At 39.3% G+C, this 72,089-nt stretch overlaps 9 protein-coding genes across 9 annotated transcripts in view; 4 read left to right on the top strand and 5 right to left on the bottom strand.

Annotated features, from left to right (window-relative positions):
* Positions 1-14,518: 14,518 nt before the first annotated feature.
* Positions 14,519-14,944, bottom strand: LOC143865229 (uncharacterized). The gene has a single exon (XM_077375797.1). It carries the CDS (start codon positions 14,942-14,944, stop codon positions 14,519-14,521), a length of 426 nt encoding a protein of 141 aa, XP_077231912.1.
* An 11,999-nt stretch (positions 14,945-26,943) lies between these two features.
* LOC143865245 (uncharacterized) lies at positions 26,944-27,504 on the bottom strand. The gene has a single exon (XM_077375798.1). It carries the CDS (start codon positions 27,502-27,504, stop codon positions 26,944-26,946), a length of 561 nt encoding a protein of 186 aa, XP_077231913.1.
* A 919-nt stretch (positions 27,505-28,423) lies between these two features.
* Positions 28,424-28,972, bottom strand: LOC143865261 (uncharacterized). Its single transcript, XM_077375799.1, has one exon. It carries the CDS (start codon positions 28,970-28,972, stop codon positions 28,424-28,426), a length of 549 nt encoding a protein of 182 aa, XP_077231914.1.
* Positions 28,973-33,868: 4,896 nt separating this feature from the next.
* On the bottom strand, positions 33,869-34,390 carry LOC143865277 (uncharacterized). The gene has a single exon (XM_077375800.1). It carries the CDS (start codon positions 34,388-34,390, stop codon positions 33,869-33,871), a length of 522 nt encoding a protein of 173 aa, XP_077231915.1.
* Positions 34,391-36,505: 2,115 nt separating this feature from the next.
* On the top strand, positions 36,506-37,072 carry LOC143865293 (uncharacterized). Its single transcript, XM_077375801.1, has one exon. The coding sequence runs from the start codon at positions 36,506-36,508 to the stop codon at positions 37,070-37,072; it is 567 nt and encodes a 188-aa protein (XP_077231916.1).
* A 2,806-nt stretch (positions 37,073-39,878) lies between these two features.
* LOC143865309 (uncharacterized) lies at positions 39,879-40,445 on the top strand. The gene has a single exon (XM_077375802.1). It carries the CDS (start codon positions 39,879-39,881, stop codon positions 40,443-40,445), a length of 567 nt encoding a protein of 188 aa, XP_077231917.1.
* Positions 40,446-44,628: 4,183 nt separating this feature from the next.
* On the top strand, positions 44,629-45,174 carry LOC143865340 (uncharacterized). Its single transcript, XM_077375803.1, has one exon. The coding sequence runs from the start codon at positions 44,629-44,631 to the stop codon at positions 45,172-45,174; it is 546 nt and encodes a 181-aa protein (XP_077231918.1).
* A 15,831-nt stretch (positions 45,175-61,005) lies between these two features.
* Positions 61,006-62,255, top strand: LOC143861176 (protein MIZU-KUSSEI 1-like). Its single transcript, XM_077372108.1, has one exon. The coding sequence runs from the start codon at positions 61,130-61,132 to the stop codon at positions 61,832-61,834; it is 705 nt and encodes a 234-aa protein (XP_077228223.1). The 5' UTR covers positions 61,006-61,129; the 3' UTR covers positions 61,835-62,255.
* An 8,035-nt stretch (positions 62,256-70,290) lies between these two features.
* The window catches only part of LOC143861184 (transcription termination factor MTERF6, chloroplastic/mitochondrial-like), a 2,481-nt gene continuing 682 nt past the window's right edge, over positions 70,291-72,089 (bottom strand). Inside the window, exon 2 of the mRNA XM_077372119.1 lies at positions 70,291-71,576. Coding sequence (XP_077228234.1) covers positions 70,576-71,576 — 1,001 coding nt within the window. The 3' untranslated portion in view covers positions 70,291-70,575. The remainder of the gene's footprint in view (positions 71,577-72,089) is intronic.

Here is a 72,089-nt window from a genome sequence, read left to right on the forward strand (position 1 = left end):
TTTTAAGAAAGGTTTGGAAAGGAGAAATGTTTCAAAATTTTCCTACTTTCTGAACACGTGAAAGGGGATGAATTTATCCTCAAGCAGTGAAACATTCTCACAAAAACCAGTTAAATTGCTATAACATTCAATGTAGTCCAGGTGGGACATTTAAATTAGCTTCAGCAGTTGTACATTTATTTATGATAGTCATCCAGCTATATTTATGAGTTGTGTTTTCTTTGGATATGCTCTATATATTGTAGGATTTCCTGAGATGCATTGCACAACCATGGGTTGGGACAAAGTCGTGCGGTGCTGTTATGTGCCAAAGGCCGGGTGTCGGTTCGGGGCGTGACAGAGAATAGTAGGGGTGCAAGTTTGGCCTTGTCAACCCTGACCCGCCCTAAGCCTGAACAGGGTCAGGGCTGGATTTTCCAACCCTGAGGGCGGGTCAGGGTTCATTTTTTTAGACCCTGACTCAGGTCAGGTCGGGTTCTGGGTTAATGCCGCGGGTACCCTGATCCGGTCCGACCCTAAGTTTTCTATTATAGAATTGAACCATCTGTGCATGTTTCTTTTGCTAATGTTTTCTATTATCTTGGATGATGTTTCTTTAGATTATTATTATTAATTGTCTCTGTTGCCCGTCATGTTGTTAAATTGATATTGTCTTATTTTGTTCCCTTTCTCTGTTTATTGATTATTTTGTTCTATATGATAAGTGATTGCTTTATTTTTGGCACTCTTAACAGGTCTTTGCGCTAGGGTCAATTAGGCCCGGCCCTGCCCAATCAGGGCGGGCCAGGGCCAGCACTGAGCCTTGTAGGGCGGGAATTGGGTTGAGGTTTTTCGGCCCTGACTCAGGGTCAGGGCCAAGATAATGGGTTCCAGGGTTGGGCTACGGTTTTGAAAAACCTGACCCAACCCGACCCTGTTGCAGCCCTAGAGAATAGCATCACAAAATGGGCCTATTCCGGTCTAATTGGTATCAAGGACTCAAATGAAGCGGAAGTGAGTGAAATTCATCAAGGGATCTAAATGATGTCAGATGTCAAATAGAGATGGACAATTTTATAGTGGAGGGCGACTCTCTTAATGCCATAAGACGGTTGGAAGTCCGAACTCCTCACCCGTAGAGATTTGCAGAGCTTTTTGATGAGATTATGCACAGGGTAAAGGGCCACTTGGTTCATTTTAATCATGTTGGGCGGTCGAGGAGACTTGTATTTATATCTTTTAGTTGTTTTGTTCTGTTCTCTTGTCTTATTGACTGTCTTTGTCATGGCTGCTTTTTTAATGAAATCTCATCATTTCAAAAAAAAAAAAAATTTCCATGGCATGGTGTGTTTTGTAAATTTTATATGAGATAAGAGTAGTAAGGAACTTACCAAAAAAAAGAGTACTAAGGTCTACATGAGATGAGGGTATTTAGGTTTTTTTTTTTACAATGTAGAGGCACTAAATCATCTTCTTAACAGTATGATCTTAGCCCTATGATACATTTGGTGAAAATGGACGACTTAGGGAAGTTCAAAAAAAATTTAACAGCTAAAATAGTTCTAAATATTAATATATAATAAATAATGCTAGGGGGGTCATTCCGATTATCCAGAGGTCCCATCACAGATAAGTTTTGGCACAAAATACACAGGTTGGTGAGAAGATGATCCTAACCTTCTTCTTCTTCTTCTTCTTTTTTTATATGATGTAGGATGTCCCCACCCCCTTCAGGGAGTAGGACTAGTCCCTACGGATACACGCAACGACCCACTCACCACCTGTATCAGGTAAGTCGGGGCGGGATTCGAACGCCTCGGTGGGTTAATGATGATGATCCTAACCCTCTTGTCTTTTTGGTGTAAAATGAATGAACTATTCATAAAACATACATTTATCCCTTACCATATGTGGGTCCTTGGAACGTTGGAATTAATACACCCTTAGTTTCACCTCATATTGGGATAGAGGAAATTAATTCAAGAATAAACCAATGCAAGACGAAACTAGTTCAGGTACCCCATCCAATAGACCCCTATTCTAATAAAACCTTCCAAAATGATATTTCCAACCCTTTTCTAGCATTTCACACCTCTTTATTTGTCTTGTCCTGAAATTTGCTATATATCTTTGTATTTTCAATAATTCTCAATAAACACCAACAGGTTATGGAGACTGTGTTGTTTATATAAAGATCTACGCCTAATAAGACAAAACTTAAAATGGGTGGAAATACCAATATCTAGAGGTGGCAAGTAAGCACCTTCGGATATTGGCAGTTGGGAAGGTGTTAAGGTCAAGGGCACGTCTATTTGCTGTCAGCTCAACCCGTCACTGTAGTCCAAAAAGTAAGGGCTTTTTCGTAATTCAACCTCAAACTTTATGTGAGTGGGGTCCCTTTGAACAGTGGCAATTTTGTAAATTAGAGAACAAACAAGAGTGGGTGTGAACAAGTGATCGGGACGGTCCATCTTCCGATATGGTCGTTTCCTTAAAAGTTTCGGACCACCTGAAACAACGAACCGCTATGATTCCAACACCGTAAACGTGTGAAACTTCCTGTGAAATAATTGACCTTACTACACGTGCTGGAATCCACGTGTCAAAAGCATCTCAACCGTTGAAGTGGGGAAGAGGGATTTAATTGTCTAGTCTCATACGTTGAAGTCTGAAACTTATATATAAAGTTTATGATATTGGCCCTACCGTGGTTTGATAATTGCACTCACTCACTTTGTCTTTAATGTTTTAAATGGCTTCATAGAGCTTTACGAGGAATTTATTAAACGTTTGACAGCTGGATAAGTAACAAGAGACAAAGGTGGGTTAAAGCAATCCTTATACTGTATATAAAGCGAGAATCATGGGTTAATTTCTTCCTCCCATTTACATTAATTCCTTCTACGTCCTCTACATCTTTTGTTCAGACTTCCAGCCGCCTCGAACTTTCATTGTCCAATCTCGTCACTTCACTCATTCCATGTAAATACTTCCAAAAAACGCCAGCTGTGACCTACTTCAATGCTTTTTCGTCTGCATCCATCTACCCGTTTCACTTTCTTTTTTCATCTCTCATCTTAATATTTCCATTTGTTGCTCACGGCCATTTTTAACTTACTTAAGCCTCTTGCATGTCAAGACTCAAGAGAAAGATTAGATAAAGATGTGGTGGGCCCACAATACCTAGATGTTTGAACGCCCACTCACAAGTATTTTACGGCTTACCCCGTAGGCTGATTCAAACTGTCCATTTGATAGGCCACAGTGTAAATAGGTTGTGTGGCAAACATCATTTGCACAGGATGATCCCAACCCTTCGATCTATAGAGGTTTCCAAAATATGCCCTTCATTTATAGATTGTAGGGCTAGGATTATCATATGGAAATGTTCTTTTTTTTTTGGAACAATCAATTTATATTGTGGCCCATTAGGGCGTACTATACTTTTAAAAAATGATTCACTATACGGAATTACACCATAGGTTGTGTGCCAAAAGCCATTTCCATAGGATGATACCAACCTAGTGATCACATTCACCCCAAATCGCTTCGAACCCTTCTCTCTTCCTGTCGTTTTCTGTGTTCACCTGCTGGAGTTCTCTGGAACTCTCTCTCCCCAAATGGATCGCAATGCATTGCACATGCATTTAAATATTCATGACCTGACTTAGCTCACACTCCGAATAACAAAACTATAGAAAAATTATATTCAATAAGAATATGAATATAAAGACATGGCTAATTTGCCTCATTTCTTGGTTGTTCATTATGGTTTCTATAGTGGTTATGTGTATTATGGTTTTTTTGTTCTGATCTTGATATTCCTAGGATAAAAAAATGGTTTTCAAGCTGAATATATTAGTTCACATATGATCTTATTGTTGCAAACATTTGGGATTACTTTTGGCATAAAGTCATTCTAATCAGGCTATGTTGCCTTATCTAAGTTGTAGGAATGCTTTAGTACCGATTATGATTGGGTGATCCCACCTTTGATTAATCAAAACCATTCATTTTATAGACCTTGCTTTGTTTAGGCCCTGTTAGTTTTTTTTTTATTTTGAGAACTGATTGAGAGTCAAAACTAACTATTAGAGTCAAGATAATATTTAATTTTTAGTCCAATAATTACTTTTGCAGTCACATTCTGTTCTGAAAATCTAAAAAAAGGGAATTTAGGACTTGTTCGTTTTGGATTTTGAGAATCGATTTTGAGTCCAAAGGTGTTATTGAACTCAAAATTTAGGCCCTGTTTGTTTTTTTATTTTCAGAACTGATTGAGAGTGAAGACTAACTATTAGAGTCAAGATAATTTTTAATTTTCAGTCCAATAATTAGTTTTGGAGTGACAATCGGTTCTGACAATCTAAAAAAAGGGGGACTTGGTACCTGTTTGTTCTTGATTTTGAGAATCGATTTTGAGTCTAAAACTGTTATTGCACTGAAAATTACGGCCCTGTTTCTTTTGGATTTTGGGAACCGATTGTTGGTCCTAAAATGATCAGCTTGTATGCTTCATTCTCGCCCATATCCAAATTATCGTTTTGCATTATTCACTAAGGCTGTATTTTTTAGAACTCTGTGAATTTATTGATCTTTTTTATAGCTTCCATGGGTTGAATATCTCGTATTGGTCTAACTGTGAAGTTAATAATATTAATTTTGACCATTAGCCCTTTTTATTTCGACTTGAAGGCACCTGATGCTGTGTGATTGTTTCGTTTAGGAGTCACAGGGAGATTAGTTAATCACACTATTGTTTGGCTACTACATCTTTAGGAGCAGTATGATTGGTTACCTCAGAATGCTATATAATAAATTTGTGATCATTTTTAATTAATATAGCTGCAATTGATAGGAAGAATCTCTCACATTGATGTAAAGATACTCTCATCTACCACTTGTGTTTTTGGTTACAGCTTATAGGTCATTTTATATTATTTATTTTTCTTATCATTAAATTGCATAAATCATACCCTGGATACATTGTCTTAAGATAGATATATGCATGAATGCACCACTTCGGAAAAAAGATATATGCATCATTGCATAAATCATATATATGCATGAATGTATACCATACAACATAATACTATATGTACTAAAAACTACTTATTTGTACTTTTTCTTTTTCTGAATTTATAAGCATGGATGTCACTCCTTAACCCAGCTCAAATTTCAGCTTTGATCATAACTTCAATAGCACGTGCGAAGCTTTTCCAACCTTTAGAATTTCAGCTTTGCCTAATTTTTACTAGTTATAAAAACATGGTAGTAATAGTAGACTGTAAAAAACATAAAGGGAAATGATATATGCACCACCTTTCTCAGCTTTTCCAACCTTTTTGTTTGTCTTTTTCTAAAATTAGGCAAAACGAGGTGAAAATGAAGCCATTTATAGCAAATTAAAGGCAAGCAAGAGAGGGTGGAAGTATCATATTTTGGACCTTAAATTCGAATCAATAATGGGAACTAAGAGTAACACCCCTATTAGGCATTTAACACTTGTTATTTTGATATATTTAAAAAACAAATAAAACAAACCCACATAGACTGAGAGTGCCTCACAGGGGATGTCTCGGGGAAGAAAATGGGTGAATATATCACATCCCTTGTTATTACTATTTATGTTGCATTTCATGGTGCACATGCACTCTAAAGACATACATCGATAAACCCCTCTGGCCTCTGCCTTCCTATTTTAATTTTACCCAAGGGTCCTTTTGGTTGCTCCAAAACTTAGGTTTTTATGCGAAATTCAAAATAACATGACAATTTTCGTTTTCCAAGCTTCGTTCAGTTGCCATTTACCATTCAGATGAAAGTCTAGTCAACTGCGAATTTTCCAATCCCAAGCTGTTTTTCACTATTTGACTTTCCTCTCAAATAAGGTGGAAAAGTAAAGTATTTATATATATATATATATATATAGAGATAAGTGTTCCTACACGGCCGTGTAGATAAGCTTATCTACTCCTCCCTTAAAAAGTACAGTGGGCCCACTCATTGTGGATGATCCAAAGCATTCATTTGATAGGTCTTATCATAGATAGGGTGTGCCCAAAAAATCAGCACCAAAGGGTCATCCTAGCCCTTCGTTTTGTTGGGCCTTGTAGAAACAGAATGGACGCACTGTGTAAGATGCGTAAGATGCGTCCATTCTGTTTCTACAAGGCCCAACAAAACGAAGGGCTAGGATGACCCTTTGGTGCTGATTTTTTGGGCACACCCTATCTATGATAAGACCTATCGAATGAATGCTTTGGATCATCCACAATGTGTGGGCCCACTGTACTTTTAAAAGGGAGGAGTAGATAAGCTTATCTACACGGCCGTGTAGGAACACTTATCTCATATATATATATATATATATATATATATATATATATTTTTTTTTTTTTTTTTTTTTGATGACGTAGGATGTCCCCACCCCCTTCGGGAGTAGGACTAGTCCCTACGGATACACGCAACGACACACACACCACGTGTATCAGGTAAGTCGGAGGTGGGATTCGAACACTCGTCAACAGGGAGCATACCCGTGACCTTTTGCCGAAGAGCCAACTGCCTTGGTGTGTACATCCCAATATACCATAAGGGGCTCTACCGGGATCTGAAAATTGAGTACAGTTGGTGTTCTCATAATTAATGCTCCATAAATTTATAATCTCTTATATCCTATGCCAAACATTGTTCCTATGTTGGTAATTTCTAATCTCTTTTTTCTAACACTTAGCAGAAGAATCTAGTGACATAATATATAAGAGTATCATCTCTAAAAAATTTGTTCAAAGTATGTAAAATTTATAAGTAAGCACAACATAGGAAGTGAGATATCAACCTTATGACTAGGGTTTGAACTGTTAGAAATAGTTCAAGTTTTGATTATCATTACCATAGATCCAAGTTTGATTGAGTGCAGATGATCTCCTTTACGAGTCAAGCCTTCGCCATTGTCACAAGCAGAAGCATTTAGGCGAATTAAATGTAAATTTCAGCTTTCTTTTTGTAGAGAATTTCATATTATGGAAAATTTCTTAACTATTATAGTCAAGAAAACCCTGGCTAAAGAAAGGCGTTTTTCGGGCCGAGTTTGAGTGCTTTGACTATCTCCCTCCTTGACTTATTGTATTGCTATCTTTCTATTCTCTTTGTTCCTTCAGGACCATCTCGGTTCTGTTTACACACACACACACACACACACACACACACATATATATATATATATATATATATATATATATATCTATATATATATATATATATATATATATATATATATATATTCTGTTGCCCTCTTCAAAAAAGAAAAGAAAACCCTGGCTAAAACTATCGCCCAAATTACTTGAAACATAAGATAAAATGCCTTCGATAGAAACAATCAATAGGAAATATCCTTGTATAAATAATCGGAAGGAAAATTAAGTGTTTTTCAGACAAAAAAATGGGCGGAAGTGAGACTTATTTTCTAGTACATAGTATTCTCTAATATTTTATATAAAATATAATTCCACCGAGAATATAAATATAAGAGCGACTTGTATTTGTTTTTGGCTAACTCATTTTTCATCATCTAACATTTTTCCTATTTGCGAGGAATATTTCATTTATGCTAGACCTTAGAATTTCTCTTTTCATAGAATATATTTTTCACGAAATTCTTTCTATGATTTTTTTTCAGTAAATCCAAACATTTCCCCTAGAGGGATGTGAGTCGATTTGGTACAATTACAGCCCCTTTGTCGTCTCTAATTTGTCCAACAGATCTGCCCCTCCTTCAATAAGGTAAAACACATGTATACCTTGTAATCATTGACACTTAAGCACTAATTGTTTTGGAGTTTGAAAATCGATTATGATTCCAAAATTGATTATTATAATCAAATTCGCGGTTCATATAATACAAAACAAGCAGGGTTTCTAATGGGTTCCGATGGAATTTGTTGCCCTCTGAGCTGGGAACAAGAGGTCTCTAACCTCCGATCTGCACCCACACGAAAACGGTTCAAAGACCCACCTGAAGATGGTTCTACAGGAACTCCGATGCTTAAGTCAGTGATAGCAATAGAGAAGAAAAATTCAATGAGAATAGTAAGTTTCGGGAATTGTGTTGTGTACCTTTGGGCCTTTACCTGCTATTTATAGTGGGTGGCTATGCAGGGAGTTGTTGGTAATTTCCACGTGATGATCTTACCATATTACCCCTGGTATGTGCAACATCTGGTTGGATGTTGTTTCCTTCATAGATTTCCTAATAGATATTTTTTACTGTACCCATTTCCTTTTATTAGATTTTATTCATTACCCTAGTTTCTTCCAATGTTTGTAGTTGTTCTTTATTTCTTAACCAATACACACTTCATGTTTTCAGGATCTTTGATCAATTTCGTCATCTATTGCACTTTAAGCCTAGTTGATTTACTCTATTCACCACCTGTTTGATCTTCATCTAATTTCTTCAGTATTTTCTTTTAAAGCTAGTTACCTTTTCCCATTTTCGAGAATCTTCAATTTATTTCTATGTAGATTTTATACTATATTTCGTATTTCTATTTTGAGATTTTTAGTCTCTCCTGGTTCTTGTTTTGATCTTCCTTCTTTTTCTTCCTACGTTTTAGCCTCTTTATAAACTTGCATTCATTCCACATTTATTAGTTGTAATCTGTTTTGGTCTGTATCGATTTCGCTTTGAAAATTTCCCTCCATTGATATGATCATAGAGTAGCCATTTCTTACTAAACTTTCAACGAAATTTTTATTAATATTTTTCCACATCTGACTTTCTACGGAATACCCATTTCATTTCAATTGAGTATTTCCCCCTTGAAATTTCCCTCGATCGATATTGAACGTTACATATATTATTACATAAATATTGAATGTTTTTTTGTTCAAATTATGGAAATATAAATGTTCAATGTTTTGCCTTTTGAGTTACTTGACTTTGACATTAGCTTAGTTTCAAGTAGGGCTGCAACTCGAGCCGGGTTTTACCCGACCCGCATCGACCCGACCCGAAAATAGCCTGGGTCGGGTTCAGGTTTCATGGGTTTCGGGTCGAGCCGGGTTCAGCATTCAAAAGCCCGCATGAATCTCGGGTCGAGCCGGGTTTGAAGGGGCCCGACCCGACCCGACCCGACCCGAGTTACATAAGTTATAGTATCTACATTTTTTTCTATTGTTAGTTAAAAGTTAAAGGGATAATTACATTTACGCCCCCTCTAGTTTCTGACACATCCACTTCCACCCCTATAGTTTAAAACATGACAAATACACCCTTGTAGTTTCAATTTGTTTAAGGTAGGCCCCCTCAGCTGAAGGTTCGTCCATAGATTGAAGGGTTAGGATGATCCAATGGAGCTGATTTGGTGGGCACACCCTATCTATGTCAGGACCCATCAAATGAACGCTTTGGATCATCCAAACAATGTGGGCCCACATTATTTGGATGATTTTTTGGTAGTGTTTGGATTCGGGTAGGGGCCCACATTATTTGGATGATCCAAAGCGTTCATTTGATGGGTCCTGACATAGATATGGTGTACCCAAAAAATCAGCTCCATCAGATCATCCTAACCCTTCAATCTATGGACGAACCTTCAGCTGAGGTGGCAAACCTTAAACAAATTGAAACTACAGGGGTGTATTTGTCACGTTTTAAACTATAGGGGTGGAAGTGGATGTGTCAGAAACTAGAGGGGGTGTAAATGTAATTATCCCAAAGTTAAAAGTGAAAACCCACCCACCCACAGTTACTGTATGTGAGTGTAATTTCTGCTTCTATGAGTTGAGTTGATTCAAGTGTTTGATTCAGCATTGTTTGATTGTAATTACAACATTGTTTGATTACAGCATTGTTTGATTCAAGTGTGATGTGAGTGTAATTACATCATTGTTTGATTCAAGTGTAATGTGAGTGTAATTTCTGCTTCTATGAGTTGAGTTGCCTTGCCAAACAAGAATTTTCCTTAAAAATTTGCATCAACGTGAAAAAACCCAACCCGACCCGAACCGACCCGAGATTTATCATGGGTAGGGCCGGGTTTGGGAATCGTGGGTTTTCCGGAAAAAAACCCGACCCGACCCGACCCGAGATATTTCTCGGGTAGGGTTGGGTTCTCCAAAACCCGACCCGCCCGACCCGAGTTGCAGCCCTAGTTTCAAGAATGAATTATTTCTTTAAATAGAAGTTTTGGTCTAAGAGAGACCCCACTTTAATGAGATTAGACATTGTTAATAGCCCCATTGGGAGCAGGCCATTGGACTTCCTTACACGACGTGTCTTGTGCTTCTAACCATGGTTTTAAATTTCCACAAATCTTACACTGAAAATCTAAATGATTTTGCTTTCATCCCCACCAAAACTGAAACGTCCTATATGCAAAGACTAGAATCGTATGTGAAATGTATGTATTATGTATAAATATTTATATAAATTACATGTGAAATATCGAATGCACTAAATTATCAGACACATGCCACAGTCGACAGTGCATGTACTAGGTGTTTGATGTTTTTAAAATATTATAGAGGGTTGGCTTGCTTATGCAATGGTTCCTTTTTTTTGGGTAGGTGAGCAGGGATTGAACCTAAGAGCTCAATGTTGAGAAACAAAGCCTCACAATTGGTTATCAAAATCCAAAATAAACAGGGCCTAACAGTGTTGTTTTTGTAGCAGTTTTATCAGTAGCACATTATCAACAATGACAGGCTAGAACTGTCCAATTTGATGGGTTTGAAACTTTGGATGAGTCATGTCAAGTGGAGAAGACAATATCAATATGCTTCGTCACGAGGATATTGACAAAGTAAGCATTTCATTATATTGCTTTACAAAGATAAGTCACCCAAGCAATAGCTTAATTTGAAACCAGAATGTGACTTCAAGACAATCTATCTGTACTTAATCTTCAAGGAGACATGTATTAGAGAAGTCTCTTTCTTTTTTTGTATATAAGATAGGGTTAAGGAACACCTGTTGAACCTTTTTTTTTTTGAAATGGTAAGAACTATATTAAAAGAAGGGCAAACTCAAGGGAAGATCTTGGGGAAAAAACACAAGACAATAGGTAAAAAAACAAAGAGAGACAGAGAAAAAACAAAATCACACGGAAGAAAATCAAATATCTCCAAGGATGCCCGATTCACCACTCGAGCATATTTCAATCAACAAACTAAAAAACTAAGAAAAATTAACTTCAAATAAGTACCAAAGATGGTCAATTCAAAAATAATAGACTATAAGCTTAGGAAGAGCTTACTTTTCAACCCTTCAAGCGTAATCTATATCGTCATCAAATTGGCAAAAAGCTCCTGTTAATTAGATATTTATGCCAATGCTGGTTAGCTCAAATGTGAGATGTTGATGCAAGTGCTGATGTCAAATCCACGATGCTATAAGCCCTAATCTATTGGGATTAATTTTCACTCTAGATCAATCTTTTATCGGGGGTTGAAGTCGATTGCAGCTAAATTACCAAACTTCCCTCAACTTAACCTAATCAAATGAGGGCATACTTAAATTTTAAAATTCGCCCAAATTTTGCATGTAATGAGATTTGAAAAAAAAAATATGATGTGCTTGGATTACCTGATGAAAGCACATTTAATTTGAGTGTTATCCCTAAATGGCATCCTGTGGTCTATATCTAGAGATAGACCATCTCCCACATTTTTAGCATATCCTTGGAGTGCTGTACCGTGATCACTATGTTAAAGTACTTTCAAAAATTTCTTCAAAATAGCTTAGGAAATTATGTAGGCACCCATACCCCTTTTCTTTTACAATTCATAAACATACACCAAGCAAGTGAAGGTAATAGCTCTAGTTTGAAGAGTGGTCCTTTCCGCTGATCGAAGATTTGTAAGCTGGATTCTGCATATTTTGTAGTTTAATATTGTAATTAATATCAGTTGTAGATCCTCTAGAATATATTATCTCTGGTAAGATCTGACAGTTGGATCATCAAGTACTAGATTAGCTAATTGAATAAGATTAGACAAATAAATTAGATTAGTCTTATCTTTCTTCATAGGCCTAGAGGTCCAATTGTCCAACTCAAACCCATCCTGTATGTAGTTAGGCCCCAGTTGACTCAATTTTTAACACTACTGATGAACATTCTAACGTGGCAAAGGTGAGCGTCCGTGGCCCAATATCCTATCATAAGATCACCAATGACGAAACAACTAGATTTAAATCATTGTCCACAAGATTTACAAACACGAACGTATTCAGAACCCAAAGCAATGGGATGACTTCTGTCCGTTCGCCGGGCTTCCTACAATCTCCCACATCGGGCAATGCACCCATCATCAACACCCCTACGAGTTGCGCCAATCCTACCTCTTCTTCCTTAGGTTTTCTTTCCCTCCTCTTAGGTTGCAGTCTCTGCCCAAGTTTTTCGTTCCTTTTGTTTTCCTTAATCAGCCACTATCCATGTCCATAATTGTACACCTTTTGGTATTTCAAAATCCAGTCTTTTGATTCATGCACCCCTAGATTTCATTTTCTATATTTTCCCTAGTATTTTTAATGCACTTATTTTCTTTCAAGACCCCATATTTGATATATGCACTGTTTTTCACGTATTGTCCCATTATTTGTCATTTGAGCCGCTTGTTGTCGTTTTTTTCCTTCTCCATCCTTTTTTCTTTGTCCTATTTCAGTTGAGGTACCTCTTCGAGGTGCGTGTCTGAAGTTGATTACTCTACTCAGTTGAGGGGCCTCCATTCTTTGAGGTTCGTGCCTGAGAGTGTCTAATTCCATGAGGATCAGTATTTTAACGACCCATGATTTATCGCCCATTGTGGCCCATTCTTGCCCATCATGGCTCATTCTTGCCCATTCCGGGATTGGTCTATTTTGACCCATTTCTTGCCCATTCCGACATTGGTCCATAGTGACCAATTTCTACTCGCACATCAAGGCTTGAGTATCATCTAGCTCCTTTGAGGCAATGATCTATTGGCTTTTAAGCCCTCTTCGCGACACATCAACAAGCGGCATCTTCTTCGGCATTCAATATGAGTTATCATCGGCAACAACATCAAGGGATATTCATCATCAATCTTCAACGGTGCTCTTCAAATCAAAAGATTCTATTTTCTTATTAGGGAATTTCATTGTAATCAAACGTATGTTGATTTTTCAATCCACATACGTTTGAGGGGGCATGTTAGAATATGTGAGATCTCACAATCAGATTATGTTGAATTCACACCGTTGGATCACCATGGTGCTAGATTAGGCAAGTGGGTTGAATGGGGTAACCTGGCTAGATTAGGTAGCTAGCTTAAATTAGCAATTAGGCTAGCTACCTAATCTAACCATTCCTGGCCGCTATTTGTCGCTTTCTCTTCTATTTCTTTCATCTCTTTCTTTATTTTTTGTCTTTCGCCTATTTCGGTTGAGGTATCTCTTTGTGGTGCGTGCCTGAAATAGGAGCTCTACTCAGTTGAGGGGCCTCTCTCCTTGAGGCTCGTGCCTGAGACAGAGCAATTTCTCTCTTTCATAAGGATCGGTATCTCAAGCTGACCTGTGAAGTTTGCCCATTGAGGCTTTCTTTTGCCCATAGAGGCCATTTCTTGCATATTCCGGCATTCGTCCATTGTGACTCATTTCTTGCCCTTACTGGCATTGTTCCATTGTGACCCACTTTTAGAAGGTTCGATATTCTAATCGGCCTAATGACTCGTCCATTCAGGCTTGAGTCCAATCCAGTTCATTGAAGCTTTTTGCGGCTCACCTTTTTAATGCGACACATTCATCAACAACATGTGGCCATCATCCATCATCTTCAACAATATTGGCAACATACATCAAGCAGACATCAATAGTGACAACGTGCAACAAAATTGGCAAATTTTACATTTTTTTTGGGATATTCATTGTAATCATACGTATATCGATTTTCAATCCATATACGTTTGAGGGGGCATGTTAGAATATGTGAGATCTCACCAATAGGTTAGATTAGGTAACTATGGTTTGATTAGGTAGAATAAAATCACATCTTCCAAAATTTGATTTGGATTAATTGGAGAAGATTATATAGGGAGGCTAGATTATGTATTGATATTATCTTCTCATATCTTGTCAAATCTCTTTCCATAAATCTTGTGATACTAGTTTCTGTATTTATCCTCTTGAGCGTTCTATATAAACACCTATTAGGCTTGATTGTAAGATAAGCAAAGATTAGTGGAAATCTTCAATATTTTACAAATGTAGAACACCCGAATGCCAAAGCATTGAAATATTACAAAGCCCAATGGCAATGGTAACGACTAAGGACTCCCCTTATGCCACCATTTTTGCGTATATAGAACACCCAAATTAATGCAAAAGCCTTCATATATATCTTCTTCTTCTTCCTCTTTATGTTGTGAATTGTGATTTACTCACTAACATACTCTTCATGAATGGTGCTCAACCTTATTCTAAAAGAGCGATACGCCATTTTCGCCCGTCTAGAAGCACTCCAATGCAACTTTCTAACAAAACCCGATCTCGACACCGCGGTACTCACCTTATAATTCAATCTCTTATTAAACCCATCAAAATCCCCTCTCCAACCACCCCTTGATTCACCTCCAAAACCGGAGAAACTCGCGTCTTTTCCCCCCTTGCAGCCTTCTTAGCCACTTGACCAAGAGCCAAGCTCGCTTTAACCGCCAAGGCCGCCATGTCCAAAGCGGTTAACGGGTATTTCAAACGAGCGATAGGAAGGACGAAATAAATCTGACCCGGGTAAAGTTGTTTGCCATGATCGAACACCGGGATGTATTCTTCATAATACAATTCATCTGAGTTGCAAAGGAAGCAAGAGGTGGTTTCTAATTGGAGGACTTGGGATACAATAACGGGGAGGTAAAATTCTTGAAGAGCTCCGTTGAGAGCGATGACCTTTGCCGTCGAGGGTGTGACGGAATCGTTGGTTTGTGTAGAGTAGCAAGAGCCCATTGAGCATAATAATAAGGAAGTAAAAGAGGAAAAAAGAGAGTAGGAAGGAGAATCGGGTGGAAATGAAAGGAGAGTGTTGATAAATAGATGTTGGCGTTACGGAATAGGGGAATTTCTAAGTCACAACTCCTCAGTCCTAACCATGGTTCCTCAGCGATGACGCAATGCGGTACGAAACGCGACGCGTTTGGCTAAAACTTGTGGCGCAACTGTAGACACCCCATTTTGACAAGCCCTAAATTCCCAAAAATTAAATAAGAACTTCAAAAATCCAATGAAATTCCCAAATTCCTGAAGGCCTGGGCCCAGAATGAGGGGAAGGCCTGAGTCTTTGAGCATCTTATTGCGCATATTCCTGGGTACAAATTCCCCAGGAGGTTGTCAGTATTCTCGAGAATCCCCTTGCAGAATTTCGGGACAATCGGGCGAAAAATGAAGAATAAGACAGGCGAAGTATGTGCGATAATCAAAGTTGTGTTGTGGTAGGGTGAATTATCAAAGCATGGTTGTGTGGATATCCCCCTTTTTCCAAAAAAGACAAGATATTTTGTTGGTAAAATGGTGATTTCTCATCTTTAGAGGGGCAATTTTGGAATTCCAGCATTACTTAGGGTGTAAGCAAACCCTAATGGCCCTTGGATCAAATCGAATGATCAGGATCGTTTGAAGAGAAGAACATTCCTACCCTTGTCTTCCAATCAGCCATCCCCTTTTGGGGTTAAAAATTGTCAAAAAATACACTTGGGGCGGCTGTCCACGGAAGGCGGGGGGAGGAGAAAATTTTGCATTTTCCCTTATATGCCGCGGTTTAGGGTTCGAAAGAGGAGGCCTCATTTTCTTTGCAAAAATCAAAGCAGAGAGAGAGCTGGGCAGCCAAGGCCCTCTTCCCAGCCTGGTACAACCACCCTCCTCCACAACCATACCCTCCACCATTGCAGCCACCCAAAATCCCCAAACCCACCACCACCAAGCCTCTCCACAGCCACCTCCTCTGTCACAAAAAAATAAAAATAAAAAAACCATTGCTTTGAGCTGCAGAGAGAGAGAGAGAAAGAGAGAGAGTCTTCTCCTCCGGCGACCCAACCGGATTCCGGCCACCACCTTTGCAGCCACCTCTCCAGGCCACCATCTCCCATCTCCGGCCAACCTCCCACACCTCCACCATCACCTCCACAGAACCTGCAAACCGGCCACCCCTCATCGCCACCGGCCACCGCCACCTCTAGCCACCAAAAACCCTTCGAAAATCCTCCCAAGCCGCCGCCCATCCACCATCTCCACCCTAAAGCCGAACCACTTTCTGTAACTCCCTTTTCCCCCAAAACCCATTTTCAAAAACCCAAACCTCTACCACCTCCCTCAGCCACCCACAAAACCCACATCCTTTCCTAAACCCACCCCGTTAAAACCCATATCCAACTCCATCAACCACCATAGCCCGCCGGCCAAGCTCCACCACCACCCAACCCTTCGAAAACCCACCCCCATCTCCACCTTCACCTTCCCCCAAACCCAGAACCGGAACCCTCCTTTCTACACCTAAAAAAATCAAAACTCATATCCAACTCCATCCTCCACCCACCTCTGCAACTCCACCTCCGCCATCACCCACCTCCACAGCCGCCCATCCTCCGCCGTTTCCGACCCAAACCCCATTTCTAAACCCTCATTCCCATCCCAGCCACCCTCTGTCAGAACCCATTTTCTCCTCCACCATCACCGACCACCTCCTTCATTTTTATTTTTATTTTTTTTTCACCAGCCACCACCACCTCCTTCACAGCCGCCCACCTCCAAGCCGCGACCACACCCAAACCTCTCTCCACTGCCGCCACCGCCTCCTCTGATCACCTCTCCAACCCTTCTTTTTAAAAACCCACCACCGCACCTCCCTCTCTGTTTTGCGATTATTTTGTCGCAAAGGAAAAAGAAAAAAGAAAGAGAGAGAGAGAGAGAGAGAGAGAGAGAGAGAGAGAGAGAGAAAACAGAGAGAGGGAGGCTCGGCCCGATCGTGTCTTCTCCGGTGTCTCGCCGGAGCTCCGGCCTCCCAAGCTGCCGCCCATCCACCATTTCCGGCCTCTTCAACTTAGCTCTATTCCGCTCAATCACGACTTTCGAGCCTAATTTTAGCAAGTTCACTGAAGTTTCACTATTCTCCTTGGTCATCCTCTGTGAAATCCGGCGATCTTTCGTTGCTTCCGGCAAACGCTTATCATCAGGAGGTCATGAATTGATTTTCTCTCAGCAATAAGGTAGCCCTAATTTAGTTCTCTTCCTTTAATTTCCCTGCTTATCATCATGCTTTTAATGGATGAATTATATCCCTTGAGATCTTTGGTTTATTGATTGAGTAGTTTGTGTGCTAGATGCTTTTTGCTGGTTTAGAATCTTGGTTTTGATATATTAAAAAAAAAGAAAAGAAAGAAAGAGTCTTATTTAAGAATAGTTCACTCTGTAATGCTTTCAATGGGGGAGCAAGAATAGCAAAGAGTTGCTTGGAATATTGTGTTTGAGCTTCGATTGTTGTTAGAGTCACCTCAAATAAATCATACAATATATTCCAAGAGGGAGATGGCTGGATATAGCTATTTAGGATTTTTGATCCTAAGGTTGGCTTTCAATTTTTAGGATCGCTGAAATTTGTCCACTGAGCTTGTTTGGTGTATGTCCCCTTTTCTCAGTGAGGTCGACGAAATTTAATAGGCTGTAGGAGCAATTAAAGTTCCTCCATGAAAGAGAAGGCGAAGTTGAAGGATGCAGTTCAACAAATGCATTTGGGTTGACCACCTAACTCAATAGGATAAAAGGTTGAAAAATAAATGACTCAGAGTGAATCCTGTTATGTAGACTTGTATCGAAGGCGGCTAAGTTCACTTTATTAGACAGGTACATTAAGGTCAAGTTGTTATTTTTATCGATTATCCTGAGATTTTCCTAGGGAGACAATGGTAACTCTTAAATATCATATGAAAGAGTCCGGAAGATCAAGCATGTGTTAGCAACTTGCAGTGATGATGGTGTAGTCTTATTGTTCTCTTTCTTATACCAATCATGTTTAATGAATGATTTGCTAGCAGCTATGTCATTTTATAAAATTGAAGCAGGAGGGTGCATGGCATTATTAATGGAGATAGGTGCATGGCATTATTAATGGGAATTTTACTCGAGTGATGCAGCAGATAAGGTGTTGTTTCCTTCAAACTGACATCAAGTCCCTCTAATTAAGTCATCCGCAATCTGTTTACATCGTTTCAATCATGGGCTCCTCTTTTATTATCCCAATGTTCATCCTCTGATCTTCATGAAGTGTCATTCCTTAGTTTTGTTTGTCCAAGGATTCAACCATCATACATTTGAGTTCTAAGGCTAGAAACATGCCTCGCCATGTGCTCATTTCTATTTTCTCCCAGGTTAAGTAGTTAAGCTCAACTTCATGTGTTCTGAGTTAATAACTTGTCCCATCTTTTGGTCATAATCGGATTGTGGAGGTTCCAGTTTGTTGTCTTGTCCTTTCTCTTCGGGTTCTTCTCTAATTTCGATTAGCTTAGCGTGGGCCCACTTTATTAGCGCCTCGTCGGGTCCCGGCTATGACGGAATGTATCTTGAGCCAACCCCTTTCCTTCCTGCCTTAGATTTTTCGCAGGTTAAGAGATTTCTTCCTCTTTAGAGTCTGTCATAGAGAGTTTAGGAGTCTGTCCTTGCATCTTTCAGAGTCAGTCTTCAGCATAGGAGTCAGTCCTTCAGTCTTTCAGGAGTCTGTCCTATCATCATAGGGGTTAGGATTTTGTCGAACCCCTCATCAAGTCATGTGATTTCATCCGCTCCTGCAAGGTATAGGATGCTGTCCAACCCTTGCAGAGTCGTGATTCTGTTCATTCCCCCCCGCAAAGCATAGGATGCTGTCCAACCTTTGCGGGATATCAGGAGTCTGTCCTCCCCTTGTGATGATAGGATTCTGTCCTCTTGTGTCAAAAACATCAAAAAACATCTGAAAAATCAAAAATCTCAAAAATCTCGAGTCATTAGAGTGTAGTTAGGAAAATCCAGTCCGAACTACGGATGGCTTGATCCCTAGCTGAGGGGTACGTAGGCAGCTCAGGCGTGCTGCTGGCATCCTGAGTCCAGTCACCCTTTCACCACTTTTTTTAAATCACCTTTTTTGTAAACATTTCTCACAACTTTCACAATTTTCACAACTTCAAAACCTTCCAAAACTACAAAAATTCTTCAAGATAACTTTGCAAACAATTTTCAAAAGATCTTCCCATAGAGTTAGGAGTCTGTCCTAGGCGTTTGGGGTGTCTTAGAGTTAGGAGTCTGTCCTGATCTTGTGGATTTGTCATGTCTGGTCGTGTGAGTGTCCCTGGAGTTAGGAGGCCTCAGGTCGTGGTCGGTTAGACACTTAGTCGAGCCGATGGCTAGACTAGAACGCGCTTAGAGAGCCCATGGTTTTCCTTAGGACGCACAACCTAGTCACACATAGGGTGTAGGGTCCACTTGCATTAGTTAGGGCATATAGGGAGTCCTAAAAATTACCATTCACTCGAACTTAAGTAATGGCGCAAGAAGCTTTAAAAACTAGTCAGGTCTAGTTGATCGAGTCTAGGATAGCAGTCCTAGAAGGTTAGGCATTGTAGTTTAGCATAGGTCGCCGAACTACGTTGGCTCTGATTCTTCCCGAGGCCGGGATACGTAGTGCAGCTAAGATGGATGGCCATCTTGGTCCGAGTCAATTATCGCATTAGAGTTTAGAGTTTGTCGTGTGGAGTCGTGTTGTGTTGTATGTTTTGCTGTGTTTTCTTACTTTCATGTACAGATCCTATACTTTTAGTTGTAGCATGCATGTGTTTGTCCACCAGAACATAGACACCAATTAGGCATGACACTCGTAACCTAGCTATTCTTAGGTGTCATATCTTTCATTTCTTTTTGTATGTGCTTCTTATTCATCTCCGAGATATGCATGATTAGCTAGACGTTATCTCGGAGATATTCGTTCCCATTTCACATGATTTTTACCCAAAACTCTTCAAAGTTAATAATAAATGGCATAAGAGACCAGGTGCTCGCACTTGGGCGAATTGGGGGCGCCTAACCCCTTCCCCATTCGTCATCAGGCACGGACCTTTTATATATCTGGTTATCTGTTGCGACAGAGCACAGCATGGGATCCAGGGCCTACTTCCTTGGATGGCGACTCTTTCTTTGTTTAAGGTGCGTCTCGAATCTGGGCTGGTCCCCGAATCGAGAGGTATCTCACTTGACATCGCCGCTCATGCTGTGAGGGGCACTCTTTCGAGAGTTCCTTGGTGGAGCTCTCCTTCACGTGGATGATCCTGAGACTCGCGTGGGGGCCCGTCCCCCCGCCTCTCTCGGATCGGGTTCCACAGCAACATATATAGCTTTACTTGAAACTTATGGCCATCAAATCATGATCTGACGGCTATAACAAGTTGGTCAGCATGTACCCTTTTTTCCTAGGGACACCTGCTTTACCACCTTGACAATGGCTAAAGTAATGTAAATAACCTTTTGACAGCCCTTTAAACACTAAAAGACAAGAAGCTTTGGCTGTATATCAAAAGAGTGGAGTGCTAAATCATTTCCCTCTTTTCTTTTTTTTTCAAAATTAGGAAAACACCTTAACACCTTCCATCTTTCTTTTATGGCACAAATCCAACCCTTCCTTTTCTCTCTTTTCTTTGCACCTCTCTCGCCCAATAAGCTCACCTTTGCTGCCATTGGGTCTCCATTGCTGCTACGAGAATATGATAATTTAAGAACAACAAATCATGGCCTAGAGCATTTAGATAGAAACATGTGGAATTCTCTCCATCTTAACGTCCTCTTTGTTTCTCTGTGCTTACTGTTGTTGCCGTTACCATTCTAATTTCCTCACTTGTATTTGTTTTTTTTTTGAAATGGTGAATCATATTAGAATGGAAAGGGAAGCCCGAGGTGAGACAGCCCAATAGAACAGCTGAACAGATTACAAGATAAGAAAGCAGAAACAGAAAATACACAACATCAACGGAACAAGACATGGCTGATCTAGGGGGAAGATAATCAGACCATTGTAAAGAGTCACTATTCACACCCCTCTTGGCTAACAAATCAGCCTTCTCATTGGCCGCCCTCCTCACATGCTTAAAGAAAGCCGTTGACCCTGATATAATCTCGTGGATCTCATCTATGAACGGCAAGAATCTCCAAGGAGTCACCACTCCCCCCTTAAGCCACCGGATAACATTTAAGGAATCCCCTTCAATAATAACCTTGTCAAGACAATCACCACTTATTTTCTTGATACCGTAGAATACCGCCATAACTTCCGCCACCGAAGCATCGCATACACCAATCGGACCAAAGAAGGCCCATTGAACAACGCCCTAGCCATTACGGCATAACCCTCCCACCCCGGCCGGCCCGAGATTACCAAAAGAAGCACCATCAAAATTAAGTTTGAAATACCAAGAGGAGGCGGTTCCCATCTTTGGACGATGCTAGGCAATCTTTCACTAATAAAAAACACTTCCCTCCAACCTTCCCAAAGGTCAAAAGCCGAAACAAATTAAAATGATGGAAGACATCTCATCCATGAAATCACCAAGGCGATAATGTGCTTGTACAGAAAATACGGAGACTTCGCCTTACCCTCAAAGATCCTATAATTTCTTTCCTTCCAAACAACCGACCAAGTAGCAAGCAAACAAACCTCCCACAAGATTTTTCCTTTTTTTCTCCAAGGCACGGCGCCCCATTGATGTAACAACATCCGAACAGACCTCGGAGAAACCCAACTGATTCTAAACCTCAAAAAGATACATCTCCAGATCAATCGGGTGAAAGCACAATGCATGAATAAATGGTCCACAGATTCCCCTTCCTTAAGGCAAAGAGAGCAATGATCGACAAGCCACATGCCATGGTTTCTCAGGAAATTAATTGTCTGAATCCGGTGGCGACAAACAGCCCATCCAAAGATACTCACCTATGGCGTACAATGATATTTCCAAACCTTGGCTGAATAGGATGGAGTAGTACTAGGCATCAGACTCATGTAGAAAGATTTGACAGAAAAACTCCCGAATGGTTCCACGGTCCATATTCTTCTATCTATCCCTTCCACCTTAATGAAACACCCCTCAAGAAGACGACACAGACTGGAATATGACTCTAGTTCCCAATTAAAGAAATTCCTTCTAAAGGAAGGGCACCACAGTAACTTCCCACTACTACGATCAAAACATTCACTCACAAAGGCTTCTTTTTTGTCAGCCCTCTAAAAATATTGGGGAATAAAAGATTTAATGACCCCTCAGCACACCAAACATCACTCCAAAATTTGATCGTACACCCTAAAACGAATTTTTGAATTAAAGGGGACCGACATTTGCAAAATGTCTCTCCACAGTCACCCCTTTAGTCCTATATAGGTCAAAAGACTCTCAACCCCCATCTTGGCATCCATACTTGCTACAAATGACCCTAACCCACAAATGGAGATGCTCTTCTCCAAATCTCCACAACCACTTTCCCAAAAGAACGTGGTTGAACTCCCTGATCCTCCTCACTTGTATTAACATTTAATTTTTCTATATTTTATTACAAAAAAACATTCTTTTATGCCCATCATTTCCTCTCCAGCAATAACCTTGTATTTGTTGGGGGGTTCCACGTGAAAGCAAAATAGTCCCACATCGGAAAAGTGTAACGATGTGGATGGTCTTATTAGGGAATGGGTTCCCTGATTCCCTCCCCTTAACAGCTAGCTTTTTTAGCTAGCTTTTGAGGGCGAGTTCTACCTGGGTCCCTACAAGTGGTATCAGAGCTAGGGCGTGGTAACTCCGGTGTGTGCCTCCGAGGAAAGAAAAATCCCTCGGGGAAGATCTCGTAGTTCCCACGTTCCTGCCGCTTGGAGGGGCGAGATTGTTCGCGGCGCTTCCATGTGGAGGGGGAGATTGTTGGGGGGTTCCACGTGAAAGCAAAATAATCCCACATCGGAAAAGTGTAACGATGTGGATGGGCTTATAAGGGAATGGGTTCCTTGATTCCCTCCCCTTAACAGCTAGTTTTTTTAGCTTAATATTGTAATTAATATCAGTTGTAGATCCTCTAGAATATATTATCTCTGGTAAGATCTCACAGTTGGATCATCAAGTAATAGATTAGCTAATTGAATAAGATTAGACAAATAAATTAGATTAGTCCTAGAGGTCCAAGTGTCCAACTCAAACCCAGCCTGTATGTAGTTAGGCCCCACTTGACTCAATTTTTAACACTACTGATGAACATTCTAACGTGGCAAAGGTGAGTGTCCGTGGCCCAATATCCTATCATAAGATCACCAATGACGAAACAACTAGATTTAAATCATTGTCCACAAGATTTACAAACACGAACGTATTCAGAACCCAAAGCAATGGGATGACTTCTGTACTTTTTTCTATTTTCAGAGATAAAACACTTAAGGGCTAAACATAGAAAGATCTAAAAAGATCGTAATATAGTGATAGAAATAACTAAATAAGGATTATCCAAATCTAGACTAGTATACAAGTCAATTCTAATTGCTTAATCTATTGCTAAACGATCCAACGGTCAATCTCAAAAGATCTGATATATTCTAGCTGTGACTTCCTGCGTCAAATAGATTAATTCAATCAAAAGAAGATTAAATAACGCCCTACGGCTTAAGCTTTTGGAGTAATTGGTTGTTTAACATGGTATCGGAGCAATTGCCCTGGGTTCAAACCTCCTTAATATTAAAAAATCCACATGTAATGGGGACCCAAAAAAGAGGGGCCCATGTCCACATGTAGGCCATCCTAAAAAAGAGAGGGCCAGGGGGGTTGGTCAAGTATAAATTCTCAAAGATTAAATAACACGTTCTCCAACTGCTCAAGCTTTTGGAGCAATTGTTTGTTTGACAGCCTTCGCAAAGAATAAACAAATGAAACAAATAACAGCAGGAATGTTTGAGTCTATAAAATGTATGTTGACACAAGTGTTTAATGTTTCCATGTTGGTGTTGTGGGGACATTTAAATGAGAAAAGCCATGCCGTAGTTTTAGACCATATAATACATAGCCGCTATTATCTGTCTAGAGTATAATGAATCTTCTAGGAGAGGAGACCCTTCTTACCAATTCACGTGTTTTATTGTTTATAGACTTCCACGTTATTTCCTTTTTTCGGAAGCGTAGGACTTCCTTTATTTCAGCCAGTAAGGAGACAATTAAAACAAAGAATGAGCATTTGCCTACCTCTCTCCAGGGTACGATTGTCGAATCAATAAGAAGAAATTGAGAGCTCCAAAAATGCAATTCCCTTACTATAAAATGGGATGCTTTCGTTGGTTTATACAGCTCATTATGGCTAACAGCAGCATTAGCATCTTCTATAGCAAAACCTAGGTGCCAAGAAATCATCCATTCTCCACTTCGCTTTATTACACAACACCGCCCCCATTCCATCATTTTCGAATATTGTTAGAATATGTGAGATCTCACCAATAGGTTAGATTAGGCAACTATGGTTTGATTAGATAGAATAAAATCACCTCTTAGATAGACTGCAACCTAAGATGAGGGAAAGAAAACCTAAGGAAGAAGAAGAGGTAGGATTAGCGCAACTGGTAGGGGTGTTGATGATGGGTGCAATGCCCGGCGTAGGAGATTGTAGGAAGCCCAGCGGACGGCTAGGTCGGCCGTCCGTCGGAACACTGTGTTGCAAACTTCGCGGTCAAGGCACTTTAGGATTGAATTGCTTTGATTCAGAAATTAGTAAAATATCATAATTCTTCATGGTATCAAAGCAATTCGTTCCTAAGGTGCCTTGACCGCGAAGCTTGCAATGTTCCGGTCCACCGGGCTTCCTACAATCTTCCACACCGAGCATTGCACCCATCATCAACACCCCTATCAGTTGCGCCAATCCTACCTCTTCTTCCTTAGGTTTTCTTTCCCTCCTCTTAGGTTGCAGTCTCTGCCCTAGTTTTTCGTTCCTTTTGTTTTCCTTAATCTGCCACTATCCATGTCCATAATTGCACACCTTTTGGTATTTCAAAATCCAGTCTTTTGATTCATGTACCCCTTGATTTCATTTTCTATATTTTTCCTAGCATTTTTAATGCACTTATTTTCTTTCAAGACCCCATATTTGATATATGCACTGTTTTTCACGTATTGTCCCAATATTTGTCATTTGAGCCGCTTGCTGTCATATTTTTCCTTCTCTATTCGTTTTTCTTTGTCCTATTTTAGTTGAGGTACCTCTTCGAGGTGCGTGCTTGAAGTTGATTACGTTACTTAGTTGAGGAGCCTCCATTCTTTGAGGTTCGTGCCTGAGAGAGCCAAATTCCATGAGGATCGGTATTTTACCGACCCATGATTTCTCGCCTATTGTCGCCCATTCTTGCCCATCGTGGCTCATTCTTGCCCATTCCGGGATTGGTCTATTTTGACCCATTTCTTGCTCATTCCGGCATTGGTCCATAGTGACCCATTTCTACTCGCCCATCAAGGCTTGAGTATCATCTAGCTCCTTTGAGGCTATGATCTATTGGCTTTTAAACCCTCTTCGCGACACATCAACAAGCTGCGTCTTCTTCAGCATTCAATATCAGTTATCATCGGCAACAACATCAAGGGATATTCATCATCAATCTTCAGCAGTGCTCTTCAAATCAAAAGATTCTATTTTCTTTTTGGGGAATTTCATTGTAATCAAACGTATGTTGATTTTTCAATCCACATACGTTTGAGGGGGCATGTTAGAATATGTGAGATCTCACAATCAGATTATGTTGAATTCACACAGTTGGATCACCATGGTGCTAGATTAGGTAAGTGGGTTGAATGGGGTAACCTGGCTAGATTAGGTAGCTAGCTTAAATTAGCAATTAGGCTAGCTACCTAATCTAACCATTCCTGTCCGCTATTTGTCGCTTTCTCTTCTATTTCTTTCCTCTCTTTCTTTATATTTTTGTCTTTCGCCTATTTCGGTTGAGGTATCTCTTTGTGGTGCGTGCCTGAAATATGAGCTCTACTCAGTTGAGGGGCCTCTCTTCTTGAGGCACGTGCCTGAGAGAGCAATTTCTCTCTTTCATAAGGATCAATATCTCAAGCTGACATGTGAAGTTTGCCCCTTGAGGCTTTCTTTTACCCATAAAGGCCATTTTTTGCATATTCCGGCATTCGTCCATTGTGACTCATTTCTTGCCCTTACTGGCATTGTTCCATTGTGACCCATTTTCAGAAGGTTCGATATTCTAGTCGGCCTAATGACTCGCCCATTCAGGCTTGAGTCCAATCCAGTTCATTGAAGCTTTTTTGCGGCTCACCTTTTTAATGCGAGACATTCATCAACAACAGGCGGCCATCATCCATCATCTTCAACAATATTGGCAACATACATCAAGCAGACATCAATAGTAACAACGGGCAACAAAATTGGCAAATTTTTACATTTTTTTTGGGATATTCACTGTAATCAAACGTATATCGATTTTCAATCCATATACGTTTGAGGGGGCATGTTAGAATATGTGAGATCTCACCAATAGGTTAGATTAGGCAACTATGGTTTGATTAGGTAGAATAAAATCACATCTTCCAAGATTTGATTTGGATTAATTGGGAAAGATTATATAGGGAAGCTAGATTAGGTATTGAGATTATCTTCTCATATCTTGTCAAATCTCTTTCCATAAATCTTGTGATACTAGTTTTTGTGTTTATCCTCTTGAGCGTTCTATATAAACACTCATTAGGCTTGATTATAAGATAAGCAAAGATTAGTAGAAATCTTCAATATTTTACAAATATAGAACACCCGAATGCCAAAGCATTGAAATATTACAAAGCCCAATGGCAATGGTAAGGACTAAGGACTCCCCTTATGCCACCATTTTTGCGTATATAGAACACCCAAATTAATGCAAAAGCCTTCATATATATCTTCTTCTTCTTCTTCCTCTTTATGTTGTGAATTGTGATTTACTCACTAACATACTCTTCATGAATGGTGCTCAACCTTATTCTAAAAGAGCAATACGCCATTTTCACCCGTCTAGAAGCATGCAACTTCCTAACAGAACCCGATCTCGTCACCCCGGTACTCACCTTATAATTCAATCTCTTATTAAACCCATCAAAATCCCCATCTCCAACCACCCCTTGATTCACATCCAAAACACGAGAAACTCGCGTCTTTTCCCCCCTTGCAGACTTCTTAGCCACTTGAGCAAGAGCCAAGCTCGCTTTGACCGCCAAGGCCGCCATGTCCGAAGCGGTTAACGGGTATCTCAATCGAGCGATAGGAAGGACGAAATAAATCTGACCCGGGTAAAGTTGTTTGCCATGATCCAACACCGGGATGTATTCTTCATAATTCAATTCATCTGAGTTGCATAGGAAGCAAGAGGTGGTTTCTAATTGGAGGACTTGGGATACAATAACGGGGAGGTAAAATTCTTGAAGAGCTCCGCTGAGAGCGATGACCTTTGCCGTCGAGGGTGTGACGGAGTCGTTGGTTTGTGTAGAGTAGCAAGAGCCCATTGAGCATAATAGTAAGGAAGTAAAAGAGGAAAAAAGAGAGTAAGAAGGAGAATGGGGTGGAAATGAAAGGAGGGTGCTGATAAATAGATGTAGGCGTTAGGGAACGTATGCCGTCATTTAGGTAGTCATTATAGGGGAATTTCTAAGTCATAACTCCTAAGTCCTAACCATGGTTCCTCAGCGATGACGCAATGCGGTACGAAACGCTAAGCGTTTGGCTAACACTTGTGGCGTAAGATATGTAGCTTTACTTGAAAGCCGTACGCTGGAATTGGAGATTTATTGTGCTGGTTATTTTGTATGGGCCCACCCTCAATATATGGTGCCGAAACTTAGACTTAGTCATCGACCATTTTTTTAGCTAACTAGTGTGAATGTAACTTATGGTCATCAGATCATGATCTGACGGCTATAACAAGTTGGTCAGCACGTTCGTTTTTTTCCTAGGGACACCTGCTGTACCACCTTGACAATAGCTAAAGTATTGTAAATAACCTTTTGACAGCCCTTTAAACACTAAAAGACAAGAAGCTTTGGCTACATATCAAACTAGGGGAGTGCTAAAATCATTTCCCATGTTTATTTTTTTTCAAGATTTGGAAAACACCTTAACACGTTCCATCTTTCTTTTATGGCACAAATCCAACCCTTCCTTTTCTCTCTTTTCTTTGCGCCTCTCTCGCCCAATAAGCTCACCTTTGCTGCCATGGGGTCTCCATTGCTGCTACGAGAATATGATAATTTAAGAACAACAAATCATGGCCTAGAGCATTTAAGATAGAAACATGTGGAATTTTCTCCATCTTAACATCCTCTTTGTTTCTCTGTGCTTATTGTTGTTGTCGTTACCAATCTAATTTCCTCCCTCACCTCCATTTTTTTTTCCTCACTCCTTTTTTTTTTGAAATGGTGAATCATATTAGAATGGAAAGGGAAGCCCGAGGTGGGCCAGCCCAATAGAACATATTACAAGATAAGAAAGCAGAAACAGAAAATACACAACATCAACGGAACAAGACATAGCTGATCTAGGGGGAAGCAAATCAAACCATTGTAAAGAGTCACTATTCACACCCCTCTTGGCTAACAGATCAGCCTTCTCATTGGCCGCCCTCCTCACATGCTTCAAGACAGCTGTTGACCCTGATATAATCTCGTGGATCTCATCTATGAACGGCAAGAATCTCCAAGGAGGCACCACTCCCCCCTTAAGCCACCGGATAACATTTAAGATATCCCCTTTAATAATAACCTTGTCAAGAAAATCACCACTTATTTTCTTGATACCATAGAATACCGCCATAACTTCCGCCTCCGAAGCATCGCATACACGAATCGGACCAAAGAAGGCCCGTTGAACAACACCCTCGCCATTACGGCATAACCCTCCCACCCCGGCCGGCCCGGGATTACCAAAAGAAGCACCATCAAAATTAAGTTTGAAATACCAAGAGGAGGCGGTTCCCATCTTTGGACGATGCTAGGCAATCTTTCACTACTAAAAAACACTTCCCTCCAACCTTCACAAAGGTCAAAAGCCGAAACAAATTAAAATGATGGAAGACATCTCGTCCATGAAATCACCAAGGCGATAATGCGCATGTACAGAAAATACAGAGACTTCGCCTTACCCTCAAATATCCTATAATTTATTTCCTTCCAAACAACCCACCAAGTAGCAAGCAAACAAACCTCCCACAAGATTTTTCCTTTTTTTCTCCAAGGCACGGCGCCCCATTGATGTAACAACATCCGAATAGACCTCGGAGAAACCCAACTGATTTCAAACCTCAAAAAGATACATCTCCAGATCAATCGGGTGAAAGAACAATGCATGAATAAATGGTTCACAGATTCCCCTTCCTTAAAGGCAAAGAGAGCAATGATCGACAAGCCACATGCCATGGTTTCTCAGGAAATTAATTGTTTGAATCCGGGCACGACAAACAGCCCATCCAAAGATACTCACCTATGGCGGACAATGATATTTCCAAACCTTGGCTGAATAGGATGGAGTAGTACTAGGCATCAGACTCATGTAGAAAGGTTTGACAGAAAAACTCCCGAATGGTTCCACGGTCCATATTCTTCTATCTATCCCTTCCACCTTAATGAAACACCCCTCAAGAAGACGACACAGACTGGAATATGACTCTAGTTCCCAATCAAAGAAATTCCTTCTAAAGGAAAGGCACCACAGTAACTTCCCACTGCTACGATCAAAACATTCACTCACAAAGGCTTCTTTTTTGTCAGCCCCCTAAAAATATTGGGGAATAAAAGATTTAATAACCCCTCAGCACACCAAACATCACTTCAAAATTTGATCGTATTGCCCTCATACACCCTAAACCGAATTTTTGAATTAAAGGGGACCGACATTTTCAAAATGTCTCTCCACAGTCACCCCTTTATTCCTATATAGGTCAAAAGACTCTCAACCCCCATCTTAGCATCCATACTTGCTACAAATGACCCTAACCCACAAATGGAGATGCTCTTCTCCAAATCTCCACAACCACTTTCCCAAAAGACCGTGGTTGAACTCCCTAATCCTCCTCACTTGTATTAACATTTAATTTTTCTATATTTTATTACAAAAAAACATTCTTTTATGCTCATCATTTCCTCTCCAGCAATAACCTTGTATTTGTTGGGGGGTTCCACGTGAAAGCAAAATAGTCCCACATCGGAAAAGTATAACGATATGGATGGTCTTATAAGGGAATGGGTTCCCTGATTCCCTCCCCTTAACAGCTAGCTTTTTTAGCTAGCTTTTGAGGGCGAGTTCTACCTGGGTCCCTACAAGTGGTATCAAAGCTAGGGCGTGGTAACCCCAGTGTGTGCCTCCGAGGACGGAAAAATCCCTCGGGGAAGATCTCGTGGTTCCCACGTTCCTGCCGCTTGGAGGGGCGAGATTGTTCACGGTGCTTCCACGTGGAGGGGGAGATTGTTGGGGGGTTCCACGTGAAAGCAAAATAATCCCACATCGGAAAAGTGTAACGATGTGGATGGGCTTATAAGGGAATGGGTTCCTTGATTCCCTCCCCTTAACAGCTAGTTTTTTTAGCTTAATATTGTAATTAATATCAGTTGTAGATCCTCTAGAATATATTATCTCTGGTAAGATCTCACAGTTGGATCATCAAGTAATAGATTAGCTAATTGAATAAGATTAGACAAATAAATTAGATTAGTCCTAGAGGTCCAAGTGTCCAACTCAAACCCAGCCTGTATGTAGTTAGGCCCCACTTGACTCAATTTTTAACACTACTGATGAACATTCTAACGTGGCAAAGGTGAGTGTCCGTGGCCCAATATCCTATCATAAGATCACCAATGACGAAACAACTAGATTTAAATCATTGTCCACAAGATTTACAAACACGAACGTATTCAGAACCCAAAGCAATGGGATGACTTCTGTACTTTTTTCTATTTTCAGAGATAAAACACTTAAGGGCTAAACATAGAAAGATCTAAAAAGATCGTAATATAGTGATAGAAATAACTAAATAAGGATTATCCAAATCTAGACTAGTATACAAGTCAATTCTAATTGCTTAATCTATTGCTAAACGATCCAACGGTCAATCTCAAAAGATCTGATATATTCTAGCTGTGACTTCCTGCGTCAAATAGATTAATTCAATCAAAAGAAGATTAAATAACGCCCTACGGCTTAAGCTTTTGGAGTAATTGGTTGTTTAACATGGTATCGGAGCAATTGCCCTGGGTTCAAACCTCCTTAATATTAAAAAATCCACATGTAATGGGGACTTAAAAAAGAGGGGCCCATGTCCACATGTAGGCCATCCTAAAAAAGAGAGGGCCAGGGGGGTTGGTCAAGTATAAATTCTCAAAGATTAAATAACACGTTCTCCAACTGCTCAAGCTTTTGGAGCAATTGTTTGTTTGACAGCCTCAGCAAAGAATAAACAAATGAAACAAATAACAGCAGGAATGTTTGAGTCTATAAAATGTATGTTGACACAAGTGTTTAATGTTTCCATGTTGGTGTTGTGGGGACATTTAAATGAGAAAAGCCATGCCGTAGTTTTAGACCATATAATACATAGCCGCTATTATCTGTCTAGAGTATAATGAATCTTCTAGGAGAGGAGACCCTTCTTACCAATTCACGTGTTTTATTGTTTATAGACTTCCACGTTATTTCCTTTTTTTCGGAAGCGTAGGACTTCCTTTATTTCAGCCAGTAAAGAGACAATTAAAACAAAGAATGAGCATTTGCCTACCTCTCTCCAGGGTACGATTGTCGAATCAATAAGAAGAAATTGAGAGCTCCAAAAATGCAATTCCCTTACTATAAAATGGGATGCTTTCGTTGGTTTATACAGCTCATTTGGAAGAGCAGAGCATTAACAGAGTTAAAATAATGGGAAATCGGTGTAGAACAAGCGGTGTAAATATCAGCTACCTAAATAAAAGAAGCGAAAATTACATATAAATATCAACTGTTTTGATCAATTACAAGAATATGTAATTAAAAATAAACTCACTTACTTTTCCTCCATTATGAACAACAAAACTGGGAATGGCATCAAATCATCCATTCTCCACTTCCCTTTATTACACAATGCCGCCCCGATTCCATCATTTTCGAATATAGAACACCCAAATGCCAAAGCATTGAAATATTACAAAGCCCAATGGCAATAGTAAGGACGAAGAACTCCCCTTATGCCACCATTTTTGCATATATAGAACACCCGAATTAATGCAAAAGCCTTCATATATATCTTCTTCTTCTTCCTCTTCCTCTTTATGTTGTGAATTGTGATTTACTCACTAACATACTCTTCATGAATGGTGCTCAACCTTACTCTAAAAGACCGATACGCCATTTTCGCCCGTCTAGAAGCGGTCCAATGCAACTTCCTAACAGAACCTGATCTCGACACCCCGGTACTCACCTTATAATTCAATCTCTTATTAAACCCATCAAAATCCCCATCTCCAACCACCCCTTGATTCACATCCAAAACCGGAGAAACTCGTGTCTTTTCCCCCCTTGCAGACTTCTTCGCCACTTGAGCAAGAGCCAAAGCTCGCTTTAACAGCCAAAGCCGCCATGTCGGAAGCCGTTAACGGGTATTTCAAGTGAGCGACAGGAAGGGCAAAATTAATCTGACCCGGGTAAAGTTGTTCACCATGATCCAACACCGAGTAGACCAAAACCTACCTTGCCTTTGTTAAAGTATAATAGATTAAATAACTCCTTCTCCAACAGCTAAAGCTTTTGGGGTAATTGGTAGTTTAACATGGTATTAGAGTAATTGCGCTGGGTTTATACCTCCTTGATATTAAAAAATCCACATGTAATGGGCAGCGAAAAAGAGGGCGGCATGTGCCACATGTAGGCCATCCCTAAAAAGGAGGGGGGCGGGGGGGGGGGTGTTTAAAGTATAAAAGATTAAATAATGCGTTCTCCAACGGCTGAAGCTTTGACAGCCTTAGCAAAGAAGAAAAAAATGAAACAAATAACAGCAGGAATGGTTTGAGTCTATAAAATGTATCTTGACAGAAGTATTCAATGTTTCCATGTTGGTGTTGTACTGTTGTGGGAACATTTAAATGAGAAAAGCCATGCCGAAGTTTTAGACCATAGAATACATAGCCGTTATTATCTTTCTAGAGTATAATGAATCAATCTTGTAGGAGAGGAGACCCTTCTTAGCAATTCACGTTTTTCACTGTTTATAGACTTCCACGTTGTTTCCTTTTTGCGATGCGTACGACTGCCTTTAGTTTCAGCCAGTAAAAAGACAATTAAACAGAGAATGAGAATTTGAGGACGTTTCTCCTTTGTTAGGATTGCCCAATCAATCAGAAAAAAATGAGAGCTCAAAAAAAGAAAAAACATCCTCCCTTTTCTATAAAATGGGATGCTTATACAGCTCAATTAGAACTGCAACAGTGAAGCCAGCAAAGCATTAACAGAGTCAAAATAATGGGAAATCGTTGTTGAACAAGCGGTGTAAATAATATCAGCTTCCTACATAAAAGAAGCGAATCGAAAATTACATATAAATATCAACTATTTTGATCAATTACAAGAAGATGTGATTAAAAATAAACTCACTTCATTTTCCTCCATTATGAACAACAAAACTGGGAATGGCATCGAATCATCCATTCTCCACTTCCCTTTTTTACACCCGAATGCCATTCCATCATTTTCGAATATAGAACACCCGAATGCCAAAGCATTGAAATATTACAAAGCCCAATTGCAATGGTAAGGACTAAGGACTCCCCTTATGCCACCAAAGCCTTCATATCTTCTTCTTCTTCTTCTTCTTCTTCCTCTTTATGTTGTGAATTGTGATTTACTCACTAACATTTACTCTTCATGAACGGTGCTCAACCGTCTAGAAGCGGTCAAATGCAACTTTCTAACAGAACCCGATCTCGATAACCCAGTGCTCACCTTATAATTCAATCTCTTATTAAACCCATCAAAATCCCCATCTCCAACCACCCCTTGATTCACATCCAAAACCGGAGAAATTCTCGTCTTCCTCCCCTTTGCGGACTTCTTCACCATTTGCGCAAGAGCCAAGCTCGCTTTAACAGCCAAGGCCGCCATGTCCGAAGCGGTTAACGGGTATCTCAATCGAGCGATAGGAAGGACGAAATAAATCTGACCCGGGTAAAGTTGTTTGCCATGATCCAACACCGGGATGTATTCTTCATAATTCAATTCATCTGAGTTGCATAGGAAGCAAGAGGTGGTTTCTAATTGGAGGACTTGGGATACAATAACGGGGAGGTAAAATTCTTGAAGAGCTCCGCTGAGAGTGATGACCTTTGCCGTCGAGGGTGTGACGGAATCGTTGGTTTGTGTAGAGTAGCAAGAGCCCATTGAGCATAATAATAAGGAAGTAAAAGAGGAAAAACAGAGAGTAGGAAGGAGAATGGGGTGGAAATGAAAGGAGGGTGCTGATAAATAGATGTAGGCGTTAGGGAACGTATGCCGTCATTTAGGTAGTCATTATAGGGGAATTTCTAAGTCATAACTCCTAAGTCCTAACCATTGTTCCTCAGCGATGACGCAATGCGGTACGAAACGCGACGCGTTTGGCTCAAACTTGTGGCGCAACATATGTAGCTTTCCTTGAAAGCCGTACGCTGGAGTTCGCTGGGTTATTTTGTATGGGCCCACCAGCAATATATGGTGCCGAAACTTAGTCATCAGATCATGATCTGACGGCTATAACAAGTTGGTCAGCATGTACTTTTTTTTCCTAGGCACACCCGCTTTACCACCCTTACAATAGCTAAAGTAATGTAAATAACCTTTTGACCCCCCTTTAAACACTAAAAGACAAGAACAGTTGGTGGGCCCAACAGGAACCGTTGGTGGAATGGTGGGTTCATCTTTGAACACCGTAGGCCCCCGGCCATACCACACCATAGGATAATCTAAACCGTCCATTTGATGGGCCATAAACGTAAATAGGTTGCGTCCCAAAATATCATAAGCTGATCCTAGCCCTCCGATCTAAATAGAAACTACATCTTATGCAACCTCTATAGATTTCTATAGATTGTAGGGCTGTGATCATCCTATGGAGATGATTTTTGGGGCACAACCTATTTACATTGTGGCCCATCAAATGAATGGTTTGGATCATCCTATGGAGTTGGTCTTACAGTAACATTAAGGCCCGTCCACAAAATAGGATGATCCAAGCCGTCCATGGTTTGGATAATCCTATGGAGTTGGTCGTACAGTAACATTAAGGCCCAATCGTAGGCTCCACCAATATTTTTCAAATTGAAGCGTACCGTCCACAACATAGGATGATTCAAGCCGTCCATGGTTTGGATCATCCTATGGTGTGGTTCGTACAGTAACATTAAGGCCCAATTTAGGCCCCACCCATATTTTTGAAAATGAAGTGTACCATCCAGACCATAGGATGATCCGAGCCGTCCATTTGATGGGCCATAACTTAAATGGGTTGTGTCCCCAAAATGATTTGCATAGGATGATAGGTTTCCATAATAAGCAATTTCTCTTTATATATGAGGGCTAGGATCATCATATGGAAATGGTTTTTTGGGACACAACATATTTACGATGTGGCCTATCAAATGGACCGCTTGGATCATCCTATGGTCTGGACGGAACACTGTCGTAGTGGGTTGGATTTGGGCACCAAGGAGGAGAATTTTGGGGGGGCCATCAATTGTTCCTACTGTCGCGTGCTAACCATGGACTTCGGATTTCAGTGGAGACCGACACCGAAACCACCAAAAACAGAAACGGTCATTTATTCGGTCGAAATTTTGGTTTTTCCAAAATTTGACCCAGAAAATCTGTTTTTTTTAAAAATTAATTTAATATTCCGAAATTTAATATTGAATAAAATATTGGTTTTGATTTTGGTACCAGATTTCGATCGAAATTTCGAAAATTTGAAATTTCAGGGTCCGAAGCCGAAACTGAAATTTCAAACCTTCGTACTAACACGATTCGGGGGGGGGGGGGGGGGGGGGGGGGGCACACCACGTCATAACAAAAAGAAAAAGAAAAAAGTGACATGTACGTTAAAGCCTAACGTTTAACGTTAGCCCGCCGTCAGGGGGCGAATATCAGCGCCCCATATCTAACTGGATTAATTGATGCGAGAACTCGGCGTTAACTCCAAATGAAAGCAAATTTCGTAATGCCCGTATAAGAAACCCCAGCTCACAAAATCTGACTCCACCGTACGGCTTACAAGAGAAGCTACGTATCTTGAGCCACAAGCTTAGCCAAACGCGTCCCTTTCCTCCAAAACCCACCCCACACGTCATTGCTGAGGACTTGAGTTGAGGAGGCTTGTCTTTAAATCCCCTAAAAAGACTTCTCTGCCGTCATTCCATTCCCAAACCCCTCCAACCTCTATTTTAGAAACACACCCTTTCTCATTTCCAATCCCAATTTCTCATTCTTATTACTCTATATTTCTCTCCTCCTTTGCTTATACTCATGGGCTCTTGCTATTCTACACAAACCAACGATTCCGTCACACCCTCCACGCCAAAGGTCATCTCTCTCAACGGAGCTCTTCAAGAATTTTACCTCCCCGTTATTGTATCTCAAGTTCTCCAATTAGAAACCACCTCTTGCTTCCTCTGCAACTCAGATAACTTGTATTATGATGAATACATCCCTGTGTTGGATCATGGTGAACAACTTTACCCGGGTCAGATTTATTTCGTCCTTCCTATCGCTCGCTTGAAATACCAGTTAACAGCTTCGGACATGGCGGCCTTGGCCGTTAAAGCGAGCTTGGCTCTTGCCCAAGTGGGGAAGAAGTCTAGAAGGGGGAAGAAGATGCGAGTTTCTCCGGTTTTGGATGTGAATCAAGGGGTGGTTGGAGATGGGGATTTTGATGGGTTTAGTAAGAGATTGAATTATAAGGTGAGTACTGGGTTTTCGAGATCGGGTTCTGTTAGAAAGTTCCATTGGAGCGGTTCTAGACGGGCGAAAATGGCGTATCGGTCTTTTAGAGTAAGGTTGAGCACCATTCATGAAGAGTCTGTTAGTGAGTAAATCACAGCATAAGGAGAAAGAAGAGGAAGAAGAAGATATGAAGGCTTTGGCATTAATTTGGGTGTTCTACATACACGAAAATGGTGGAATAGGGGGAGTCCTTAGTCCTTACCCATTTCAATTGGCTTGTGCAATATTTCAATGCTTTGGCATTCGGGTGTTCTATGTTCGAAAATGGTGGAATCGATGGTGTTGTGTGATAAAGGGAAGTGGAGAATGGATGATTTGATGCAATTCCCTGTTTTGTTATTCATAAAGGAAGAAAGTGAAGTGAGTTTATTTTTAATTACATCTTCTTGTAATTGATCAAAATAGTTGATATTTATATGTAATTTTCGATTCACTTCTTTTATATGTAATTACACCAATTTCCCATTATTTTTAGTAAACTTCACTGTTGCAAATCCAAATGAGCTGTATAAACCAAGGAAAGCATCCCATTTTATAGAAAAGAGGATATTCTAACAAGGAAAAAGCTCAGCAAATGCTCCTTCTCTTTTTACTTTTCTTCTTACAGGCTGAAACACAATGAAGTCGTATTGTATCCGAGAAAGGAAATAACGTGGGAGTCTATAAATTAGAAAACACGTGAATTAAGAAGGGTCCACTCTCCTAGAAGTTCCTAGAAGATTAATCTACGGTCTAAAATCACTGCATGGCTTTTCTCATTTATATATTCCCGCACCTGCTTTTCTGCATTTATTTGTTTGTTCTTTTTGCTAAAGGCAAGGTAGGTTTTGGTTGTGAACCTTCTTTGGTACTTTAAGAAGAAGAATAAAAAATTGAAAGTAACAAGAAGATAGTAATTTTGCCAAAAATGTGATACACACAAAGGAAAATTGAAAAACCGTGGATGTAACAACATAACACGACCACTTTTTCTTTTTAATGATTTGATGCCATTCCCAGTGTTGTTGATATTTAAAAAAACGTGAAATTAATAAAATTCTTTGTAGTTTCTTCTACATGTACTTGATTTATGCAGACGAAAACCATCAAGAATGTACGGGCTTGAGTTAGGTATCATTAGAAAGTTTTTCGATTACCTATGCAACGAGTCCGAGATCACACAATTTGAACATGACTTGATGAAGCTACGGATGATTTAAGGTCGTGCGTCATGCAAAAAAACATCTCACTTTTGAGCTAACTCGCATTGGCATCAATATCTAATTAACAGGAGTGTTTCTCCAAACTGATGACGATATAGATTACGCTTAATGTGTTGAAAATTAAGCTCCCTCTAAGCTTATAGTCTATTAATTTCGAGGTGACTTCCATCTTCCTTAACCCTGGCTTACATACAAATAAAGAAAGGAGCTTCTCTAAAATTGAACGGTAGCTTTGATCATGACAGTCACCGTCACCCTAGTTGTTCTCATTAAATAATAAGTCGGGTCCCAAGGATCCAATGATTCCCATCACCAACTAAATTAAACTCAAAATCATCGTCTCCAGTAAATGTGCATGATGCCCACCTGTCATAGCCGTCCAATCATAATCTGATGGCCATAAGTTACTTTCAAACTAATTCAGCTATACTCTTCACGAGAAATTATAGAGTGGTCGGCCGTGCAGCCCTAAAAAACAGTGGGGCCGACATTTTTGTGTTGATCATTTGTTGGGCCTTGATGTCGAGAGGGTTTGGCCATAAAATCTTCTCCAAAGGATGATCCTAACCCTCTGATTTGTGGAGGTTTTTTTATACATACCATTCATTTGTTGGGCCCTGATGTAGATAGATTGTACCTAGAAAATCTTCTCCATAAGATGTTCCTAACCCTTTGATTTGTGGACGTTTAAAATGGACAGTGGAGTATAAAAACTCCACGGATCGGAGGGCAAGGATCATGCTCTTGAGAAGGTTTTCTAGGCCAACCTTAACTATAGGGGTGCAACTTCCGTCGGGAACTTCCGTCGGGTTGGATCGAGTCGGTTTGGATCGAGTTGAGGCCAACCCTAACCCAACCCAACCCGAGCCTCAGGTTGAGGATGGTCAACCCTAACCCAACCCGCCTCTAAATCTCTTTCACTTTCAACTAGAGGTGTAAACGAGCCGAGCCGAGCCGAGCTTGGCCAGGCTCGGCTCGGCTCGTTAAGCTCAAAAGCCAGGCTCGGCTCGGGCTTGGGCTCGAATTATATTAATTTTACACCCCTCATTTTCCCTGGACAGCCCTATTTAGTATTTTTTTACTACTCTTTTTACACTAGGGGGTGGTCCAAGTAACAAATGGGGTCCAAAAAAAAGTAACATATTTTGCCTGCCCCTTTCACTCCCTAGACAACCCTTTTAGTGTATATATTAATATATAATATATATATTTAAATATATTAAATTCTTAACGAGCCTTAACGAGCCGAGCCGGCTCGTTAAGGATTCGAGCCGGGTTCGGCTGTTAAGGATTCGAGCCGGGCTTTTTTCGAGCGAGCTTCCATGCGCAAGCCAAAATTGACACCCTTACTTTCAACACCATATATGTAACTGCAACTCATCGTTGACTCCATGTCCAAGCAAATTGACCGGCCTGAATGCCCGCATAAGACAGGCCAATTCAACCAAAGTTCCAGCGTACGTCTTACAAGAAAGCAACGTATCTTGCGCCCCAAGCATGGCCAAAAGCTTCTCTATCCTCGAAAACCCCCCTCGCAGTGCGTCATCGCTAACGATTTCATTAATGACGAATTCTCTGCCGTCATTCCCATTATTACATTCCCAATCCCCCAGTCTCTATTTTAGAAACACCCTTTCTCATTTCCAATCCAAACTTCTCCTTCTTAATACTCTCTTTCTCTTCCTCTACGCTCAATGGGCTCTTGCTACTCTACACAAACCAACGACTCCGTCACACCCTCGACGGCAAAGGTCATCACTCTCAACGGATCTCTCCACCAATTTTACCTCCCCGTTATTGTATCTCAAGTCCTCCAATTAGAAACCACCACTTGCTTCCTTTGCAACTCAGATAAATTGTATTATGATGAGTACATCCCGGTGTTGGATCAGGGTGAACAACTTTACCCGGGTCATATGTATTTCGTTCTTCCGATCGCTCGGTTAAAATACCCGTCAACAGCTTCGGACATGGCGGCTTTGGCTGTTAAAGCTAGCTTGGCTCTTGCTCGAGTGGCGAAGAAGTCTGCAAGGGGGAAAAAGACGCGAGTTTCTCCTGTTTTGGATGTGAATCAAGGGGTGGCTGGAGATGGGGATTTTGATGGGTTTAATAAGAGATTGAATTATAAGGTGAGTACTGGGGTGTCGAGATCGGGTTCTGTTAGAAAGTTGCATCGGAGTGCTTCTAGACGGGAAAAAATGGCGTATCGGTCTTTTAGAGTAAGGTTGAGCACCATTCATGAAGAGTCTGTTAGTGAGTAAATCACAGCATAAGGAGAAAGAAGAGGAAGAAGAAGATATGAAGGGTTTGGCATTAATTTGGGTGTTCTATATACGCGAAAATGGTGGAACAGGAGGAGTCCTTAGTCCTTATCCATTCAATGCTTTGTCATTCGGGTGTTCTATATATACAAAAATGGTGGAATCGGTGGTGTTGTGTAATAAAGGGAAGTGGAGAATGGATGATTTGATGCCCATTCCCAGTTCTGGTGTTCATAATGGAGGAAAGTGAAGTGAGTTTATTTTTAATTACATCTTCTTGTAATCGATCAAAATGGATATTTATATGTAATTTTCGATTCGCTTCTTTTATTTAGGAAGCTGATATTTACACCGATTTCCCATTACTTTAGTAAGCTTCACTGTTGCAATTCCATTTTATAGAAAAGTGGTTTTTTTGGGGGAAATGAACACAATGAAGTCGTAGCCATCCCAAAAAGGAAATAAACTAGAAAACACGTGAATTAAGAAGGGTCTACTCTCCTAGAAGCTCCTGGAGGACTTATTATAGTCTCGACAGATAATAATATTCTAGGGTCTAAAACCACTGCATGGCTTTTCTCATTTAAATGTTTTTTTTTTTTTTTTTTTTGAAATGGCATATATTATAAAAGAAACAGAAGGGACACCTGAAAGGAAATACTCAAAGATACAGAACAAAAAATTAAAAATAAAAACTAATTACAAAATGACTAAGCCATCAAATAGGAAATTGATCAGACCAATTCATCGAGATGCATATCACCCCTCTTCTAGCCAAAGCGTCCGCCTTCTCGATAGCAGACATTCTAACATGAATCAACTCAATATCTGATTCCGCCAATATATCTTCTATTTCGTCAAAAAGATCCAAAAACCTCCAAGATTGAGCCATCCCACCCCTCAGCCACCGGATAACATTAAACGAATCCCCTTCAACAATTACACTCTTCGGACGGTCCCTACTCATATTTTTTATGCCATTGAAAGCCGCTTGGACTTCCACCTCCATAGCGTCAAACATACCTAAAGGGCTCCAAAAAGACCAAAGAACCTTGCCGGCATCATCACGACATAAACCTCCCACCCCAGCTGGACCAGGATTCCCAAAGCAAGCACCATTGAAGTTTATTTTTAACACTCCTTGAGGCGGTGGTTCCCATCTCTGCACAACTTTATTAGCCCACTCACTAATCAAGCACACCACCCCCCATCCTTCCCAAAGATCAAACGCTGAGACAAACCGGAAAGATGGATGGCATCTCGTCCAATTAATAACCAAAGCAATTATCCGCATATAAAGATAATGAAGAGCCTTGGACATTCCCTCAAACACCCGCTCATTTCTCCTTCCATACCACCCACCAAGTGGCAAGCAAGCATACTTCCCACAAAATTTTTCTTCCAATGCACAAAGCTCCACTGTTGCAACAACAATTCAATAGATCTAGGGAAAATCCAGTTGATCTCAAATCTCAGAAATATGCGACCCCATATAGACCGGGTGAACGACAAATCTCATTTAAATGTTCCCACAACACCAACATCAAAACACTGAAAACTTCATGCCTACAAATATTTATATGGTCAACCGGTCCTGCATTTCTTTGTTTCATTTGTTTGTTCTTCTTTGCTATGGCAAGGAAGGTTTTTGGGTATGAACCTTCTTTGGTACTTCAAGAAAAATAATAAAAAGTTGAAAGTAACAAGAAGATATTTGTTTTGCCAAAAATGTGATCCACACAAAGGAAAATTGGAAAACCGTGGATGCAACAACATCACACGACCACGTTTTCTTATTAATGATTTGATACCATTCCAGTGTTGTTGTTATTGAAAAAAAGTGAAATTAATTAAATTCTTCCAGTTCAATCTACTTTTACTTGATTGATGCGGACGAAAACTACCAAGAATGTATTGGCTTGAGTTTCGTATGATTAGAAACTTTTTTCGATTATCTATCAGTATAGGATTTTCATATTGCCCTTCGACCGAATTCTTCCTCCTTCCTCTTTATCGATCCAAGGGATGGAAGGTCAGAGGCCTTTCGTGTATCTTCCAGTCAAGAATTGGGCTCTCACAATCACTAGCCAATATGCTTTTCTCTCATTCCTTTTTTTTTTATTTTCAAAATTACTTATTCATTATTCAATTACGACATAAATAAAATGTGAAATTGTTGAGTATAACTAGTCCAAGATCACGCAATTTGAACATGATGGGCCCACCTTGCTATGCATGGGTGTAAAAAGGAAATTCATTGTAGAAAATAATTCCAAAAGGGATGACGAATTAAAGAAACACGCACATACATAACCCATGGCTTCAGGGACTGTAATCAGAGCTACCACCTTCTGGATCAATTTCGTCTTTTGTTCCGGCATGAATATTGCCATTGCTGCTCTGTTCTCCTAAATCGGGTCTGAGATGTAGAAGGGTAGATTTTGATGGTGAAAGCAACAAAGACGGATAATCTGTCCGACAAAACAGAGGTAGTGGCTGATTCTTCTAACACAACACCACCATGGTTGATGAAATGAAACCTCTTCCGTCTAGGAAAGAAAAATAAATCACCGGCATTACATCACATGCTCCTCCCCGGATTTTGACCACTTATACCAAGTGGAGGAGATTTGACCAGTGGGTTGTGTGGTTTTGAAAACATATACATAAATTTAAATTGGAAACAGGAAATTAAGATACAATGTAGAACCGAATTTTTAGTACCCAAATTGATAGATGGAAAACATATTAGCGGCCAAAATTGAAAACTTGAATGCAAGCGGCAAAATCGATTTGGTAGCTTGAAGATAGTTGTGGCAAAACCAAATTTTTAGTTACCAAAAAAGAGGGAAAGGTAATTAGTAACTGATTTGGTAATGGTTACCAAATTTATAGGGAAATTACCAAATTTATAAGGAAAAACCGATTTCCGGTTAGCAATTTTTTAGGGAAAAGTACAAATATGGCAAAACAAACATTATTAGCATAATGAAACCGATTTGGTAGTTGTGCAAATTAGGAGGAAAATCTATTAAATAGGATAAAAATTGAAAACGGCAAATCAAAATTTGTTGTGGCTAGCAATGATTTGTGGCAAAACCGGGGAAAAACTATTCTAATAAAATATTTTCTTGAAACAAAGACGAATGACAATGGAAAAAAACATGCTTAGTGTGTGTGTGTATATATCATTACAGGCAAATTTAAGGTAATTTTTGAAATTTATATATGTCCTCATTTGATTGGCTTGAGTTGAGGGCAGTTCATTCCTCGCCTGTTATAGCCGTCCAATCATAATCTGAAGGCCATAAGTTACTTTCAAACTAATTCAGCTATGCTCTTCACGAGAAATTATATGATGGCCGGCCGTGCAGCCCCCAAAAACAGTGGGACCCACAATTTTGTGTGATTCAAACCGATCATTTGTTGGGCCTTGATGTAGATAGGGTGTGGCCATAAAATCTTCTCGAGAGGATTATCTTAACCCTCTGATTTGTGGAGATTTTTTATACATACCATTCATTTGTTGGGCCTTGATGTAGATATGTTGTACCTAGAAAATCTTCTCCATAAGATGTTCCTACCCTTCGATTTGTGGAGGTTTAAAATGGACGGCAGAGTATAAAAATCTCCATAGATCGGAGGGTTAGGATTATCCGATCTGGAGAAGGTTTTCTAGGCATACCTTAACTATAGGGGGTGCAACTCCTGTCCGGATGGATCGAGTTGAGGCCAACCTTAACCCAACCCAACCTGAGCCTCAGGTTGAGGATGGTCAACCCTAACCCAACCCGCCTCTAAATCTCTTTCACTTTCAACACCATATATGTAACTGCAACTCATCGTTGACTCCATGTCCAAGCAAATTGACCGGCCTGAATGCCCGTATGAGACAGACCAACTCAACCAAGTCCAGCGTACGTCATACAAGAAAGCTACTTATCTTGCGCCTCAAGCTTAGCCAAAAGCTTTTCTTTCCTCGAAAACCTCTCTCGCATTGCGTCATTGCTGATGAGGCATGTGTTTGAAAATTCCCCTCTAATGATTTCATAAATGACGAATTCTCTGCCGTCATTCCCATTATTACATTTCCAATCCCCCAATCTCTATTTTAGAAACACCCTTTCTCATTTCCAATCCAATTTCTCCTTCTTAATACTCTCATTCTCTTCCTCTATGCTCAATGGGCTCTTGCTACTCTACACAAACCAACGACTCCGTCACACCCTCGACGGCAAAGGTCATCACTCTCAACGGAGCTCTCCAAGAATTTTACCTCCCCGTTATTGTGTCTCAAGTCCTCCAATTAGAAACCACCTCTTGCTTCCTTTGCAACTCAGATAAGTTGTATTATGATGAGCACATCCCGGTGTTGGATCATGGTGAACAACTTTACCCGGGTCATATGTATTTCGTCCTTCCGATCGCTCGCTTAAAATACCCGTTAACTGCTTCCGACATGGCGGCCTTGGCACTAAAAGCGAGCTTGGCTCTTGCTCAAGTGGCAAATAGGTCCCCAAGCCGGGACAAGATCCGAATTTCTCCAGTTTTGGATGTGAATCAAGGGGCGCTTAGAGATGGGGATATTGATGGGTTTAATAAGAGATTGAATTATAAGGTGAGTATCGGGTTTTCGAGATCGGGTTCTGTTAGAAAGTTGCAGAGGAGAGGTGCTTCCAGAGGGGCGAAAAGGTTGAGCACCATCCATGAAGAGTCTGCTAGTGAGTAAATCACAGTTCACAAGTCCCTACTCCCTAGTCCTTTCCCATTGCAATTGGGCTCGACAATATTTCAATGCTTTGGCATTTGGGGGTTGTATATATGAAAATGGTGGAGAATGGATGATTTGATGCCGTTCCCAGTTTTGGTGAATTTTTTAATCGCTTCTTTTATTCATAGGAAGCTGATATTTACACACCGCTTTCCCATTATTTGTACTCTGTTAATGCTCTGCTTCCTTCACTGTTACAATTCCAAATGAGCTGTAGCATCCCATTTTATTGAAAAGAGGATTTTTTCATCCCATTTTATAAAAATGGACATAAAATTTGTTTTATGTTCATACGTCCAGTTTTACATTGAAAGAAACAGAGCCTAAATGACTAATTTTACTCTAGACAGATAACAACGGTTATGTATTCTACTGTCTAAAACCACGGCATGGCTTTTCTCATTTAAATGTTCCCACAACACCAACATAACAACAGTGAAAACTTCCTGTCAACATATATTTATTTGGTCAACCGTATGGGCATTTCTTTGTTTCATTTGTTTGTTCTTCTTATCTAAGGCAAGGTACGTTTTGGTTGTGAACCTTCTTTGGTACTTTAAGAAGAAGAATACAAAATTGAAAGTAACAAGTAGATAGTAGTTTTGCCAAAAATGTGATACAAAAAATGGAAAAAGTGAAGTTGAATTCTTTTTAGTTTCATCTACTTGTAATTGATTGATGAGGACGAAAACTGCAAAGAATGTACAGGTTTGAGTTCGCTATCATTTGAAAGGTTTTTCGATTACCTATATAACAAGCCCAAGATCACACAATTTGAACATGATTTGATGAAATTATGGACGATTTATGGTCGTGCAACATGTCTATTATGGGATTTCTATTTTAAGTTCTTTTAGTCATGTTTCTTTTAATAATAATTCTTTAGAAGAACGGTTGAGATTAATTGATTGGGTCTTCAGTTAATTTTTAGGGTTTCTTTTCTGATAAGGGTTTTGCTAACGAGTGTGTATTGGGAATGTGTTTTCATACTTATTTCCAACAAAAAAGTCTTAAATGGTTGATAAAAATCCCAAAACATTCTCAAAACGTGTGTAAAAACACGTTCCCAATGCAAAACCCTTCTTATAAATAGATATTATGAAAGCATTGTAATAAATAGTTATTATGAAATAAACTTTCTTTTCTTGTAAGGGCACTCGTTAGCAAAACCCTTCTTATAAATAGATATTATGAAAGCATTGTAATAGACTTCTTTTGAATTACTGAATGAAAATTTGCCTACAGCCTTTTGAGTTCTTTGAGAACATGTGATTATTTTCTAGTTTCGCTTTGAGAAACTAGGCTTCGACACGATCAAAGTAAATCTCATCCCCTTTAATAGTGATCGAAGTATTCTATTCCCTACGATGGTGATTGAAGGGCCCCCAACTATTCTTTATTTTATCTTTTTGCCTTTGCAGCTGCGCAACAAAAAACTTCCGAATTTTTGGACTGCCTCATTGATCAAAATGGATATTTATATATTGTTAAAGTATAAAAGATTAAATAAACGCCTTATCCAATAGCTTAAGCTTTTAGAGTAACTGGTAGTTTCAACATGGTATCAGAGCAAAAGTCCTTAGATCAAACCTACCTGATGTCAAAAAATCCACATACAATGGTCAACCCAAAAGTAAGGCCACATGTGCCACATCTAGGCCAACCCTAAAAAGGGGGGCCATACGTGAGTGGGAGTGTTAAAGTATAAAAGATTAAATAAACACCTTCTCCAATAGCTTAAGCTTTTGGAGTAACTTGTAGTTTCAACATAAATAATTATAGATTCGCTTCTTTTGTTTAAGAAGCTAATATTTACCCTCCTTGTTTTACACCAATTTCGCTTCACTGTTACGCTTCCAAATGTGTTGTATAAACCAAAGAAGAAATCCCATTGAGAGGATTTTATTTTTTATTTTATGATTGGGCAATCCTAGTAAGGAAAAAGGTTAGCCAATGCTCTTCTTTCTTTAGTTGTCTTTTTAAAGGCTGAAGTGGGGCTTTAGGGATGGTGGGTCAAAATTTCATTACCGTATTACAATGACATGGACATGAGCTTTGTCGTCCAATACATGAGAGTTAAGTCTGTGTACTACTCATTAGATTTCACACGCGAATGGAAACATAAACATTTCATACCATAGTGGAGGCTAGGGCACACGAAGCGTACAAATACATTGCTCCTCAGAGAATTGGGTGTTCAAAAGAAATCATCATTCGTGTGTTGGACTTGGGCCCGACATTGATAGGCCGATGCCCAAAACTCCTCTCTATAGGAGAATCATAACCTGCCTAGCTATTTGTAGAGGTTTCTATTCGGTGCTGGCCGATAGAAACCTCTACAAATGGGCAGGATAGTGCACACCTAACATTTCAAGGGTGTGCTCTCCCTTTCAACTTAGTAGGCGCACATTAGGTCTCCAAATTGTCATAGGATCAGTTTTGATGTATGTAATGTATAAGTTAATTCTTTTTTCATTTTTGTCTTTGGTACCTAAGCTAAGCTGTGATTGAACCTCAGACTTCTAGGTTGAAGAACAAAGCCTCGACCACTGAGGTAGAACCTCCTAATTTTTTACATTCCTTCTCATAATTGATACGAAAGTCAAATAGTACAAAACCGACTGCGATTGGAAAATTTAACAAAGCTAAGAAATGGGAAAGGTGTACATTTCCTTTGATTTTTCCCTGGTGCATCCAAACAAATCCCTAAGAAAATGGTAAGAGGCCGAGAGTGCTAGGGTCCGAACGGCCACTCCCTATATGTGTGTTGTGTTTGGTCACAGGGAGTGGCAATCCCAACCCAGATGTTCTCTTTTGACACGGGCATTATGATGTCTAACACAGATTTGTAAGAGCGAGTGAGGGCTGTGCCCAAACGTGTGATTCATGCAACACTTATGCTATGACATAACACTCCGACCTTGGTCTAACATGGGGGCAGGTATGGTCCCTAGTACATAACTTACTTGTTCTTGGTCCAATATCTCATCTATAAAGTCAATAACTACAAAAATCAACAGTTTAGTTTTTCTATACGGTTAAAAATTCATTAACATATAAATAAAAATTCAATAATTTTTTACTGGTATAAATAATTTAATAATTAGTAAGGCCCTGTTCGTCTGAGATTATGACAACCTATCGAGAGCCCCAAACTTATTATTGGACTCAAAATCACGGACAGTCCTAAACAAACAGGGCCGAAGAGATTTAGATTTATGAGATTATAAATTACTCAAGGGCATGCTTTCCTATTTATTTTAGGGAAATGTTATCAGCACTACTGTATTTTGATGAGGGCACTGCTCACTTTATTAAAAGTACAGTATGGCCCGCACCATAAGATGATCCAAACCGTCCATTAGATGGGCAACAGCCTAAATAGATTGTAACCCAAAAATTATTTTCATAGGTTGAGGATCAACCCTCTAACATTCAGATCGGAGGGTTAGGATGAACCTATGGAAATGATTTTTGAGGCACAACCTATTTAGGCTGTGGCCCATCTAATGGACGGTTTGGATCATCCTATAGCGCGGGCCATATCGTACTTTTAATAAAGTGAGGAGTGCTCTCATCAAAATACAGTAGTGCTGATAACATTTCTCTTATTTTAATTCATTAGCATTAAATATCATGTGGCTGTTCATGGGATTTGGGTTTTTATATGGTATCTGCAAGTGGGTGCAGGTATTTAAAAAAATATAGAGGGGCCCACATTAAAGAATGCTTAGAAAAGAAAATTGTCTTCTTTTATTGCTATTGTTTAAATATTTGGTGCAGCCACAATGGCCCTACATTGGGTAGAAGTAGAAAGAAAGCAAAATAATATCATTCTTCAAGTGAAAATAAAGCAGAAGTAAAACTCAATTTTCCTTTCCCTTCTCTTGTTTCGGTGGAAACACGAAAAGGCTATTATTTGGAAAATTACTTGCAGACATGGAAAGTAGAATGATCAATAATTGAGAACCAACATCTCTTAGAAAGAAAAGATGATGCCACATTTTACCTTTCTTTTTTTCTTTTCTTTTCTTTTTTTGAAATGGTAGCGACATGCTCGAAGCAGATAACGGATCAGGCTATCTGATCTTAAATCTCATTGATCCAATGGGAAAATCTCCAAGGATGAGTTGAAGACCCCTGTAGCCATCTAATAATGTTGAGAGAATCCCCCAATATTCAATATAGTTTTTCCAATACAAAAGAAACCCAACAGATAAGATCATACAATTCAGAGACACCTAGGGGCTGGGGGCCGCGGCAGAGGGAGGGGGAGGGGGGAAGGGAAGAGCACCGGTATTGCAGCCGGGTCAGTCGACATGCTTTCCACTTGATTGATGGGTTACTCCATTGATCGATGACGCTGGGTGTCGATCGAGTTATGGAATTTTCTAGTATGTAGTAATTTAGTTATTTTCATTCATTTTCTCAACTGTTTGATAGATTTTGTGTTCTTATCTATCATATTTCTGCATATACCAATCATGCCATTTTCGTGATATTCCATGCCATATGTTGGACACCACTGTTGTTCGTTCTAAGACCTTATTTTGTCTTCCTTTGTCGAGAGTAGAGCAGGAACTATAGTTTCATAAAAAAATGATTAGTAGAATAGGCCTATGACCCAAAAATGATTCCATAGACGCTATGTCTACATCTCCAAATGGGCTTGCAATAAGGTTATAGAGCTAGAAGGTGTTAGGCATCGGTTCCACCCCATTTAATGAATCAATCTCTACTCGAATATGCTGAGTTTTTATGTTGAACATAGATTAAAAGAGACTATCGACTCATATTCAAAGTGCTAATATGAGACAAGATGTATGACATGATGTGGAAAAATAGAACCATCGACTCATATTCAAAATGCTAATATGAGACAAGATGTATGACATGATGTGGAAAAATAGAACCATAAGTACTGGCACAGGATTGTGTTGTTGCCATTTGTGATAGCACATATATTTGTGATTGTAAATTTACTCATATTTGTGTTTGCGGATTCTTACGCACCCAATCGCGATTAGATTTACAATCGCATGTTCTTTTTTCGGATTACAAACTTCAAAATTCTAGATATGTATGATCTCTTGATTTTTAAAACTCTGATATCACAACTCAGACCTATTTTAATGTATTGATATTGTATTTCAAAGAAATTATATGGTCCCCGACCATCAAGTCCCTTGTGGGTGTGGTACGATAAAAGTATCACCCTTGATGTTGGATCCAACAGCAGCATCTTAAAAAGTGACCTGCTGTTGGATCAAACATCAAGGGTGGTACCGCCCACAAGGGACTTGATGGTCGGACACCATGAAAAAACTCTGTATTTCAAATGAAATCATTTTAGATAAATTCAAATCCAACCTAAAAGTGATTTAGAAAAATCCCAAATCGTTGTATGTCTATGACCGCATCTAATTGTGCGATTGCAGACATTGAATGTGCGATTGTGAATTCTCAATTTTAAGATTTGACTCTATTTGCATAGGTATGTACTCTAGTTTACTGGGTTTCACAATATGCTGCATATATAATATTTTCAGATCTATGGGAATATCTCAAAACTCCTATCCAAACTAGATCTAATCTTGAAAAATGAATCTAATTGAAGGTAATCAAATGAAAATTCTATGATTATGAAAAAAATATAGAGCCAACTACACAAAAATATTGGGATTAACTACCTAGGGAAAGATTAATTCAATTAGTTTATGAAACTTTAAAATCAAATGAAACCTTTGTAATTTTGATCTAGATTTCTTAGATAAAAGAGTTGAGTTGAAGTATAGACCTGAAATTCTCAGATATGAACAAAAATGAATGAAGTAGCAGAAATTACGTAAATTCATTTCTAGGATTTGAAAGAATAACGAAATTGATATCTAAGAATGAAAATCTATCAAGAAATTATGGAAATTTAGCCAGAAAACATATTAAATACCTGGAAATTTAAGGTGAAACGTTTGCATTGTAGACAACTCCTCAAATCTTTTTCTCCAGATTGTAAGCAGCAAATAAAATAATTTCAAAGATCGGGTGAGATTTTTCTCTATTTTGGGAATTTAAATACTCTCTCTTTCGAAATGAGGAACAATAAAATTCTTTCTTGTGTAGAATTCTAAATTTTCTTCTATGTAGATTGCGTTGATCATGTTTTAAGTTTTAACTATATATGGGCCTCAAATTCCAAGATATAGAGAGTTTTAGTGAATATGGACCTAATCCTTCTGCCTAGATTTTAAAAATCATGCAAATTAGAAAAGTTATGTCAATGTTTCAACAATTTTTGAAATTTGCAATTAATCCCAATTTGCAATCACAAATCTCAGATTTTTGCAGTTTCATTTGATGAAGTTTAGATCAGCTTAGGACCAGGAAGGGGGTTAAATTTTTAATATTTTACAATTTTGAAATTTTGGGTGTCTTGTGCAATCTAACATCAATAAAAATTTTATCCATTAAGTAACATTAGACGGATCAATTTTGATAGATTTTCTTTTTGGATCAACAAAACAAAGTATTTTGCTTGAAAGATGAGCATTTATTAAAATATTTATCTGATCATCCATATTTAAGTACTACAAAGCTAATCTCATCAAGGAGAAGATTAATGATTGTTCATTACTAGAGACAGTGCAACAGACTCATGTCTAAGTATACAAGTAGAACAAAATGAGATGTTTACACACATTAGTTGAATTTCATGCATTAATCATGTGTTCATGTTACCTGTTTCTTCATCTTCTCTTCATGATGGAATGATTTAGCTTTGACTCCCACTATGATCAATTGATTAAAATGCATGATTAGATTACTCCTGAGGGTTACTGGTATTAGTAGGCAGGTGTAGTGGAGGTGGTGCTTAATACCTTTCAACTTGTAACCTGATTTGAACCCCTCCACGAACAAAGATTAATACATTGTGAATACAGAGTCAACTTTGGGCCCGAGGCCCTAACCTAGGTGGTGACACATTTTAGGGTTGTTCATTTAACTTGGGGTTTTGGCGATGGAGCTTACAATACCTTTGTCGACTATGGCCATACTGCATCAAGAAAGTAATGACAAAGCCAATGTACATATAGGCTTTATTTTGAGCAGAGGAGAAAAGGAGAAGCAAGAAGGTTGCATGAGAGAGATAGAGAGAAGGCAGATGTTTATGATTTTAATCAATGGTAAAAATATAATTTGATAAATAAAAACAAGAGGCAATTTGATGGAAGTTGGTGTTAGGGATGTTTTGAAAAATAATTTTTAAAAATCTAACCCTTTATAAAGTAGACGACTCTGATTGAATAATATTTTACAAAGAGACAAGTGGCAAATATCCTTGGGAAATGATATATTCTCCCCCTTTTTTTTACTTGGGACGACCACTAGAGATGTCCCAAGTAAAAAAAGAGGCAGGATATATCACTTCCTATATCCTTTTACAAAATGGTTAAACTATCTTTATAGATAGAGGAATGCTAAACTCAGGGGCGCCTTTTCAAAAATGAGGTGAAAGGGCGCCCCCATTGGCTGCCCATCACCAAAGTACATTAATAATGGCTGAAAAGTCAAAAGAATTTGGTGGTGGGAAGTCAACGGGGGCGCCCTTTCACCTCATTTTTGCAAGGGTGCCCTTGAGTCTAGCGTTCCTCTTATAGATAACATATAATTTGCCCCAAAGGATTAAAGAGGTGAAATAAAGTTCGTTGGCAGGAAAGTAAGTGGGTTTTGACTGGCCATGCTGTTTGACACTAGTAATCTTAGCATTTCACCTTTTTTGAATGGTTGTTTTCCACTTCAAGATTAGATGCAAGCTTTAGTTTAGTCACAGACGAACTCTATCAAAGCCTAATAAATGGGTGCAAAGATATATGAAAGTAATCATAGGATGCCCTCAAAAAACATTTCCAATGAAAGAATTAATTAATCAGCAAAACCCCAAACCTTGATCAAGCAAAAAGCAAAAGGTGATTGGAAATCTATGATATCTAAGAAAAAGGTAAGTAAAGGAGATGAGGCGCATGGAAGAAAAGAATGCTAGAAATTATTTAAGTACTAATCCAAATCATAAAAACATGAGAGCAAGACTATAAAATAGTTTATTCACACAGTTCCATTGATTCCAATGCACAAAGGGGGTGTGTCTCTCTTAATTAATAAGAAAAAGGTTTGAAAACCCTTGACCCATTCATTTTTTAAGGATGGTGATATTAATGAATGATCCATTCATTGAGCATACCTAATTTAAACCTCATTGGAACATGACATGATTGTACTCATAAGCTTATAGTATATTTTATTATAAGAAAGCATTCTTCTTTCAAGCCAAACATTAGAATAAGGAACTTACTTTTGCAAAAGTGGAGGTGGAGATCCCTGGTAGTTTTGTTTCTTTCTCAGCGACTGTACAAAAGTTGGAGATGGTCTTTTGTTTCTTTCCCTGTGACTGTACAAAAGTAGGAGAAGGTCTTCCCAGACGGAGAGCACACGTCCCTTGGGCCAGGGAAAGCTCCATGAATGAGAAACCTAAGTGGGTAACACTATTTATTAAATCAGAGACACAAGCAGCGGGCGTGCAAAAACCTAGTTTTGAAAATCAGTAGGTGGGCCTACACAGATGAAATTGTCATGATGAGAGGCTTTTTTTATATACATTTTTAATCTTGTGCTCTTTTTCTTACAAAAGGATGCAGGACTGGAAAAGCAAAACTTAATACTTGCGTTCACATCAATCGGGAAAAGCTCGGAATTGGCTCCAAAATAGTTCACTCAGGAGTTTTTTTTCTCATTGCATCCAAGAATTAGGCAACCATGCAAAATTATTCCATGGAATAATCATGGGTCCATGTAATCGAGACGGTTGTAGGAGGGAGAGAGTCGAATTGGTGGGAGTGGAGAGAGCATCAACAACTCAACTCAACTCAACTAAGCCTTTGTCCCAAACTAGTTGGGGTCGGCTAATGAATCCGTAAGAAAACTTTCATTAAGAAAGTAAATGGATCTACCCGGTTCATATTGACTAAGTCTAATCCTGACACTAGTTGGGTTCATATACATGAATTACTTTCTTCCATTCTATCCTATCCAATGTCATGTTCTCTGTTATGTTCCTAGTCCTCAAGTATTTCCTCACTGATCCTACCCAGGTTGTTTTCGGTCTACGCCTACCAAGTTGTTTTCGGTCTACCCCTACCTCTTTTAACTCCATCAACTTTGCACGAGTCACTTAAAAATAAAGAAAAAAATAAGGAAAATGATATCTCCCAAAGGATAAAATCCCCCCTTTAACGTTATTCGTTAAGTTTTAAAGGCAAAGAAAAACGTTATGGGGGTGCCCATTCTTACAGAAACCGTTAGAGGGGGGAATTTTATCGGTTGGAGGGGGGGGGGGGGGATTTCATTTCCCAAAAATATCATGTCAGTGTGTTCATTAATCATCGGGGATTTCATTCTATTGGGTATTAAAACATATAAATCGAGCCCAATAGGCAAGTGGGACCCAGACCTTTGACGGAGCTAAACCGTCCATCTGATAAGCCTTGATTTGGATTTACTATGGTTTAAAAATCTTGCCAATCATGCAATCCTAACTCCAATAATGTGTCCTCTTAAACATTGAGGGTGAAGCCGCTATGTTGTGTTTTTTACCATCCGTGTTCAACAACAAAAAAAAAAATCTTATATTACTATGATTTTTGAGCTATAAGAATGGCAACGTCCATCAGTTGAGGTGTGATCCGTTAAAGGTGGGACCCACTGTATGCTAGTGAAAAAATAGTGAAAAATAATGCCTACTTAAAATTGGTATTTTGTTTTACTGATTCTTAAGAGTTTTCATGCTCCCCTCACTTCCATGCACCAAAAATATTCCATGGAATTTTATTTTTTAAAGTTGCCAAATACGGCTTACGGAATTCGAAAAGTTGATTAAAAGACCATTAGGTTGAAGGTGATGAGATGTTGGGCTACAACTGTCCCACGTCAATAACAAAGATTCAGCTCGGAATTTGATTTGTCCATAAGCAGCTAAGCAGCCAAGAGTATTTCTATCTATTATATAAGGACATGATAACGCACGGCAACACAATAGAGCCCTTAACCCCACTTCATGCACACAATGGCATAAAGATAGAGAGATTTTGAAACTTAAACAAAAGGATTGTGTAATAAGCACTGCATTGTGTTCTATTTCCCATTCCTATTATATGTAGAGAGAAAGAGAGAGAGAGAGAGAGACAGAGAGAGGACCACTGTTTTTTCTTTTCTCCTCGTTCTGTAGCACAAAAGGAATTTCCGACTTTGACTATACCCTCGTGACAGCCACGCCTGACCCTGATCCATCATTGCCCATGCATGAACATACGACACCATGTCTCACTCCTCTTAACAAGTAGAAAAAGACAGGGATTTCTTTTCAATTTTTCACATAAAAGTATAGCGGATGAAGGGGAGCTGGTATTGCCGTCCAGAAAGTTAGACACCATGCACCTCCTATTTCAGTTTGTTTTATTTGAGAATAAGAACATATAGTTTATTCGTTTAAAAGTTACATGCCGCATATCCGATCCAATCAAGTGGGAGAGAACCTCCATATCATTTCATCATGTAAGAAGATTGGCTAATAAGGAGGCTGATAGCTAGACTAGCTAGGAAAGGTTCTTCAAGGGCAGAGTCGGAAGTGAGTGAATTTTTTTTTTTTTTTTTAGTTTAATGGAAGAAACCTAGTGGCAATTTTCTAAAGTTGAGCATGGATGGTGCAACTAGAGGAAATCCCAGTATAACTGGAGGAGGGGTAATTATTAGAGATAATAATGGTAGAGTAAGATTTGTTTTGTCCCATTTCTATGAGAGATGGTCTTTGTTACTGTGCAGCTCTAGGGATTAATAAAATCTGGATTGAATCTGATAGTCTTGTCCTTGTTAACATCATCAAAGATAAAGACAAAACACCTCGGCACATTCATTATATTCTAACATAAATAAGAAATATTCTTTCTGGCGTGAGTTTTGTTATTACACAGATTTTTCAGGGATGCTAATCTTGTTGCGGACAGCTTGGCCAATCATACTTGTGATACTAAAACTAATGCAGTTTATTGGGATTTGGCTACACTCCCTAAGAACTCTAGAGGAGTTGTCAGATGTGACCAATTATGTATTCCTTATAATCGCACTAAAGAAATATTACATGTTTCTTTGTAAAGTGGTTTTATTTTTCCTCCTCTTGTATCTTGATCAATTAGAGGCAAGGTTTTATGTCCTCTTGTAACAATTTTTTTTTCTTATTAATAAAACCTAAGGTGCCGCCCCGGGTTCTTTTCCCTTTGAATGATTTTTGTATGGTTTATCCTTTCTTCTCCCTTGTTTGTTGTATTTCCTTGATCATCTCGATCGCCGGACCCTCTCTCTCTATATATATTTTTCCTCTCTATTGATATAATTTTTTGTCCTTTTTTCAAAGGAAAAAGCTACTTGGGCATGCTAGCTATATGATACATAGCTTTATCTTGAATATATGCCAAAAAAACTTTTAGATATTGATGAACAAATTGGGGTCAATTGTTAACTATTTCATGTTCTTAATAGTGCACAATACATATATTTTTGTTTATATTCATCTATGTATTTCTTTGTTTAATTATTAATATTGTTTTGCTTCGTCCTAAATGGGCGAAGCATTATGTTTTGTTTTGTTTTGAAAAATGGAGCTAAAACCCAACCGAAATATTTCGTATAGAAATTTGTTTCATTCGTTCTTTTTGTTTCATCCATTCTGGTCTGCTCAGCCTAAGTAGTCCATTCCACCAGAAGTAGAAAATAGGTGTTTTGCGTAAATTTTTCTAAATTTTCATTTTTATACCTTTTTTTTGTACTTTAATTACAGCTATTTGAGGGGCATTTTACATTTTTTTATTTATTCCGTACAATGGAAGGATAAAATGCATCAAAACTCTCTCATTTTCACACACTAAGAAATTTCATTTATTCCTATACCACGGGTGAGTCAATGAGACAACCACCATGAGCAAGAAAAAAAATTATATTTATTATCTCAATCAATCGAAACTCAGATCAATCCGCAATTCCTTCACTGTAATCTCTTCAAATCCGGCCTCTACTCCCTCTCGTCAATCTCTCAAGAGACATTTCTCACATACCCACGCACGAGGTCCAAAATAAATTTATAGATTTTGGTTTCCTAAATCAGTCTCTCTCCTACTCTAAATAGGAAACGGTAAGAGTTAAATCTCACAATTTTAGAAATCTTTCAAAATATACTTTCTCTTAATCCTATTAAGAAACTCCAAGAGAGTCCCACTTACATGGAAATAAGATACTAATCCAAAAGACAAGATACAAACGTTGAAAATATACTCATTGGCAGGGTGATATACCTAATTAAGGGTCTTATCAAGCTGATGACATACGGGTGGACCCTTGTAGGCTTCTCGTGACTGCTAACAGTGCTACTTTCCAGTTATATATGTGCGTGAGAAATGATATTTCCACCCACTTTTACTTACTTTTCAGGAAGCAGGTGAACATGAAGTTAAAATGCAGGGGCGGATATATATATGAGGAAATGGTTTGTGTGCAGCTGCACATATAAGCTATCTGTGCATGGCTGCATAAAAGCCACATTTTTTGGGGATCCAAAGCATTCATTTGGAAGGCCCTTCCATGGATAGAGTGTGTACCAAAAATCAGCCCTTTAAGATCATCATAACCCTGCCATTTGTGGAGGGAAAAAATGGGCAGAAACAGTGTCTGTCAATTTTCCTCTCCAACTTTGATTGGGTTAGGATGATCCTATAGAGCTGATTTTTGGTACACACCCTATCCATGGAAGGGCCTTCCAAATGAATGCTTTGGATCCCCTAAAAAATGTGGCCCCCACTATGGTTTGTGCAGCCATGCTGCACAGATAGCTTATTTGTGCAGCTGCACACAAACCATTTCCCCCCCCCTCTCTCTCTCTCTCTCTCTCTCTCTCTCTCTCTATATATATATATATATATATATATATATATATATATATATATATATATATATATATATGAGAAAACGGTTTCTACACACATGTGTAGATAAACTATCTACACACTAGCTTAAAATACATTGGAGGGCATATTGTTTGGATGATCCAAGCCATTTATTTGATTGGCCTTCACATAGATAGGGTGTCCATAAAAAATCAGCTCCATAGGATCATCCCAACCCTATGATTTGTGGAGGTAAAATGGACGGGTATAAACCTTCACAAATCTGTCCATTTTTTTGCCTCCACGGTCCGAAGGGTTAGGATGATCCTATGGAGCTGATTTTTTGTGGACACCCTATCTATGTGAGGGCCAATCAAATGAATGGTTTGGATCACCCAAACAATGTGGGCCTCCACTGTATTTCAAGCTAGTGTGTAGATAACCTATCTACACATGTGTGTAGAAACCGTTTTCTCAGAGAGAGAGAGAGAGAGAGAGAGAGAGAGAGAGAGAGAGAGAAGGTACTCCCTAGACCTGGCAAACGGGTGGGTCGGGTTGGGTCGGCCCGCGGGTTATGCAGTTGCAGGTCATGCGGGTCAAAATGACCCGCATTCCTACGAGTCAGCAACCCGTGACCCGTACCCGGTGCGGGTGGGTCGGGTCGACCCGCGGGTTGACCCGCAATTTTTTCAAAAATTCACTCCCTAATTTTCAAAATGGACGGTCCAGCCTACACCATAGGATGATCCAAACCGTTCATTTGATGGGACACAACGTAAATAGATCGTGCCCCAAAAATCATTGCCATAGGATGATCTCAACCGTTTGATTTATAGAAGTTTTCTTCTTCCTGGAGTTTTCTAATGGCAACGATCTGCAGTAGAGAAGCAAATGTCTGAATAAAATGGAGAAAAAATGAAGCATCAACAAATTTATAGAAATAATGAAGAAGAAACAAACAGCTTTTTTTTTCTCCAGAGATTTCACTTTTTTTCTAGTAAGAAATCTTTGAAAAGCCTGACATGGGTTTGAATTAGAAGAGAGAGACCAACATTATCATTCACTCAACAGCAGGAAAAAAACAACTTTTTTATGTAGAAAGAAAAAAAACCAAAAAAGAAGGAAAATAACTTAATTACGATATTTTGTGCTCGTAGGAAGCTTGAGATCAATCCGATTCCGAGCCTCCCCTTTAGTTTTGGCTTCTTCAAGCTTCGGTTGCTCTGTTCTTTTCTCCTCAAAGTCTCAAACCCTAACTAGTAAGTCTCTAAACCCTAAAAGTATAAACGACTAAACGAGAGAGTCGAGAGACTCACTCAAGTCAGTCAACAATGTTTTGATCTTAGCCTTGATCTCCTTGCTCTCTCTCTCTCTTTTAATAAAATAAAAATATTTTAAAAAAAATCCAAAAGACCTGCGGGTTGACCGGACCCGACCTGTGTTTTTGCGGGTTGGGTCACCCGCGGGTAAGTTTTGACTGGTTAGTAAAACTCAGACCCGTACCCACAATTTTGCGGGTGGGTCGGGTCGATCCGCAGGCACGGGTCGCTTTTGCCAGGTCTAGTACTCCCTGGAGTAGATAACTTATCTACTCCCTACCTTAAAATAACAGTTGGGGCCACATTGTTTGGGTGATTCAAAGCATTCATTTGATAGGCCCTCATATAGATAGGGTGTATCCAAAAAATCAGCTCGATAGGATCATCCTAATCCTATGAACCGTGGAGGCAAAAATGGATGTGTATAAACCTGCACAAATCTGTCCATTTTTTTCCTCCACAGTTCATAGGGTTAGGATGATCCTATCGAGCTGATTTTTTGGGCACATCCTATCTATGTGAGGGCCATCAAATGAATGCTTTGGATCACCCAAATAATGTAGCCCCAACTGTTATATTAAAGTAAGGAGTAGAAAAGTTATCTACTCCAGGAGTACCATCTCTTCTCTCTCACACACACACACACATATATATATATATATATATATATGAGGAAAAGGATTGTACGCTCGACCGTACCTAAAGTTAGGTACGGTAGAGTGCCATGGGTCCCCCATTTTTGGTGGGCATCTAAACCATTCATTTGCAAGGGCCCCATCATAGATAGGGTGCATACCAAAAATCAGCACCATTGAATCATCCTAACCCCTCCAAAACTGGAGGCCAAAATGGGCAGATTTGTGGACAAACACTGTCTGTCCATTTTGGCCTCCACAAATGGATGGGTTAGGATGATCCTATGGAGCTGATTTTTGGTATGCACCCTATTTATGATGGGGCCTTGCAAATGAATGGTTTAGATGCCCACCAAAAATGGGGGACCCATGTGATTTGGCACTCTACCGTACAGCGTACAATCTTATTCCTCTATATATATATATATATATATATATATATATATATAGAGAGAGAGAGAGAGGATTTTCGCCCATAAAATTATAATCTAATTGACAAAATGGTGAGAAAATATTAGCAATATTACAAGAATAACAAGTCTCTAAAGAGAAATCTAGAATCTTGTGGTATTTTTCAAAGACAACCAATAAAAGAAACTCCAAACGAGAGGAGTATTTGTTAGAGCATATTTGTTATTTCTGTAGAGCTTGCTCTCCAAACGAGATGAGTATTTGTTATTTTTGTTGAGCATATTTGTTATTTTTGTAGGGCATGCTCTCTCTCTCTCTCTCTCTCTCTCTCTCTCTCGCGTGCCAGCCAAATGATGGACCCACCACCCCCTTCGTGGACAAAATTATTGCCTGTGATTCCTCAGCCCACAAAGAAAACACCCTAATTATTATTTCCTAACACATTCTTTTGGTACTCGACTCTCACTTCTCTTCACCTATTTAAACCCCACTCCGTCCCCTACTCCTCCACAACTATTCCTCCCTCCTCCTCCCTCTCTCTCTCTCTCTCTCTCTCTCTCTCTACAACATGAGCATGAGGATGATCGATTTGGGAAACCAACGTGGCCCACTCTACATCATAGACACCGCCACATCAGTCGACTGCACTAAGGACGTCCGATTCCGGCGTTCATTCCGGTCACTCGTCGAATGCATGGTCCCATGCTGTGGCTTCCAGACCACCTCCTCCTCCTCCTCCTCCGACACCGATTCCGATTCCAACCATAATTCCACCCTGGTAACAGGCACCTTCTTCGGGTACCGTAAAGGCCGAGTCAGCTTCTGTCTCCAAGACGATTCACGAGGCCGACTCAGCTCCCCTCTCCTCCTCCTTGAATTCGCGGTCCCCACTTCATACCTCGCTAGAGAAATGCAACATGGCCTCCTTCGAATCACACTTGAGTGTGACCGGTCGCGGGCTCCACCAAACTTATCCTCCTGTTCTCTTTTTTCTGTTCCGGTCTGGTCCATGTACTGTAACGGCCGGAAAGTCGGGTTCGCCGTCCGGCGACAGATGTCGGAGTCCGACTCGGCTATTTTCAAGCTCATGAGGTCTGTTTCAGTGGGTGCTGGGGTGGTCCCCACTGAGTCTAAATCGGACGAGGGTGATCTCATGTACCTCAGGGCTAACTTCGAGCGAGTCACCGGGTCATTCGACTCCGAGTCGTTTCACATGATCAACCCGGTTGGGAGTTCTGGACAGGAGCTCAGCATCTTCTTCTTAAGATCATGACAAAGACATGAAAAAAATGAAATCCCATGAAATCAAATGTTTCAAATGTACAAGTGGGACTTAGACATCAATCGACAAAGAAAAACCCATGTATGATAGTCCAACAAAGTTGGATTTTTCAGTTATTCGCTTGTAAACATGAACACTTTTTTTTAGTAAGCTTGATTAATTTGAACTGGGTCATTTCTCTTTTGCTTTTTTATTTTTAGGAGGGAAGGAATGGGAATTGAAAAGGCAATAGGGAGGTGGAAAAATGAAATTCTATGAATTGAAATGTTTCAAATGTACAAGTGAACTTAGATATCAATATGAGAAAACAAAACCCATGTATGATATAGTCCAACAAAGTTGGATTTTTCAGTAATGCCATGGTAAACATGATCATTTTTTTTAGTAAGGTTGATTAATTTGAAGTGGGTAATTTCTCTTTTGCTTTTTTATTTGGACCAATTACCAATGGGGGACAAACATTAGGCAAAATTATCAACAGGACCCATGCTTTTCAAAAATTATCAAGGGGGACAAAAGAGGTCTTGTCAGTAAAAGCTGGACGAAAATACCCTTTGGCATATACAACACGTTTTGACTTTGGAAGGGGGTTTTCAAGTCTCTACGATTGGTGTTATCAGGTATCAAAATGGGGTTATCAATTTCAGAATGGGCTTATCAAGTCCCTGAAAATTGGCCGAGGGTACTAGAGTTTTGGAATGGGGTTTTCAAGTATTTGGGATTGGGGTTATCTAGTATCAAAATGGGCTCATCAAGTGCTTGAAAATTGGCAGAGGTTACTAAAGTTTTGGAAGAGGGTTTTCAAGTTTCTAGGATTAGAGTTATCTAGTATAAAAAATAGGGTCACCAATTTTCGAATGGGGCGATCAAGTCCCTAAAAATTAGCCAAGTGTACTAGAGTTTTGGAAGGGGGTTTTCAAGTCTCTGGGATTGGGGTTATCTAGCATAAAAATGGGGTTGCCAATTTCTTAATAGGCTTATCAAGTCCTTGAAAATTGGCAGAGGGTACTGGAGTTTTGGAAGGGGGTTTTCAAGTATTTGGGATTGGAGTTATCTAGTGTCAAAATGGGGTTACCAATTTACGAATGAGCTTATCAAGTCCCTTAAAATTGCTCAAAGGTACTGGAGTTTTGGAAGGGGGTTTTCAAGTCTCTGGGGTTGGGGTTATCCAGTATCAAAATGGGGTTACCAAATTCCGAATGGGCTTATCAAGTCCCTTATGAACACGTTTTTACTTCCTGTTTTTTTTTCACTCGTTCATTTTCACATTTTTTTTCTTTCTACCGTACGATTCATCTTCCTCATCCTCCATTGAAAGGGAGAAGGAGAAATGCAAAACCCTAAAACAAATGAAAAATAAAACCTAGATATTGAAAGATAGATGGGAATGAACTCACGTTTCAAATTTTTGAGTTTTCCCACCTCCAATGGTGGCTAAATGATGAAGAAGATGACTGGTAATGTAGAAAAAAAAAAGTTGAAAATGAAAAAGTGAAAAAAAAAAAAAAAAAAAGAGGAAAAGAAGAGAGAAGAGGGAAAAGTGGAAAAGCAAAACGTGTTGCTTAAGAAAAGGACATTTTCGTCCAGCTTTTAATGACAAGACATATTTTGTCCCCCGTTGATAATTTCTGAAAAGCATGGGTCATGTTGATAATTTCACCTAATTTTTGTCCCGCATTGGTAATTGATCCTTTTTATTTTTGGGAGGGAGAAGGGAATGGGATGGGAATTGAGAAGGCAATAGGGATCTTTTTTTGTCTTTAGTTGGTGGTCTTCGACAAATTTCTCTTTAATAATTTTGGCAGTCCTCTCACTTTCATCGTGGTCGTGGATTCCAGCTAGGTATGGTTTTTTGGTCTCCTCTGAAAGTTGGTTTGTTTTCTACTATTTAGAACATTGTGCCTCTATAAAGAAAAGGTTTCGTCGGCATGTTTTTAGATGAGGACATGCACACGAACGATTGGAAGGAACACATGAGCCCCACCTCTCAGGCAAAAGTTGTCACCCACCCAAAGCATGATTTAGGGGATTTCGTGATCAGGGGATCTGGGATTGTGATGATCCAAGGGAATATTGTTAGGGAGACTTATACTTACACTGCCCTTGTTTTAATATTGCCACCCCTCTTTGTTTTGAACAAAAAATTAAGAGGTTAACCACTCTGTGAGAAGCTTGAGTATCAGAAGTAAGAACTGAGTCGACCAACATTAAAAGCTCAAGAAAAAAATTTCTAAAAAAAATGAAAGAAAAAAAGAAAATCGACCCGAATTCGTACCGCAAGCCGCTGATGCGCATTTAGATCATAGTTTTAAATTTCGCGATATATTGGCTGAATGAATGGTCTAGACTTTGGATCATATCAATGTCATATATGTTGGCCTATATCTTCCTTTTGAAGTTAACCAAAATTATTTGAGGGCCTGTTTGGATACCTCATATATTGTATTTGGATTTGGAATTGAGTTTTGAATACAAAATGAATTAATCCGGCATCTCATGTTGAGGGGGAGACAGAGAGAGGAAATGGGGTACTTCATGTTGGAGGGGAGAGATTGAGGAGTAAAGAGGGTGAAGGAAACTGGCAGATCTGGGGCTTTCCAATTTCTTATTTGCATAGCTTATTTAGAAATCTGATTTTTTTCGCTGTCAGATGCTGAATTGGAAATCCAAGAATTTGATATGGATCCAAATTACAATGCAAAAAGGGCTGCAAGTGGGAGAAATCAAAATCAAAATCTTCTCTGCATCCAAAAGGGGGAGAAAAAAAAATACAAGACCACATCATGTGCCATACACACAACTGGCTCCTAGACTACGGCTTCTCAGGCACCGTCGCAAAAATTTCTATCTAAAATCTTGAAAAAAAAAAAAAAATCCCATACTTTGGCACAACATTTTAATCTTTAAAAAATCCAAATAATTCAAAAGTTCTCGTCTTGTAATTTTTAAATTAAATGTGTCATATATTGTCTGTGAAAAACACTAGAAATTCAAAACTAATGAACATGATAGTATTCTAAAATCTGAACTCACATCCTAATCAAACCAACACATGTACATAACCATCCTACCAATCTTTTTATTTTTTCTTCTTTAGAAAAATTAGCCTACATATAATAGACATATTTGTTGTAAATAGAACAGCACTTGATTTTTATTTTCAATTTCTTCCTTTTATTTTCCAAACATTTGCCTTGGCTATTTATTTCCAAATCCAAACTTTTCAAGTATGTTCTCAGGTGCTTTTAAGGGTTGTAATAGTATTAATAAGACAGTACCGTGCAAATATTAAATCAAGAGGTTAAAAATCGTAGTCTTTTTCTTGATAGTAGTGCTTGGGAGAGGGGTCTGGTCTAACCCCAATTCCCACTTACCCCAGAAACGGAGGTAAGTACAACTCCAACTCTAAGCACATTCAGAGCAAGGGTGTTTGGGATTGTCAAGAGAAAGAGAGACAATGTGTGTCGCCAATGACCAAGTGGAGAGCAGAACAACTACTAGGACCACTGTTCTCTGTCTACTACCGTGAAATGCAACAAGTCATGGCCCTTTCACGTAAACACTATTAGGACCACTGTTCTCTGTCTACTACAGTGAAATGCAACAAGTCATGGCCTTTTCGCGTAAACTCTTTCATGGACCACTCCTACTAAATTCTACTTATTTAAGAAATCCTAATAGTCTGTTGGCACAATTGTGAGCAAACCTTACTTTGATTTGTTATAACGAGGATGCAAACAAATTATTTACATGTAATGTGGTGGAGACATTGGGTTCACTAAGTCGTTTATAACTACTTCATATATGCAATAACGGCCAGTTTGGATGCTGAGAAGATTTTGATTTGGATTTCTCACATTTGCAACCCTTTTTGTGTTGTGATTTGGATCCGGATCAAATCCTTGGATTTCCAAATCAGCAACTGACAGAGAAAAAAATCAGATTCCCAAATATGCTGTGGAAATAAGAAATTGGAAATCCACAGATTTGATTCCTTTCCTCTCAGCCAAGAAACGCTCAAGAAAACCTCCTGCCCATCACCACTTTAATATGGGACTTCTACCACAAACTAAAAACTATATTTTTCTTCAGATGTACTGCCCCAGAAACTCTGACATGGGTGCACTGCCCCCTATACCCCCAGCAAGATGACTGCGTAACTCGACCCACATATATGCCGAGCACATTGAGTCAATACCATAATACAAGACATCTGCACAACAGTCTATACCTTGGCTAGAGTTCTGCAAACACCTCAACAACACTCTGTACTCTAGAACAGAGCTCTACACCTCTTCCACATGAGGTGACCACCCCGCTTCATAGGGTAATCCGTCAATCATCAACATCTGTTGATATTGACCAAGTTCAACCAAGTTATTGTAACTGACTTATCTTGTGATACGTCACATGAATATGTTTAGCCATAGCACAATACACTTTATTCTTTGTTAAATGTATAGTACTTTAACTGTCACAATACACCAAGATGTGTCACAATATAACAAGATGCCTTCCTGATTCAGCACTATATCATGAACCAGCTTGAAAACCCCGACAGAGGCGTGTTTCTCCATGCACCCATAGCGAACTGACCATAGATCTCAATCTGCATATGCATCGCACACATTAATCTACTAGGGTGATGAATCACAGCCAAAATACAAGACATCCGCGGAACATAATTCCTGCTAGCATCTGCATATGATTTATGTGTTTTCCTAATGTAGCAACTTATTAACTAATTTTACTTCAAGTAAGACTAAGCAACAGAAAAGAAATGAAAAGGAAAATAGAGATCCAAACCACAACACCAATGCTGCCTATAGAATTCCAAGAAAATGAAAGGAATGGGAAAACTCTCTCAACTACACTCTTGGTTTGAGAGTTGTAGTTCATACTTACAGTATCCCAGACGAATACCAAACCCTAACACGTTTTGTTGCTGCTAGAAATATACAAAATCCTAACTATTTTAGTGTTGCTAACAATGCAGGTCACCTTTCCTACAATGAATAAGAAACCTACTTAAAATGAAACAACCATGCAAAATAACCACTTGTATAAACAATGAAAATACTCTAATTCTCATTTAATTAATTACTGATGGTTTGATCTTATCAATTGTTCTTCTCTGTTACTCCTCATCAAGATACGGAATGGAGGCTGAACACTCATCTTTAATCGAAGTCCCCAAAAAGCATTCTTTGAGAGCAGTTTGGTGAAGATATCTCCCGGTTGATCTTTGGATCGATCAAACTCTGTGCTTGTTCTTCAGCCACCTTTTTCTTAACAAAATGATAGTCAATTTTGATCATACAAGCCTAAAATATCGAGTTAGCAAACGTATGGAGTGTTCTCAGATTATCACAAAAGAGAGTCAGTGGCAGATGAAAGAAGAGGACCAATGCACGAAGGATGAAAGTTACCTATGTGATTTTTGGTTGCAGACGCAGCCAATTATCCATATTTTGCTTATACACTCGACTTGAAAACCATGGAGTAATTATTTCTTAGCTACCCATTAATGTAAGATCCCAAGAAGTCAAAGTATCTGAAGTCGAATAGTGCGTGATGGGACATCCACCCTGTTAGAATCGAAAAAGGCATGAAGGTATAGGCTTGTATCATGAAGAAGATGAAAACCGTGATTGAAGATCCCTTGAGGACAGCAAAGAATATCCTTGTGTAGCTGCGTATGGTTGATGACTTGATGGTAGGAGAATGCATGTGCTAGAATATGATAACCCTAGCCGAATCAATGTCAAATATTGTTAGGCCAAAACAATGTTATAATAAGTTGAACTATAACGGTTAGTAGTACCCATCTTCGTAGGCAATTGAGTGAAATGGAATTACAAGTATTCTTCTGAGACCTAGAAAGTATATCCTTAACATATTTTGATTCTGAGAGAAACAATCCAGTTACAATATACAAAACTTCAAATCCCAAGAAAAGATTCCGAAACCTAGATCCTTGATAGCAAATTATAATCCCAATGTGATAGATCAACTTGTAAAATAGTGTAACATTACTATTGTTAAGAGTGGACGTGCGTATGGGACACCACTCACGTGGGTCATTTTGGTCAATTCATGTAACCCTACGCTCATATAGTCATATGTATATATATTATATTTTCGTGTGGGAAGGGAGATCGATTCTCTCATATGTATATATATTATATTTTCGTGTGGGAAGGGAGATCAATTCTCTCTCTCTCTCTCTCTCTCTCTCTCTCTCTCTCATGTCATCCTCTTCTCTCATCCTCTCTTCCTCTCTCGCTCTCTGCACACCATGTAGGATCCTAACATGGTATCAGAGCAAGAAGGTTAGAGATCCCTTCTACCCTATCATCCTTCTTCTTCTTCTTTTTATTTTTACATTTTTTAGGTTATTTTTTACCAAACCCTAAATCGCATACATCTTGCTGCGAAATCCAAACTCTAACCCTTTCCACTGTTGCCGCCCCTACCCTAACCCTATTTCTTTTGGTTTTTTAACCAAGAAATCCAACCCTAGCCACCTATGACCTACCATTGTCGCCCACCCATATAAGCCATTATTTTGTGATTTTTATCACAAAACCCTAACCCTAACCACATCTATCATACACAACCGTCCCAAAACCTACCTTTTTGTGTTTTTCTCCACTCACAACCCTAGCTGCCACCCCTATACCCCATTCCATCACTAGCCACCCCTTTTTCCCTTGTTTTATATTTGTTTCGCATCACATCAGTCCCCAATCTCCTTACTCTACCATATTTATGTACTAAATATCCATCTTTGCTCTTATTCAAATCTGTTGAGGGTTCCAGGATGATGTCTGGCACTTCTGCCTTCTTCAAGAAATAATGGATTGTTCAGGGATGATGATAATGCCATCCACATACAATAAAAGAAAGATTGTTCCAGGATGATGATAATGCCATCCACATACAATAAAAGAAAGATCAACTCCATAGATACATCAAAAAGTAAATTAAGGATCATGAACGGTACCAAAAACATACATAAAGAAGGAACTGACGGTACCACGCCTGGTCCACAAGAAAAATCCTTGTGGACCAGGCGTGGAAGTGGCCAATAACACGGCTGAGTATTCGGTTGAAGTGGTCATACCTCAGGAGAGTCAAAGGAGTTTTTATTGACTCTATATGGCAAAATGCGGAACCTGGTCAAGGAGAAAAGGAGTCGACTCGGGGCGGGGGGGGGGGGGGGGTTCTACGATAACGCAGGAGAGTTTTAAAACTATTCTATGTCCTCACAGGCTTGTTTTTTCATGTATCCACAATGTGGGTATCTCATCACAAGGTTCCTGTTTGAAATGGACCAAATTTGTTTGCTTGGAAAACAATGAACTGGAAATTCTTGGAGCTTGGACTAGTTTATTAAGGTTAGTGCTAAATGGGTAAATGGTTGGACATTCTGTAAATCAACGCCCATTTCAGAAATCTATGCAAATCATCCAAATGAGCCGCTACCATGACTGGAACTTGAAAAGTAGTGAACTATTGCATCATTCTCCAAGAAATCTGTGCGGACCGTGCACATCTCTCTCTTGAAATTTCACACCAATCATTACATATGTTGGCTCGTCTAATTCATGAAGAAACCAAACAGAAATATCATGTAGAGAGGGAGAGAGACAACCCGTACAATAATATCTGAGTCACTCAAATTTTAAAAAACCAAATTCAAATTAACAGTAGAAGGATAATGGACTTCATAGGGGTGGCATAGAGATATAGCCTAATATGAAGGGTAGTAGAGAGATTTCCTCACAACCACAAACCTGCTATAATCCTCTAAGCTGGAACAAACCAGGAACAGAGAATTATGAAAAACTTAGTCAAAAAATACAAGTGAGCCAGGCATCTATCTATATTATATACAGAAAGTATGTTGAAAATACATATTCAAGAATAATAGAAATAGCAGCAAAGTTCTTCCTATAACATTAACTTAAGAAACAAGTCAACTTAAAGTTCACTACAAATCAAACTATTCACCTCTGTACGAAAGTTGGCATAATCCAGCAAACTTCTTCCTATAACATTAACATAATCCGTGAAACAAATGCTGCTAATATGCAGAAGAGAGTTGATAGGTGGATTTCACAAGAATAGTCTATCAAAGCTCTTTTATTATCAGAGATGTATATAGTATTAAACTGGCGCATTTTGGAATGTATAGAATTCTTGTAGCCTTGCATGGGTGACAAAATGTAGCGTATGAACTTTCTAATTTCCTGGTTCATACTGATTAGATATGAACTTTTTAATTTCCTGGTTCATACTGATTAGATCTTTATTCTCCAGCAAGTTTTGATTCATTCAGCTGGTTTTATGACGATGGAAAGAATCATGACCTTAATTTCAAAAAAGAAAACACAAGCACTTCCCTTTACTGGTTTGCTGATTTGGAAAATGCTAGTAGAATGTCAAAACGAAAGAAAAACATTATTTGGCTAGCCAAATAGCCATATTGAAGTACACAATGTTAAAGAAAGAATCCATAACTGTTACCAAAAAACCAAAAGAAACTAAAACAGAAAGCTATATAATTAGCCTTGGGAGGATGCAGCTGCAGCTCTTACTGATGTACATAGAATCAAACGCATGGGAATGTGCTCTTAACACCCAAATAGAAGAACATTACCCGTGAACCATTAATTCAAAACCAGGCCAAGATTCATCCAACAGAAAAGGAGATAATAGCAATTGAATCATCCGAGGCCCTCGACCAAGCCAAACTTGACAATGAACTTCTTTTGATTACACTCAAGCATCTCACTCAAACTACAATCTACGTTCCTCTGTTTTAGCAACCTCTGCCTGAACTCCAATCTCTTCTTCAGGCCATGGCAAAAGAACTCTGGATAATCTGTGACTTCATGGATCCCTCTCCGCATCACCTCCACCAAGAACCTTATCCTGGGTTCCAGAGAATTCTTAATGCTCTTGATCAAAACAGGAGGATATCCAGTCACCAAAAGCACAATCTGCCCATCACTAAAACCACATCGCTTTAAAAATTCCAAATTGGGTCTGAGGACCTTCTCCGCGTCCCTACACAACACTTTAGGAAAATTCATTACCACCCTTTGCAGATCTGAGTCTTTGAGACCTACTGATTTCAGAAACTCTGAAGTTGGTCGGAGCCTTTTCTCGATGCTGTAACCCACGATAAATGAGTGCTTTACCAAAACTTTACCAACCATCCCTTCCTTGTTAAGGCCTAGACCAGTGAGAAAATCTACAATGTGGGTGAGTTTTGATTCAATACTATAACTGATGAGCCTCGGGTTGAGCAACAACAACTTACCCAATTGCTTTTCAGGGACTCCTAGTGCCTGAAAGAATGCTAGCAGAGGGCAAAGCTTTTCTTCTATGTTGTGGAAGAGTATGTGGGGAAATTTTGTAATGGCCAAAGTCACTTCACCTGGTTTTGTGCCTAAGGTTGAAAGACAATGAACCATCGGCATGAGTTTCGCATTCAAGCCTAGAGTAAGGATCTTTGGGCACTTTGAAACAACGGAAGGGAGCTTCCTCTCTTGAATTCCTATGCTATTCAAGTAAGTCCAGTTCTCACTGGCCCTTTCCCTGTCCACACCTTCCAAGTGCTTGCACTTGTTCAACATCTTATGAATGTTCTCATCATCAAAACCTTTCTCTCTAAAGAACCCAACAATGCTACCCTTTTGAGTGCTGCCCATCTCCATGGTACCTGTAAAAATAGTTTGAATGAGATAAGACTTCAAATGAATTTTTTGAAAACAAAAATTGACTCAAGTTAACTACTGAGGAGCATAGGGTATGCTGATGATAAAACATAGGAATAAATCATGAATTCAGATCATAGAAGAAATAAAATCAAAGATATGTTCAGTCTGCTATTATGCCTTACTTTAAATTGAATCGGGATTTGTAAATCAGCTTTATAGGATCTTTAATCAACTAATTGGCATGATAAAACCCGATATGAATTGAATAGTGAATTCAGATTACAGACGAAAGAAAATCAAGTATACCTTCACTCTGCTAGTATGCGTATTTTTATCAATAGCATCTGGATTTGTATTTTATAGACCCTGATAAGCTACTAATTCATAGGGTCTATAATCTACTAATTTGCAAGATAAAAACCCTAGGTTGCTAAAAATCCAGTGTGTTATTTGCTTTAAAGGGTAAGTTTTGAATCAATCCATAAGGACTGATTCATGAATTCATATTTATGTGT

The sequence above is a fragment of the Tasmannia lanceolata genome, unplaced genomic scaffold, assembly GCF_043159265.1.
Source record: "Tasmannia lanceolata isolate RefF3 unplaced genomic scaffold, GAP_Taslan_0.1 ptg000003l, whole genome shotgun sequence".
Classification (NCBI taxonomy): domain Eukaryota; kingdom Viridiplantae; phylum Streptophyta; class Magnoliopsida; order Canellales; family Winteraceae; genus Tasmannia; species Tasmannia lanceolata.

Coding starts and splice junctions, on each gene's coding strand:
- LOC143865277 (XM_077375800.1), bottom strand. CDS start 34,390: ATGGGCTCTTGCTACTCTACACAAACCAACGATTCCGTCACACCCTCG.
- LOC143865229 (XM_077375797.1), bottom strand. CDS start 14,944: ATGGGCTCTTGCTACTCTACACAAACCAACGATTCCGTCACACCCTCG.
- LOC143861176 (XM_077372108.1), top strand. CDS start 61,130: ATGAGCATGAGGATGATCGATTTGGGAAACCAACGTGGCCCACTCTAC.
- LOC143865245 (XM_077375798.1), bottom strand. CDS start 27,504: ATGGGCTCTTGCTACTCTACACAAACCAACGACTCCGTCACACCCTCG.
- LOC143865340 (XM_077375803.1), top strand. CDS start 44,629: ATGGGCTCTTGCTACTCTACACAAACCAACGACTCCGTCACACCCTCG.
- LOC143865309 (XM_077375802.1), top strand. CDS start 39,879: ATGGGCTCTTGCTACTCTACACAAACCAACGACTCCGTCACACCCTCG.
- LOC143865261 (XM_077375799.1), bottom strand. CDS start 28,972: ATGGGAACCGCCTCCTCTTGGTATTTCAAACTTAATTTTGATGGTGCT.
- LOC143865293 (XM_077375801.1), top strand. CDS start 36,506: ATGGGCTCTTGCTATTCTACACAAACCAACGATTCCGTCACACCCTCC.